Here is a 72,089-nt window from a genome sequence, read left to right as displayed (position 1 = left end):
ATTATTATTAATTGTTTATTACTGAATTATGTAATCATAATATCAATTTTTAATCAGTATATCACTGTTTTGAGCAATACGAAGGAAAGAAAAGTTGGATCAACGCATCACATGTGAAGCGCGCGTTTAAGTATTAAGATCTGTAAAAATGTTTACCGTAATATTTATTTTCAGTTATTTGATTGGCTTTATAAATGTTGTACCAGAACTGAATGAGAACACATTCATTTACACATCTAAGATATATGCTAAAAATTTCAACATTTCTAATTGTTGGGTATGCATTGCAACCCCTACTAACTCAGGAGAAGGTATTCCTTTCTTAACTATCTCCTTTAATGCTTCAGAAACAGCAGAATGGTACATCTATCAGAGTGTCCCTCGCTCTGTAATGATCTGTTCTGGGGCATATTCATGTGAAAAAAGGAGGTACAAGATTTATCTAAAGAAATTTATTAACTTATGGAAATCTGCAGGCTATCCACCTTTTCAGGATGGCACCAACTTAAATATAACCTTAACAAAAATCCTAAATATGTTAGCCTTCCAACTAATATTAAACATAAAGGATCCATATGCCTCACTAGTAATCACTCAAAAGGGATGAAAATGGGCAATAGTGTTTGTACTAATTATTTGGATGTTAACACAGCTTATAAATGTACGCAAAATTTATTACAAAGAACTGAACGGTCCAACGCAGTAACAGGCATACACAACATCACAAATAATAAAACATTCTCAGATCATTGGTACTTAAAAGATATTTACTTATACTCTGCTTATAATGGGACTTATTTTATTTGTAATGACAAAGCACATTCCTGGCTCCCAAAATACTGGTCAGGATCTTGCTATTTAGGATACATGATACCTACCATCCGTCATCTTCTTCATCTCCCTTATGTTTCAGAACCAGCCATTAGAAGAAATAAATGTGCCAATATCTTACGAGACGCAATTTATGCTAAAATTATTCCTTTCTATTGGGAAGTAAGGGTGGCCAATGAATTGACTAAAATAACAACCACCATACAAAACATAGCCGATTACACCGCCACTGCCCCAGATAAAATCTCTGATGAAATGAGAGCAATTCGAACTGTGGCATTACAAAATCGAATGGCACTTGACTATGTGCTAGCCGAAAAATGTGGCACCTGCGCCCTGATTGGTGCGGAGTGTTGCACTTTCATTCCAGATAACTCACAAGAAGTTAAAGACCTGGCATCACATATCCAATAGGAAATCAAGAAACTTGATCCGCCCCCCGATATCTCTATCTGGGAGAAACTTTGTGGGTGGTTGGGAAACACTGGAATGTCCACAGTAAAAATAATCTTTTTCTCCTGTGTAGCAGGATTCATCATTTACATAACATACCAGTGTATCGTGTGCATTAAACAACTATTCACTAAACGCAAGGAGCCAACAGTCAGAATGATTCACACTAACCCCACTGCACCACCATTAGATGAAATAGAATGCAATATTATTGTTGAAATGTTACTGATCAATCAATTATTTGACTGTGTTATTAACATATTGCTAATAGATTAATACTGAATTAGTAGAATCAAATTTGATTAATTAATTGTTATTTTATAATAATGATTCTTTAAGAATTATAATAATTTTTGCTGAAATGCTTGTAATGCAATGCTTGCCCACTCTATTGTTTAAAGCTGCAATGACAATATGAATGAGTTCTTCTTTGCCCTTCTACCTATCTAATCACATTCATTATATTGTTTATCTTATTGTGATATATCTCACTTGATCTTTATTATCAAAAGCACGGATTGATAGTAATCGACTATATCCTGATAGATCTGATCGGTAAAAGAAGGCTATTTAGTGTAAATATTAAGCCCCAGTTTTAATACCCATTTTAAATTGAGGATTTCAACACTCATAACCTCAGGTCATGATAAAACACATAGCTTCAACAGAGACACAAAAGGCCTGACACATGCATAAACTAATTGGAGATTAAAACAACATTTTTACTAAGCAAAGATGAAAAAGATATTGTTCTAACAAACATATTTTCAAAGACAATTTGACATTAAGAAATGAGCTGTACCAGTAATCTGATCAAGGATGAAGCAGGCACCATAGCAACATGAAGGCACCATTGTTCTTAATGTGGATAAAGCGAAGTCAGCAGAAAACCAATAGAAACTAGTCTTGATAATAGCACAGAGTCGCATTCCATAACATACACAAATATTCAAACATGAAACATTCAGAACTTATGTTGCACATTAAGGATTGACAGCTAACCATCGAATCAAATACATTTGATTCTAACCCAAACCAATTAGGGCGACATAGAGGTGTTGATAGATGGCTCAAGACTGATAAGATTTCCTTGAAACATATGATGGTCTTACGGCCATCTTTATTCCGGGATCATCCTATACTTTGACCTCACTATTTGCTATCTCTATTTTCATATTTTCACTTTTCCACTCTAACTCTTGAAGTAAATGCAAGCTGTTTTGCCCTAAGCAAGAAACCATTTCTGTACTATTTTGAAAGTTAAATTGTGTACAAGTTACTTCTCTTTAAGTCCTTTTGCTAGCCGGACTTTATTGAGAATAGATTTATGTTTCGCCTAATTGTAATCAAATAGAGGCAATAAAGATTCTTGTTTGCATCCGAGAAGTTTAACTCAAATGTTTACTAAGTTTTAGTGTTGCAAGACCTCACTAATTCCGCATGGTAGATCTCATCACATGCGTTTGAAGAGTTAATTCAAGTTTACTCATAGCTGAGGAGAACTCAGGCTTCAATGCTGAAATTAAGTGCAAGCAGGAGCGGTGGCCACTACCTGGACTGCAGCCAGTCCCCAAAGACAATGGTTGTTGGAGCTGGATCAGAAAGCGAGTGAGAGTATTTTGCTGGGGCCAGAGTGTTGTATGGGGAGCTGCGATTGGGATGGCGAGGCAGTAAGAAGCAGGAGTGGAGAGTATCATGGGCTGGGGGCTCTGTTAGGCACAGGGTGCCCAGGCAGGAGGGAACTGTGCCCACAACAAGCGACACATGCAATCAAAATACCAGCGGTCACAGAAGGAGGCCCTTAAGTGGCCATTAATTGACCACTTAAGAGTTTTTATTCCATGCCTTTCCTGTAGCTGCAGGTAGGTGACAGGCATGCGCAACCACATGGCACACAGGCTCCCCCACCTCCCAGGATCGGGGGTGGGGGGGTGGGGGCGGGGGGCGACATAATATTTTGGCCATTATTTCAACTCTATGGGACAAAGGATGCTTTACAAGCATAAATCAGTCATGCGATTTAATGAATAAATACTTATAAAATACTTATTCCCTTGCATTTTAAAACACACACTGGTCTCGATAATGTTACACATTCTATCACCCAATTGTGCACACTCATCCAGCAATGATCAGTCTACAGGCTGCCGTCCAGCAACTGATACCTATGGGGCTGAATTCTCCTTTCTGGAGACGAAGTGTTAACGCCGTTGTGAAAACGGTGGAGTTTCACGACGGCGAAATTGGGTCCACAGCTGCAGAGATTCAACCGCTCCCAAAAATACTCCCACTCGCTTTCTGATCCAGCTCCAACAACCATTGTCTTTGGGGACTGGCTGCAGTCCAGGTAGTGGCCACCGCTCCTGCTTGCACTTAATTTCAGCATTGAAGCCCGAGTTCTCCTCAGCGATGAGTAAACTTGAATTAACTCTTCAAACGCATGTGATGAGATCTACCATGCGGAATTAGTGAGGTCTTGCAGCACTAAAAATTAGTAAAAATTTGAGTTAAACTTCTCAGATGCAAACAAGAATCTTTATTGCCTCTATTTGATTACAATTAGGAGAAACATAAATCTATTCTCAATAAGGTCCGGCTAGCAAAAGGACTTAAAGAGAAGTAACTTGTACACAATTTAACTTTCAAAATAGTACAGAAATGGTTTCTTATGCACGGGCGTAACGAGGAACGCCACACTCTGGGAACGGAACGGCGGGTGTTTAATGCACCGCCACGGCTGGACTTAAGACATTCTCCCCCTCCCACACACAAGCATCGCAGCCAACATAGCCGCAAAGAGCGCAGTGCCGCACATCCGCGATGCCGAACTTGAGACCCTCCTGGACTCTGTGGAGGAGAGGAGGCTGGTGCTGTACCCCGGGCCGGGAGGGAAGTCATCAGGTGCCACCGTTTGCCGTGCCTGGGCGGAGGTGGGAGCCACTGTCAGTGCCGCTGGCGAGGTGGCCCGGACTGGCAACCAGTGCAGGACAAAACTGCATGACCTCCTCAGGGCGGCCAGGGTGAGTACCCAGCACTGTGCCCCTGGCGGCAAGCACCCTACCCCCACACACATGTGACCTGGATGCCCCCCCCCCCCCAAGGGACCCACATGCCAGCATCCATGCCAGCCGCAATGGCCATGAGCCCTGGCCACTGATGCCACCAGCTACCCAACCCCTGGGCTGCATTTGACGGACTGTCTATCACTGTCGTTGTTTGTGTTTGCACCACCCCCACCCGCAGGACAAGGCCGCGCACAACCGCCGGGAGCGGGAGAAGACTGGAGGGGGATCACCAGACCTGCGGGCCCTAACATGGCAGAGCTGAGGGCACTTGATGTGGTCGGCAGCCCGGAGGAGAGGGAGGTCGCCAACGCGGAGGTCGGCAGCGCGCGATGAAGTGAGGCCCCCTGCGTGGTTGCGGGTCCACACGACAAATGTGTGCCCACTCCAGCTCCCCTCACCCCAACTCCCCTCACCCCAACTCCCCTCACCCCACACCCCAACTCCCCTCACCCCACACCCCAACTCCCCTCACCCCACACCCCAACTCCCCTCACCCCACACTCCAACTCCTCTCACCCCACACCCTAAACCCCTCACCCCACACCCCAATCCCCCTCACCCCACACATCACATCACGACTCACCCCCATCTCGCTGTCTAACCATACATGCTGTTGTATGTCTTAACAGGACCAGCCGGTGATTGGCCCTGCCCATCCTGGGCCCGCCGCCCCCAGCCAGTGCCAGAGCCGGTGCCCTCCAGACAGCCGAGCACCGACGGGGAGAACAGCCGGAACACCAGCCCTCTGCCTGAGACCCAGTATACCCCGGAGTTCAGGTCGGATGCGGTCATGACTTTCCGTCACTGCTGTCTCCAACACCCTCCACCATCTCAGAGACTATCACCTCGGTTGGGCACATTAGTGAAGGGGCTCCTGGAACACTCACTGCTGCGCACCACGCTGTTGGTCCGGGTCAGCAGGTGGAGGTAGGATCAGCCGAGGGGCCAGACGGTCGGAGGGCAGTCCGGTCCCAGGAACTAGCTGTCGCCCAGATGGGTCCCGGGCTCCTGGAACATCCAGTCCCACCCACAGTGCATGTGCAATCAGAGACCCACGACTAGAGGAGGCGATGACGGCCGGCTTCCAGCACCTGCAGGGGCAGGTGGAGGAGTCCATCCGCCTGCAGGATCAGGGTGTGGTGCCGGTCATGCATGCCACCCAGGCCGAAACAGCACGGGTGGCATCCACGGTGGAGGAAATGGGGGTGACGGTGTCGGATATGGGTCAACGGTTGCAAGGCCTGGGGCATTCTGTGCAGGCGGGGGCTGAGGCCCAGGACAGGGCTGACCTCTCACAGACAACCATGTGCTGGAGCCAGCTGGAGATTGCAGCGGTGCTCCTCAGTGTAACCCAGTCACAACATGCCATCGCTGAGAGCATCGGCAGCATTGCCCAGGTGCAGGCCAGCGCCGCACAGGCACAGAGGGAGGTGGGCCACTCTCTGGCTGATGTGGCACAGATCCTCAGGGTGGTGGCACAGTTGCAGACGGAGATGGCCCACTCCTTGTGCTCCATGGCTGCGAGCCTGCAGACCCTTGTCGTGACCAGAGCGGGGCTCCAGGACTAGCAGCGACAGATAACAGGGGGGCCTCTGAGGATGGCTCCGCTCACACCCCTGTCCCATGGAGAAGCCCGGGGGCCATTGGGCACCCTGAGGGAGGAGGAGGTGATGGGGCCCGTGCCAGTGCCTCCCACAGGGGAGGTGCCAGAACACCGCAACATCTCGAACTCCCCTGCGCCCCCCCCCCCCACCCTGCCCCCCCCTGTCCCTGCAGAATCTGGTGGGAAGCGGGCGGAACAGAGCGGCATCACGCCACCCGGGACGCCCGAGGAGCAGCCGGGCCCATCCAGACCCGGCCCCCCCAGGAGACGTGAGCCAACGTGGACCCACGTCACAGGGCAGAAGTCACAGCAGGCCGCCTCCACTCCTGCTGTACGGTCTGGGGAACCACAAAGGTGTAGTCGTAGGGCCCGTAAGGCAAGAAAGTTAGACACTAGTTGAATTGGCACGGGTGCAGGGCACAGCTTAGATATAGGAGCTAGGGCACAAACTGTATTATTGTTCAGAATAAACACATGTTCACATTGTTAAAACCAGCCATGGTGTTCTGTCTGATGGGTGTGGCGGTCAGCGATAGCCACTGGGAGTGAGGGGTGGTGGACGAGTGCGGCGCAGTGGGTGCACTTTCGGCAGGACCAGAAGATCTGGTATAGCACAGTGGGCTGAACAGCTGGCTTGTAATGCAGAACAATGCCAGCAACGCGGATTCAATTCCCGTACCGGCTTCTCTGAACAGGCACCGGAATGTGGTGACTAGGGGCTTTTCACAGTAACTTCATTGAAGCCTACTTGTGACAATAAGCGATTGTTATTATTATTAGATCTGGCCAGAGTGAACAGCCAGAAGTTCTCGCCCATGAGGAGCTTGGAATTCAGTGTAACACATGACTAAGCCTGGCTTTAATGTCCTTGAAAACACAAGTAAGGGTGACCATCGGGAAGAAATTCAGAGATGGCAATGACCAGCAACCAATTTCAGGACTTGAATCCAGAAGAAACTTGCTCCTGCCCCAATAATCATTTCAGTATTGTGTAATGCAAGCAAGTGATAATGCACAAGCAACTTGAAGAGGGAAAATGTGAACATTCAAAATTTTAACATGAATCAATTGGTTGGCACAAGTCAAATGCAGGTGCAAATTTTACATCGATGATTTTGAGGAAATTATTCATCTAGGCACTACCATTAATCACGTTGAAGCCCAATTGACATTGATCCAAACTTCATTCAATTCCCTTCAAGCTTGTGTATCACGTGCAGCAGTTGGACTGCACAAATAATCTACTTGATTCAAAGTTAGTCAGCAGGAACGTTTGAGTCAATTGAATTTATGGCTGATTTGTGATGACTTGCTTTTGGATTTTCTTCTTTGAAACTTACAAAACTAGATCTATTTGAATGAAAGTCATCAGTGAAGATGCTGAAAAAGAATGAACAGACACATGTTGTACCTGTGGGAGTGAATGAGTTTTGAATCAGCTTGAGTGGGGGAGGGGCATTTAAAGTGCTGAAGTTGTCTGTGTATCAGAAACTGCTCTAACCCATCAAGTCCGATATTTAATTGCAGTATGTAAGCCTGCGTGGGTGAAACTCCTTAGGAGAGATGGTCTGCTAATTTCAACACAGTTAATAGCTTATTAAGAGTGATGTTAACATGGGTGTGGTAAACCACTGTAGTGTATAATATGTGTATTGTGGTAAACGGCTACTGTATTATATGTAATGTGGTAAACCACTGCCCGATGGCTCCGCCTCCCCTCGGGCCCGGTATAAAGGTGACTGGTCTCTGCCTCTGATCCAGTTCCGGATCAGAGTCCAGGGGCTTTCTGTTTAGTTTATTAAAGCCTCAGTTACGTTCACTATTCGTTGTGTGTTCATTGATGGCATATCAATGGGTTTTGTGATTCAACTGTGGGCTCAAGTGTTTCCTCTGCTTCCTGGAACTTGCCAGTGATAGTAATATGAGAACAGTGTGACTAGTGAGGCGGCTGAAGAAATGACAGGCAGAAACTCCCACCATGAAAACTGGAATCTCACTGTCATTTTCTTGCCTAACTACGCAAAAGGCTTTTGCTCACAGTACTTGTTCTGAGAGGTTACTTTCACAACTGTACAGCTGACTCGCACTATTTTGGAGGTGACTTTCACCACTTGAGATATTGGGCTGGGTTCTCTGCTTTGCGACGCTGGGGACGCGAATCGTGATCGGGCGGAGAATCGGACAAATGGCTAAATTCGAGGTCAGTGCCCTGCGCTGATTCGGGCGGCATGCTCCGGTCCCTCCCTGGCGGCGAAAACCACGTTAGCGCCCCGCAATGGTGGATGCATGGAAGATCGGATTTGCATGCATTTAAATGTGATTAGCATGTTGGACGCAGTATGCTCCGCCCTTCCGCGATGCTCCGGTCCTCTCGGATGAAAGACTCGCGTATGTAAATTAGTACAAGAATTTACAAATGTGGACTGCACGCCACAGCTGCAGAGGGGGAGTGGGAGGCAAAAGAAATACTGCTAAACCATTGAAGACAGTCAGGCTTGCTGGGGTTGGCTGCCATGGCCAGTGGACATAGCAGTGAGTGACTTGGTGCCACGTCCGTGGACTTGGGGTGTCCTCTCAGGATCGAGACGGCCTGGCTCAGATGACCATTGCTGCAGTCTTTCTTTTAAACACACCCCTTTGTTGCTACTTACAGGCTCCTGGCTGCTCACTCTGCTGAGTGCTGCCTGTTTTCCTTAAATGCTTAGATGGCCTCTGGTCGTCTGGGAGCCCACCCAGGCCGCCTCTCTGGACACCTCATACCCCAGCTGTTTCATCAAGGGGATGGATGTGGCCCACTAGGTGTTGGCACTCCTCAGAATCACTGCCTTATTGCAGAGGAAACAGGATCAGCAGAGCTCACTCCGACCAGAGGACACCTGCACCATAGCCTTTGAAACCCTCCCTGATTCTCTGCCCCTCTCAGGACAGAGGCCTTCCCAGTGATCTCTACTCCTCTGGATCACCAGCTGTCATCTCCTGCTGAGATTGGCAGCCCTGACTGCCTCTGCCACTACTTCCCAGGCAGTGTACAGGAGGACAGGCTTGAGTCTGTAGCCCACGCTGGGGAAGAGGGTGTCCCTCTGCTCCTCACTGGCAGTGAGCTGTGGGTCCAACTTGGACCCAAGCCACGGGGGCAGAGCTTCTCTGAACCATCTTCATGACTGCAGTGAGTGTGTGGTAAGTGGAGATCTTAAAAACAGCTCCAGTTGCCAGGCTCTTTGGCGCTAACTCTGGCTCCGGCGGTTAGAATACCCGCTCAGCCGGAATTGCGCTGAATTTGCGCCGGCAGAGTGCTGGTCCATTGCACCTCCTGACTCGCTTACTGAATACCGGCACAACGGGAAAGCAAATTGCATGCAATTCATTCCCTGCAGTAACACTTGCGGCGCAATTAAATGGCCTTTTCATGCCCGACTTGGAGACTTGACGAGGCTGCTGAATCTCGCGAGAGGCCTCCCATGTGATTCGCGACACTAGAAATGCCTTGCGAGATATAACGAGACTCGTGAGACGTCGCGATCTGGATCTCGCCCTCGCTGGGCGAGATCCGGGTAAGTGAGCTCCTAGGCTCATTTCACAGAATTTACAGTGCAGAAGAAGGCCACTCGGCCCATTGAGTCTGCACCGGCCCTTGGAATGAGCACCCTACCTAAGCCCATACCTCCACCCTATCCCGACACCTCCACCCTATCCTCGTAACCCCACCTAACCATTTTTTGGACAGAGGGCAATTTAGCATGGCCAATCCACCTAACCTGCACATCTTTGGACTATGGGAGGAAACCGGAGCACCCGGAGGAAACCCACCCAAACACGGGGGAACGTGCAGACTCCGCATAGACTGTGACCCAAGACGGGAATCGAACCTGGGACCCTGGATTGTGAAGCAACTGTGCTAACCACTGTACTACCATGCTGCCCCATGCTATATATGCCTTGTATTCACCCAGTGCCCAGGTTCTGATGGCCTTGGCTGGATGACCTTACCAGGGCGCCATTTAGCACTGGTTTCCACAAACCTGGACCAAGCTTAACGGCATCTGGAGGGTTCTCCTAGGCCATTAGAGACCCCCGGGTGGTCAGGCTCTGGGCAGTGGTACATTGGCACTCCTATTGGTGCCTTGGCACCTTGGCATTGACAGCCTGGCACCTTGGCACTGCCACAGGCACCCTGACAGTGTCATTCAGGCATGCCAGAGTTCCCGGGTGACACTGCAAGGCTGGCAGGGGCACTGCCAGGGTGTCAGGCTGAAAGTGCCAAGATGCTCATCTGCCAGGTTACTTGGGCCCAGGGTTGCCCTGTCCTTAGGGGGTGAGGTGAGGGGGTTCAAAAACCCCATAAGTTGGGTGCAATCAGGGTCCGGGGGTGGTTGATAGGGGTCAAAATATTGGGGCTACATATAGAAGTACCCGATCCGCAAATACTGCTGAACTGATCTCACCAGTGTAGGAAATGATGTAAGTGCAGGCTTGGTGGGGCGGGCATCACTGAGGCCCAAAGAAATGGTGAAATCCCGTTAAATAGCGGTGTCGTTCTTGGCACAGTTGGTGCTGCGAAACACCCACCAAGCATGCCCAAAACGGGACTCTGTATTTGTCCCGTTAAAGCACACCCTTAGTCTCCCTAGTCTCCCAAATGGGGAATATTGTCCATTTCTTACACTGCTTTCTAGCAGTGGATCTCTGAGAACAGTACGGGTGCCGGCTATGCTATATTTTTACTTGAACCTCAGATGAAGATCAAGATGGAGAGCAGCAATAAAAGCAACAACAACCTTTTCATTATTGGCCTGCTGCTCCACATGATAGAGAGGATAAGCAGAGAGGTTCTCAGGAGGCAATATCTGCAAAACAGGATGGAATGGCAGAGGATCAGTTTCCTGGTCATGTCTGAACATTGCTGTGTCAGGAGGCTCACCGTCTCCTGTCATCTGATGGCAAATAATTGCAGCCTTCTGGTTAAAGACAACATGTTGCAAGTGGACCTAGTGGCCACACTTTACTACTAGCCGTCAAAGTGACCTCCAGCCTCAACTTCATTGGCTCCTTCCAGGGACCAAACAGCAAAAATTGCTGAATTTCGCACGCCCCAAAATGCATCTCACAGGTGACTGATCCCACGTTTGCCAAAGCTGGCAACTATGTACACCTCATCTCCAATGATGTCGGTCAGAATGAGCGAGTGCTCAGTTCGCGGCTCTGATTGGCTTTCCACAGAGGTGCAGGTCGCCATTGACCATGTACACGTGACAACCCAGACCACCCAGGAGTGTTTGCGAACTGCAAGGGCTTCCATTTCAATAATGTATAACTAGTGTACAACCACAAAAAGATGATAATGCAAGTCATAGAGTCATAGAGGTCTGCAGCACATAAAAGGCACTTCAACCCATCACATCTATGCTGGTAACAACAAACAGTCACCAAATTATTCTAATCCCATCTTCCAACACTTGCCCACACCTTGTATATCTTGTGTGCATCATAAGAGCATATCTAAATACTTCTTAAATGATGTGGAGATGCCAGCGTTGGACTGGCCAGGGGTGGGCACAGAAATAAGTCTTACAACACCAGGTTAAAATCCAACAAGTTTGTCTGGAATCACTAGCTTTCGGAGCGCAGCTCCTTCATCAAGTGAGTCACCTGATGAAGGAGCTGCGCTCCGAAAGCTAGTGATTCCAAATAAACCTGTTGGACTTTGACCTGGTGTAGTAAGACTTCTTTCTTTTTAAATAAATTTAGAGTACCAATTAAGTTTTTCCAATTAAGGGGCAATTTAGCATGGCCAATCCACCTACCCTGCACATCTTTGGGTTGTGGGGGCGAAACCCATGCAAACACGGGGGAAATGTGCAAACTCCACATGGACAGTGACCCAGGGCCGGGATTGAAACTGGGACCTTGGCGCCGTGAGTGTTATAAGACTTCTTACTGTACTTCTGAAATGTTTATGAGGGTCTCCACCTCCACCATACTTTTAGACAGTGAGTTCCAGACTCCCACCACCCTCTGGGTTAAAAAATCTTTCCTCACATCCCCTCTAAACCTCCTGCCTGTCCTTCATCTTAAATCTATGTGCCCTGGTCATTGATCTCTCCACCAAGGGAAAAGTTTCTTCCAGCCTACCCTATACCTCTCCTAATTTCATGTTCCTCTCAGTCTCCTTGCTCTAAGGGAAACAATGCCAGGCTATCCAATTCCTCTCCAGTCCAGGCAACATCCATTGCACCCTTTCCAGTGCTATCATATCCCTCCTATAATGTGGATTCCAGAACTGCACACAGTAATCTAGCTGTAGCCTAACCAATGGTTTATAGAGTTCCAGCATAACCTCCCTGCCCTTGAACTCTGTGCCTCAGCTAATAAAGGCATGTATGCCATCTGATTTTTTAACTACTTTAGCCACCTGTCCTACTACCTTAAGGGACAGTGTATATACACACCAAGGTCCCTCTGATCCTCAGTGCTTCCCAGCATCCTGTCGTCCGTCTTGTATTCTCTTGCGTTCTTTATTCTGCCCAAGTGCATCACCTTAAACTTATCCGGATTAAATTACATTTGCCACAGATCAGCCCATCTAACCAGCCTGTCTATATCCTCCTGCGATCCTGCTCACGATTTACAACCCCACTAATTTTCATATCATCTGCGAACCTAGTGATCAAACCTCCTTCATTCGAGTCTAAATCATTTATATAAACCACAAACAGCATTGGCTCCAAAACTGAATTGCGTGGGGACCCCACTAGGCACAGGCTTCCAGTCAGAAAGTCACCCCTTGACCATCACCCTCTGTTTCCTGCCACTCAGCCAATTCTGGATTCATTTTTCAAAATTTCTCAAGGGCTCGTTACCTTGCTATCAGTCTCCCATGTCGGACCCAATCAAATGTCTTGCTGAAGTCCAGGCAGACAACGTCAAAAGCATTTCCCTCATCTACACACCTGGTCACCTCTTCAAAAAAATTTAATCAAGTTGGTCAGACATGACCTCCCCTTAACAAAACTATGTTGACGGTTCTTCATTAATCCCTGTCTCTTCAAATGCAAATTGATTCTGTTTCTCATAATTGCTTCCAATAGTTTCCTGTGGTTAGACTCACTGGCCTGTAGTTTCCTAATTTATTCCTTTCTCTCTTTTTGAATAATGATAATAGGTGTGCACAAAATTCCCAGGGAGATATCTGTGCCAATCCCTGAACTTATTGTACCTCGAAGCAGACTAATAATAATTAGAAATCGTTCTGAGAAGGTTCACTTGATGGATTGCTGGGATGAGGGAATTATCTTATGAGGAAAGGCTGCACCTGTAATGAGAGGTGATGCTATTGAAACACAAGGGGTTGAATTCTCCGTTGGTGTGATCCTCTGTTTCACTGGCAGCGTACTCATGCCCGCGAATTTCCCGACGGTGTGGGGGTGCCCACAATGGAAATCCCCATTGGCCGGCTGCTGGGATAGAGGATCCCATTGCCAATGGGGGCACGCGCAGCAGAAAACAGGTGCGGCGGGGCGGAGAATCCCGCCCACGATTTAAAAAAAAAAAATTATTTTATGAATTGTGGGCGTCGCTGTTTCGGCCAGCATTTATTGCCCACCCCTACTGCCCTTCAGAAGATGGTGATTAGATGCCTTTTAGAACCGCTGTAGTCCCAGAGGTGTAGGTATACCCACTGTGTTGTTAGAGAGGAGTCCTAGGATTTTTGCCTCGGCGACAGTGAAGGAACGGCGATACATTTCCAACTCGGGGTTGTGAGTGACTTGGACGTGAACCTCCAGGTGGCAAGGTTCCCAGGTATTTGCTGCTCTTGTCCTTCTAAATAGTAGTCGTCGTGGGTTTGGAAGGTGCTGCCTAAGGAACCTTGGCGAGTTACTGCAGTGCATCTTGTAGATGGTACACATGGCTGCCACTGTTTATCGGTGGTGGAGGGTTTGAATGTTTGTGGAAGGGGGGGGGGCAATCAAGCGGCTGCTTTGTCCTGGATCGTGTTGAGTTTTTTGTGTTGTTGGAGCTTCACTTATCCAAGCAAATGGAGAGTATTCCATTACACTCCTGACTTGTGCCTTGTAGATGGTGGACAGGCTTTTGGGGGGGAGGGGGGGGATGCTGGAGGTGAGTTACTCACCATAGGATTCCCAGCCTTTGACCTGCCCTGGTAGCCACAGCATTAATATGGCTCGTCCAGTTCAGTTTCTGATCAATGGTAATCCCCTGGATATTGATTGTGGGGGACTCAGCTATGGTAATGCCATTGAATGTGAAGAGGTGATGGTTAGATCCTCTCTTGCAGGAGATGGTCATTGCCTGGCACTTGTCTGGTGCAAATGTAACTTGCCACTTGTCAGCCCAAGCCTGGATATTGTCCAAGCCTTGCTGTATTTGGATATAGACTGTTTCATTGTCCGAGGAGTCGCGAATGGGGCTGAACATTGTGCTGTGGAGTCATCTTCAAATATCCCTATTTCTGGCTTTATGATGGAAGGGAGGTCATTGATGAAGCAGCTGAAGGTTGAGCCTGCCGTGATGTCCTGGAGCTGAGATGATTGACCTCCACCCACCACAACCATCTTCCTTGTGCCAGGTATGGCTCCAACCACTGGAGTGCTTTCCCCCTGATTCCCATTGACTCCAGTTTAGCTAGGGTTCCTTGATGTCATACTCAGTCAAATGCTGCCTTGATGTCAAGGGCAGTCACTCTCACCTCTGCCCTTCAGCTCTTTTGTCCATGTTTGAACCAAGGCTGTAATGAGGTCAGGAGCTGAGTGACCCCAGTGGAACCCAAACTGAGCATTAGTGAACAGGTTATTGTTGAATAGGTGCTGCTTGATAGCACTGTTGATGGCTCCTTCCATCACTTTGCTGATGATGGAGAGTAGGCTGATAGGGCAGATAAGTATCTGTCTTTGTTGTCCTTCTGTCGAACACTTACTTGCACTGCCAATGTGCCAAGCTGGCATTTCTAATAATAATAATAATAATGTGCGCTGCCGATCGGGGTGGGAGTGACCTGGGTGTGTGTTGGAAGGTTCAGGCGGGGGCCTCCTATAGTGCATTGGGGCTGGGGGGGGAGGGGGGGGAGGGGGTCATGTCGGGGGGCTTGGAGATTGGGACGCCATTTTTAAATGGCATCCCAATCACTCGCTGCACCAAGGAGTTCCAACAAGCGGAGTTCCTCAGTGCACAGAACCGGGCTAAAGTTTGGCCTCGGCCATGCATTCCCAGTTTAAGCCCCTTATCTAACGCGGGTGGCGTTTTATAGCTATGTGTTTCTCAGTGCTGCGCCCGCCAGGAAACACACGGTTAGACGCTCTCGGTATGGGATTTTTTCCCTTTTAGTTGAATCGTGCCCTATACTTCCTTATTCTTGGCTCCCCTGCCAGAGGAAACAATGTTTCTATATTCAGCCTTTTGAATCCTTTTATCACTTTAAACACTTTGATTAGATCATTCATAATCTTTTGTCCTTGAAGGAATGAAAACAGAGCCTTCCCACCCTCCGTCAAGGTATCAGTCTTTAATTCTTGTTAATTGCTGTACAATAATATGAAATCTCTCCTACCCATTGGCCTTTAAATCTGTCAGTCAACCTTATGTAGATGAAATGCACAGGAAGCCATCTGTGGAACCACCTGCGATTCCTGACATGCTTGAATAGGTAGACTCATAGCTCAAGGGTGACTTAATGAGACTAATAAACTTGAGTAATTAATGGGACTTGGAAGCTGAAGTTTCCTTGGTTAGCTTTAAATTAGAAGTACTTTTGAAATGAATCATATAAAAGTGAGGTCACATATCTTCAATTGGTGACAATGATAATTAGTTTAAGCATGAGCGCAATTTAAAAGCATCACAAATCAAACCCTCCAATGAAGATTTAATACTTGCAATTACAACGAGCCTTTCAATGATTACTGTAGCTCTCTTATCAGAAAGGGAAAGACAAGACGGACAAAAAAATGTGCAATAAAATTATCCCCTTAGAACACAACTTCAATAATTGGTTAGTATTGTAACATTATTGGAATATATGCAAATGAGTACCTTGTCACATTCTGTGATTTATAACTTGAGGCTTTCAGAGTACAGCATAATTTTCAGATAATCGGTATAACAGGCTGAAATTTTGTTCAATTTTATATGTATTATTTCTGACTGTTCTGAATAAATCTGTATAGGAATTGATTTCAATCCAATTACTTTGCGTGCAGGCAAAGAAAAAGGGATGAGGTCCTGCAAACAGAATTTAGTGAGCTATAGAAAGTGGATTAAAAAACAGGACCCAGAAGGTAGTAATCTAGTTAGTCTAGAAATAGGAGGTGAGCCCAAATTAATGCGTGGCTGGAGAGATGGTGCAGGAGAGGGGGCTTTAGATTTCTTGAACATTAGGACAATTTTTGGGGATGGTGGGACCTGTACAAGATGGATTGGCTCCCACAGGGATCAGTATTGCGGCCCTTGCTGTCTCTGGTTCATATAAATGATACAGACTTAAATGTAGGAGGGTTGATCAGTAAGTTCTCAGATGCAAAGAAAATTGGTGGGGTGGTAAATTAGTGAGGACGACAGCCTTAGATTAAAGGATATAGACGTGCTGGTCAGATGGGCTGATCAGTGGCAAATGGAATTCAATCTGGATAAGTGTGAGATAATGCACTAGGGCAGGACAAAAAAGGCAAGGGTATACTGTCGTGTCGATGGCGGTGGCTAGGGTGAGGCGCTTTATTCTGAGGAGCTGCTGGCGTAGGGTGTCCAAGGTGACCCCAAAAATTATCTGATCCCGAATCATGGAATTGGAGGTGGCCTCATAGCCGCAGGACTTCGCGAGGATACGGAGGTGTGTCAAAAAAGATTGAAAGGCTCATCCTTACCCTGCAGGCGCTGCTTGAAGAGGTACCTCTCAAAGCTCTCATTCACGTTGACGCTGAAGTGTTGCTCAAATTTTAGAAGGACCGTCTTGTACTTCGTCTTGTCCTCGCCTTCCGCGAATGCCAGGGAGTTGTAGATGTGGATGGCGTGTTGCCCCGCCGTGGAGAGGAGGAGGGCGATCTTCCTGGTTTCCGATGCATTCTCCCTGTCTGTGGCTTCTAAGAAGAGTTGGAAGCGCTGTTTAAACAGCTTCCAGTTGACGCCGAGATTTCCAGCGATTTGGAGCGGCTGTGGCGGGCTGATGGTGTCCATGGCGCAGGATGGCGGATCTCTGAAGAGGTGCAGATAGGTCTCACAGTCGCTGGCGAGTTTCCAGACCTGGTATCATGTCGTGTTGGGTGTTCCGATACACAAACGAACCAACACGGTTGTAGATGGTACAACTCTGTTTTATTATTCTGTACAATAACAACTGTTAACTTCTGGCTGTGGTTCGTACTTCACCAGTTAACCTGTGGACCCAGCCCTAGCACTATCTTAGAGAGGCACTCAGCACATGGTGTATGTCTGAGTGGCACGCTGTGAGCTCTGTGCTCTGAGCTATCTCCTGGTAGAATGCGCGGGAGCTGTGGTGTTCCCTGTTTTATAGTGCGTGTGCTCTCACTGGTGATTGACTGTGATGTGTGTGTGTTGATTAGCCTGTCTACCTGTCCATCAGTGTGTGTGTGTGATTGCACCATGATATGTTAATATGGATATCATGACAAATACATGCTGAACAGCAAGACTCTGGGAAGCACTGAGGATCAGAGTGACCTTGGTGTGCATGTACACCAGTTTCTTAAGGTAGCAGAGCAAGTGGATACAGAGGCATTTAGTATACTTGCTTTTATTAGCTGAGGCAAGGAGTTTAAGAGCAGGAAGGTCACGCTGAAACTGTACAAAACGTTGGTTAGGTGACAGCTAGAGTATTGAGTGTAGTTCTGGAATCCACATTTTTGAAGGGATGTGATAGCACTGGAAAGGTTACAGAGGAGATTTACCAGGATGTTGCCTGGGTTAGAGAGTTGTAATTATGAAGAGAAATTGGATAGACTTGGATTGTTTTCCTTGGAGCAGAGGAGACTGAGGTGGGGGGGACATGATTTAGATATATAAAATTATGAAGGGCATAGATAGACAGGAAGAAACCTTTCCCCTTGGTGGAGGGATCCATGACCAGGGGGCATAGATTTAACATAAAGGGCAGGAGGTTTGGAGGGACTGTGAAGAAAAATGTTTTCACTCATAGGAACAGGAGTAGGGCATTCAGTCCCACGAGCCTGTCTCACCATTTAATGAGATCATGGCTGATCTGTGACCTAACTCCATATACCTGCCTTCAGCCCATAACCCTTAATATCTTTGCTTAACAAAAATCTATCTATCTCAGATTTAAAATTGACAAATGTTCCAGCTTCAATTGCGGTTTGTGAAAGAGAGTTGCAAACCTCTGCCACCCTTTGACTGAAGAAGGTTTTCTCACCATCTCTCCTGAATGGACTAGCTCTAATTTTCAGACTATGCCCCCTAGTTTTAGAATCTCCAACCAGTGGAAATAGTTTGTCTTTAGCTACCCTGTCTTTAATATCTTGAAGACTTTGATCAGATCACCCCTTGACCTTCCAATTTCTAGCGATAAAAGGCCTAATTTGTGTAATCTCTCCTCGTAAATTAACCCCTGTAGTCCAGGTATCATTTTTGTAAACCTATGTTGAATGCCCTCCAAGACCAAATATCCTTCCTAAGGTGTGGTGCCCAGAACTGCTCACAGTGACTCTAAGTGGCATCAAACCAGGGTTTTATAAAGCTGCAGCATAACGTCTGAGACTTTGTACTCCAGTCCTCTAGATATAAAGGCTAGTATTCCATTATCATTTTTGATTATTTTCTGCACTCGTTCATGGCATTTTAAGAATCTATGCAACTGAACCCCAAATATCTTTGAATATCCACTGTACTTAACGTCTTTCCATTTAGAAAGTACTCTGCTCTATCCATTTTGGTCCAAAATGCGTAACCTCACACTTGCTTATATTGAATTCCATTTGCCACAATTTTGCTCATTCACCTAATCTGTCAATATCTCCTTGCAATTTTATGCTCTCATCTAGATTGTCTACAATGCCACCTAACTTTGTATCATCAGCAAATTTGGATATATGACTTCCTATGCCATCATCTAAGTCATTAATGAATAATGTGAAGAATTGAGGCCCCAACACTGATCCCTACGGTACATCCTGCCAATTACCGATTATCCCCACTCTCTTTTGCCTGCCAATTTCCTAGCCATGTCAATAATTTGCCCTCAATTCCATCTGGGCTTCCACCTTAGTTAGCAATCTCTTGTGTGGGACTTTATCAAATGCCTTCTGAAAGTCCATGCAAATGACATTCATTGACATTCCCCTGTCCACTACCTTAGTCACCTCTTCAAAAAATTCAATAAGATTAGTCAGGAATAACCTTTCCTTCATGAATCCATGCTGGCTCTCCCTGATTGACCAACATTTTTCAAAGTGTTCACTTACCCCATCCCTGATTATAGACTCCAGCAATTTCCCCACCACAGATGTTCGGCTAACTGGTCTATAATTCCTTGGTTTCCCCCTTTCACCCTTCTTAAAAAGTGGAATGACATGTGCAATTTTCCAATCCAGAGGGATGACACCTGAATCGAGTGAACTCTGAAAGATTATTGTTCGGGCATCTACAATGTGTTCCCCTACTTCCGTTAACACCTGTGAATGGAAACAGTCAAGTCCTGGGGAATTGCCATTGTTTAGTTCCATTAATTTCCAAGTTACAGATGCTATACTTGCGTTAATTGTATTAAGTCCCTGTCCTCTGTCGACTATTCATTTTTTCGGGATCTCCGGCAAGTTATCCTCCTATTCAACTGTAAATACTGAGGCAAAGTAATTGTTCAACATGTCTGCCATTTCTCCATTATTGATGACACCATTTTCAGCTTTTGACAACCCGCTTTCCCCTCATATAACTAAAAAATTTCTTCTTGTTGATTTTGATGTCCCTGTCTTAATCCCTTTTAGTAGCTCTTGTAAGCTCCTTTCTGACCATTTGTGGTCTTTGTATCTATCCCATTCGTCCGGATCTGTGAACAAGGAACAAATAAAAGTACAGCACAGGAACAGGCCCTCCAGCCCTCCAAGCCCGTGCCGACCATGCTGCCCGACTAAACTGCAATCTTCTACACTTCCTGGGTCCGTATCCCTCTATTCCCATCCTATTCATGTATTTGTTAAGATGCCCCTTAAATATCACTATCGTCCCTGCTTCCACCACCTCCTCCGGTAGCGAGTTCCAGGCACCCACTACCTGCTGTGTAAAAAACTTGCCTCGTACATCTCCTCTAAACCTTGCCCCTCGCACCTTAAACCTGTGCCCCCTAGTAATTGACCCCTCTACCCTGGGGAAAAGCCTCTGACTATCCACTCTGCCTATGCCCCTCATAATTTTGTAGACCTCTATCAGGTCGCCACTCAACCTCCGTCGTTCCAGTGAGAACAAACCGAGTTTATTCAACCGCTCCTCATAGCTAATGCCCTCCATACCAAGCAACATTCTGGTAAATCTCTTCTGCACCCTCTCTACAGCCTCCACATCCTTCTGGTAGTGTGGCAACCAGAATATACCTGGTTATAAAGTTAACAGGAAAGATGGCAAAGGAGGTGGAGTAGCCTTACTGATGAGAAATACTTTCACCTCAATGGTGAGGGAGGATATAATGAGGGGTAAGCATTCAGTGGAGACTATATGGATGGAACTGATGAACAAAACATGATCTAAAACTGTAATGGGTGTTGTTTATCAACCCTCTGGTAGCAATTCTGAGTTGTTAGATAGTAAAAATTCTGAAATTAGGCAAATGTGTAACAAAGGCGGAGTATTATTAATGGGGGACTTTAACTTGCACATAGATTGGGAGAGGCACCTGTCAAAGAGGTAGTGAATTTCTGGAATGTGTCTGGGATAGTTTCCTGAAGGAATATGTACTAGATGCAACAAGGAGACAGACGATATTAGATTTAGTTATGAGTAATCAGCCAAATTTAATTAGTAGCCTGACTGTGCGTGAACATTTATCAAATAGTCATCACATGATTGAATTCAATGGAGCATTTGATAGTGAAAAGCATGATTCAAGTAGTAGAATTTTAGGCTTGGGTAAAGCTGACTTTAATTGTCTGGAATGAGACAGAGACTGTCCATGGTAAACTGGGAAGATCTGTTAATGCATAAAATGACTGAAGATCAGTGGAGAATATTTAAAGAAACATTTAATGAGAGGAAAATGCTCCACTTCACACAACTAAAGAGGTAGGGACAGCATAAAACTAGAGGAAAGGGCTCACAAAAGTGCAAAACATAGCACTATCCAATTCCCAAGCGCGAAGAGCTCACATGTGAGATGGCTCGCGCCAAGCTCTTTACCAAACTCGACGCCTCAAAAGGATTCTGGCAAATCCAGCTCGATAAATCCAGCAGAAAACTCTGCACATTTAACACCCCCTTTGGAAAATATTGTTACAACAGGATGCGGTTTGGGATAATCTCTGCATCAGAAGTGTTCCATAGGATTACGGAACAAACGATGGAAGGCATTGAAGGTGTTCGCGACTATGTCGATGACATAATCATTTGGTCCACCACCCTGCAGGAGCATGTTAGTCGCCTCCAGCGCGTATTCAGACATATTACATGAGCATGGCCTCCGCCTCAACAGGGCCAAATGCTCTTTTGGTCAGACAGAACTTAAGTTCCTCGGGGACCACATCTCCCAATTGGGTGTGCAGCTGGATGCAGACAAGGTAGCTGCCATCACAGCTATGAAAACACCAGAGGACAAGAAGGCGGTCCTCCGATTTCTGGGCACGGTCAATCTTTTAGGGAAATTCATCCCTAACCTCACCTCTCATACCACGGCTCTCAGGAACCTGGCCAGGAAGACGACAGACTTCCAATGGCTCCCTGCCCACAAGCGCGAATGGAGGGAACTCAAGGCAAAACTGACCGCGGCCCCGGTCTTAGCCTTCTTTGATCCAGCAAAGGAGACCAAAATTTCGACCGATGCCAGTCAATCCGGCATTGGGGCAGTGCTCGTTCAACGTGATGAGGCCTCATCATGGGCCCCCGTTGCATATGTGTCACGTGCGATGACCCCCACGAAGCAGCACTACGCGCAGATAGGAAAGGAGTGCCTGGGCCTTCTGACCGGTGTCGTTAAGTTTCACGATGATGTCTACGGACTTCCTCAATTCACCGTCGAGACCGACCATCGCCCGCTGGTCAATATAATACAGAAAGACTTGAACGACATTATGCCTCGCCTCCAGCGTATTCTTCTCAAGCTCCGGCGATACGACTTCCAGCTGGTATACACCCCAGGCAAGGACCTAATCATTGCTGATGCTCTCTCCAGGGCAGTCAACACTCCATGTGACCCAGCGGGATTTGTCTGCCAGGTTGACGCCCATGTGGCATTCGCGGCCTCCAATCTACCTGCCTTGGATGAATGCCTCGTCCAAATTCGCCGCAAGACGACAGCTGACCCCTTGCTACAGCATGTCATGCGCCACCTAATGGACGAGTGGCTCAAGGGCCAATGCCCTCAATTCTATAATGTCAGAGATGATCTGGCGGTAGTAGGCGGGGTTCTTCTAAAGCTGGACCACATTGTCATCCCACATAGCATGCGCCAGCTTGTCCTGGAACAGCTACACGAGGGCCACCTTGGTGTGGAAAAGTGCCACCGACGAGCCCGAGAGGCAGTGTACTGGCCCGGCATTAGTGAGGGCATAGCCAACACAGTGCTCAACTGCCCCACTTGTCAGTGCTTCCAGCCGGCCCAACCACATGAGACACTGCAGCCCCATGAGTTGGTCACGTCACCATGGACCAAGGTGGGCATCGACCTGTTCCACGCGCTGGGTAGAGACTATGTCCTGATCGTGGACTACTTTTCGAATTACCCGGAGGTGATAGGGTTGCATGACCTCACCTCGTCTGCAGTCATTCGTGCATGTAAAGAAACCTTTGCTCGACACGGCATCCCGCTCACGGGTATGTCGGGCAATGGTCCCTGCTTCGCCAGCCAAGAATGGTCCAACTTTGCCAGGCGGTATAATTTTACCCATGTGACGTCCAGTCCCCTGTACCCCCAATCCAACGGCAAAGCAGAGAAAGGAGTACATATTGTCAAACGGCTCCTATGCAAGGCTGCCGGTGCTGGGTCTGATTTCTACCTTGCCTTGCTGGCCTATCGCTCCGCCCCACGGCCCACTGGCCTGTCGCCAGCCCAATTACTCATGGGTCGCACCCTGAGGACGACGGTGCCATCCATCCATGTCCCAGACCTCGACCATGTTCCGGTCCTTCGCCGGATGCAGCTGTCTCGTGCACAGCACAAGGCGGCTCATGACTCCCGTGCAGCTGATCTCCCTGCTCTGGCTCCAGATGACAACGTCCGCGTCAATCTTCCGGATGGTCGCTGGTCTGCAACCGCTGTTGTCCTTTGGCGCCCAATCGACATGCCCTTCGTCTCGTTCCACGCTCGCCACGTGACCCTCCACTGTCGCCTCGCCCTCCTGCTGACCCTGCCACAGACTATGCAGATCTCCCTGTCACTCTGCCTCGCCCTGACTCTGACGCAGTCCAGGTCGCTCCTGAACCGGCGGCTCTCGACCCACCCTTGAGGCGGTCAACCAGAACTTATCGCCCACCTCAGAGACTAAATTTATGAACTTTTAGAATTTATGGACTCTCTGAATTGTTTTGTTGCTTTGTTTGATCGTTTCCCTGGTTTGTATATAGTGTTGATCTCGTTACTCTTGTTACATACTGCTTCTCTGCATCAGGCACCTTCCGATGTAAATAGCTTAGTTCTCCTGTACGTAGTCCTGTAAATATGTCTTTGCACCCACATGTAGTTAGGAACATTCTCATCACACATTATTTATTGCCACACACATACATTTTTTATAAAAGGGGGGATGTCATAATATACACCAGTATATCATGGTGCAGACACACACACTGATGGACACACAGCAAGACCAATCAACACACGCAACACGGCAGCCAATCACCAGTTAGAGCACACTCACTGTAAAGACAGAGGGCATCACTTTTCCCGCTCATTCGGGATGCAGCCTCTCAGAAGGACAGAGCTTACAGCTTACAGCACAGATCTTCACCATGTGCTGAGTGCATAGACTGGTTCGGACAGGTATAGGTCTTTAGTTTAATCTAACATCTTGTTAACCCACAGTGAAAGTATGTTCAACAGTTTCTAGCTTAATAAAATAGTGTTGTACTATTTCTTTTTTTTAAATATATTTATTAAAGTTTTTTCACACAGTTTTTCTCCCTTACAAACAATAACCGCCCCCCCCCCCCCCCTCGTAACAAAAAAAAACGAGAAATCGCACAGAGCAAGATATATACATGGCAAAATGATATATTTACACAGCTTTGTACACTGGCCCTCACCCGTACGTGCCAGTTTCCCCAACCCTTCATGTTATCTCTTGCTCATCCACCCTCCCAGGCAGTCCCCCCTTCCCCCCCCTCCCAAGATGTCCCCTCCACACCCCCCCCCTCCCCCCCCGCAAGGTTGCTGCTGCTGCTTACCGACCTTCCTCTACCGCTCCGCGAGATAGTCTAGGAACGGTTGCCACCGCCTGTAGAACCCCTGCGCAGACCCTCTCAAGGCAAACTTAATCCTCTCCAACTTTATGAACCCAGCCATATCATTTATTCAGGCCTCCAGGCTGGGGGGCTTCGCCTCCTTCCACATTAGCAAGATCCTTCGCCGGGCTACTAGGGACGCAAAGGCCAGAATGCCGGCCTCTTTCGCCTCCTGCACTCCTGGTTCGTCCACTACTCCAAATATTGCTAGCCCCCAGCTTGGCTTGACCCGGACTTTCACCACCTGAGATACTGCTCCCGCCACTCCTCTCCAGAACCCCTCCAGTGCCGGGCATGACCAAAACATATGGACATGGTTCGCCGGGCTCCCTGAGCACCTTCCACATCTGTCCTCTACCCCAAAGAACCTACTCGACCTCGCCCCCATCAAGTACACTCTGTGGACCACCTTAAATTGTATCAGGCTGAGCCTGGCACACGAGGAGGAGGAATTAACCCTACCTAGGGTATCAGCCCACAGACCTGCCTCGATCTCCTCCCCCAGCTTCTCCTCCCATTTACCCATCAACTCTTCTACCAGCGCTTCCCCCTCTTCTTTCAACTCCTGGTGTATTTCCGACACCTTGCCCTCCCCGACCCATACACCCGAGATCACCCTATCTTGAACATTTTGTGCCGGGAGCAACGGGAATTCCCTCACCTGTTGCCTCACAAAAGCCCTCACCTGCATATATCTAAAGGCACTTCCCGGGGGTAGTGTTGTACTATTTTAAGTGTTGGTGGCCTGTATGTGTTCCACGGATCCAGAGCACCCAACACATCACCCGTGTCTGCGTGGGTTTCCTCCGGGTGCTCCGGTTTCCTTCCACAGTCCAAAGACATGCAGGTTAGGTGGATTGGCCATGATAAATTGCTCTAAGTGACCAAAAAGGTTAGGAGGGGTTATTGGGTTATGGGGATAGGGTGGAAGTGAGGGCTTAAGTGGGTTGGTGCAGACTTGATGGGCCGAATGGCCTCCTTCTGCACTGTATGTTCTATGGATTCTATGGATTTCTATGGAACCAGTCTATGCACTCAGCACATGGTGAGGATCTGTGCTGTAAGCTGTAAGCTCTGTCCTTGTAGGAGGCTGCATCCCGAATGAACGGGAACTCTGATGCCCCCTGTCTTTATAGTGAGTGTGCTCTAACTGGTGACTGGCTGCGGTGTTGTGTGTATTGCTTGGTCCCGCTGTGTCCATCAGTGTGTGTGTATCTGCACCATGATATACTGGTGTATATTATGACACACATGACTATCCGAACTGGGGTCTCTCACCCCCCCCACCCTTCTTATCCACCATCATCATACCACTGGGCCCTGCCCCATGAGCCTGACCCGCCCCTATCCATTATTAACATCGACCCCCCCCCTCCAACCACCCTCCCCCCCCCCCCCCCCCCCACACACACATTTCCTCTCGAAAAAACATCTCCCAGCATCAATCCCTTCCCACCCACCCCCACCCCCTCCCCCTCGCTCGTCTCGTAGGCCCATCAAAACCTACTAACCAGGCTCCAATGTCCGCAGCCTTCCTTTCACCTCACCTCCGTTCACTAGCCGACTTTAGTTAGCCAGCGCGGATGGCTCCCCCCATCAACATATACCGTCCCCTCCCACCCAGTCCCAGAGAAAGAAAAACCAAAAACAACAATCAAACCCATACAATTCACTAAAATAAGATATAACCGTCGCAACACAGAATGCCAATCAATCCAACCAATAACTTGAACTCTGTAAGAATGTGAAGAGAAGTAAATTATAATACACGTCAGTAAAAAGAAAGTTATGACATTTATACATTTTCCAGCTCCCCAATCACAGTCTACAGTCTCTCTTCCAGCTCCGCTCTTCACGCCTGTCCCTAGCCTTCCGTCCTCACGAACGCTTCAACCACCTCCACTGTCTCGAAATAAAAGTCTTTGACATCAATTAGCACAATTGCTTCACAGCTCCAGGGTCCCAGGTTCGAGTCTGGCTTGGGTTACTGTCTGTGCGGAATCTGCACATCCTCCCCGTGTGTGCGTGGGTTTCCTCCGGGTGCTCCGGTTTCCTCCCACAGTCCAAAGATGTGCAGGTTAGGTGGATTGGCCATGATAAATTGCCCTTAGTGTCCAAAATTGCCCTTAGTGTTGGGTGGGGTTGCTGGGTTATGGGGATAGTGTGGAGGTGTTGACCTTGGGTGGGGTGCTCTTTCCAAGAGCCGGTGCAGACTCGATGGGCCGAATGGCCTCCTTCTGCACTGTAAATTCGATGACATCATACGTCACCCTCAGCTTCGCCAGGTATACCTTACCAAATCGCACCTCCTTTTTGTACAGTGCCGCCTTCACTCGTCTGAACGCTGTTCGTCTTTTTGCCAACTCCACCGTCAATTCTGATAGATCCGAACTCCAGCATCGTCCCACTGCACCTCGGGCATCTGCTTCGTCCAGCTTAACACCTTCTCCTTCATGCAGTACTTATGGAAGCAGATAATTACTGCTCTTGGCGGCTCATTCACCTAGGGCTTCGGTCTTAATGACCGATGAGCTCGGTCCAGCTCGTACCGGGAGGAGTTCTCATCCTCCCCCATGAGCTCCGCCAACTTCTTAGCGAAGTACTCTGTTGGCCTTGGGCCCTCTGTCCCTTCGGACAAGCCCACAATTCTCAGATTGTGCCGTCTCAAGCGGTTCTCCAAGTCCTCGAGCTTTGCTTGGAGTCCTCTGTTGACCTGCACCACTCTCCGCAGCTCGTCCCCCATCGAAGTGAGCAGGTCGCTGTGCTGCGACACGGCCTCCTCCACCTCTTTCATCTTCTCACCTCGGCCGATGGCTTTGTCACAGCTACCCTCACCGGGGCGATTGCCTCCTCCACCAATGATTTCAATGCGACTGCCGTCTCCTTCCTCAAAGCCTCCATATGCCTTGCAAACTGCTTTTACAGCTCCTGCCATCACCTCGGTCATCTTTTCCACCGTAAGTAGTACGGTCTGGCATCCGCCATCTTGTCAGCGCTTTTGCTGACCTTCTCATTCAACGGCGAACCCGGGTTTTCTTCCTTCGTCCTAGCTGCTTTTCGCATCCTCTAACGACTTATTATATTTTCTTTCTTTCTTCAATCCGAAAATAAATAAATAATTATTTTCAAAAAGATTTTCTCAAAAATTCCAAAATCAAAAAATCTCTTCTCCCAGGGGCCGGACTTCAAACTCCTGAAAGATCCATTTTCAGTGGGAGCCACCTAATGTGTTCTAGTTCCCCTCTACATCGTGTTCTGGAGTCGGGCCTGCCACCTCGATTGCCTCGCCTTGTGTCAAGGTCCGCCCACGCATCTGACCTCTGGATCGATGCCTCCCGCTCCGGCTGCCGGACACTCCCGCGGGGCTCCTCACCAGCCCCAAACCGGACCGACCCGACCCCCGTCCCTCAGGCCCCAAGGCCGAAGAAACCCGGGAAGAAAGAACCACGGGGAAACCCCCGAAAAAGTCCGAACTATCGCGGACCGGCGGGAGCCACTTCTCGACCAGCCACTCCGCTCGCGAGCGCCACCTGAAGTCCTCTTTTGCACAGCTTTCTTAACTGCAAACCCTGCCAGGAGGAGTGGTTTAAAATTCCGCAGATGAGCTCTTTATATCAGCACAGGCCTCCACACTCAAAACGTTCTATAACACCGCAGTGATCCGAAAATACAATTGAACTGAAGGGCATATGTCTGCTACTTGGAGGTAGCCTTTGGGGAGGGTCAGGTTTTCTTGTCCAAATGTAATACAGAGCAAACGGCCACCTCGGTGAAGAAAATAACAGTTAACTGGACAGTTATTATGGGCATTGCCAAGTTCGATGCTAGGATTTCATATGTGCCATGTCATAAACCAGGGCAGCAACTCCGCTTCCAATATAAAAGCCTGCTCTGTTACATTACAGGTCAAGGTAAAGGGAATTGTTTCAGAAACAACAGATACTGCTGCATTCAAAACAACATCTCGACAGAGTGGACCAGTGACAATCTCAATTGAAACGATTTGTCGTTTGAATAACGAATGAACCCATTCAGTCGGATAACTTTAAAGAAAATGTAATTGCCAGCTGACGGGTTACAACACAATGGTACAAAGAACTTGAACAAGGTATCATTATTGGCGGAACCTCCAAAGTTGTTCCCCCGCGGCTCTCCACCCACCCCATCACAAGGTGAAGGAAATGAAGGTTGAATTTGAAGTAGCAGACCCAATTCAATCCATTACAAATCAACTTCCTGCAGCTGGAGAGAATTTCACAGCCACATGGGGCATCTGCACTTGAAAAGCTAATCCATTTATTTTTGGCCTTCTGCCTTAACTAAATGTCAGAAATAAGCCAGATTAAATGTGTAATCTTGATGGCCTTTAATGTAAAGATTAAAAGGGTTCCATCTGCAGCCAATATCCTGCTTGGGTTACATTAGCACAACAGATAAGCATTTGAAAGTAATAAATGTGCAAGTTTCGACACACAATACCGCTGTTAAGTGCCAGTATACAATTACAGGAAAAATGTCCCCATATAATACTGAGATTCAAACACTGCGCAACTGGAAAAGCAATGTTCATCTCCAACATTTTCTAGTTCTGATGAAAGGCCATTGGCCCAGAATATTAATGCTGTTTCTTCCTGCAGAAATTCTACCTGACTTGCAGAGTCTTTCCAGCATTTTCTGTCTTTGCTTCGATAAATGTTGCCTTTCAATATTCTGCTGTGCATTTGTTTTCCACTAAACTGGCTGATAATTTATTAGAAGGCCTGTCTGCAAGCACAGTTAGTTAAAGCCTTCGTAGGACCAACCATAAATCATGCTGCCAGAGTGAAATAGACAATGTAGAGAAATATTTCCAAAGAGCCTCGGGTCAGACTGCAGAACTAGTATTGCATGTAATACTTAAATACAATCCTTTACAATCTTAACCAGAGAAAGTACCATTTAAAGTAATAAACATCGCTATCTAATAGAAATCATTGCCACAAATGGAAATAGAATTTTAGCACAATAGAAATTGTGGAAATAACTTTGCCAGCTGGTTGATAATTACTCCCAGTGATTTTGAAATATCACATCCTGGATTTTCCTCTTAGGGATGGGAAGCAGGAAATCGGAACTGTTCGTGTGTCAAAAACCTACTTTTGGGAAGAGAGGGAAAACTGACCAAAGTTTAGATTGTCATGGAGTTGAGCCCATGGAGACTGGTTTAGCTGGTGGGGGCAGGAATAGACGTGGGTCAGATGAAGTGGGGAACTCATTCTGATACCCGCAACAGCCATAACTAAGGTTGTCCTGAAGAAGAAAGTTTGTGTCAAAGACTTTGACTGTACCAGAGGGAGGTAAGCTGTCACATGGGAGACACAATGACGGAGAAGGGGAAGAACCTCTTCCCAGAGGATGTCAACTGAGGAGGCCACCTCACATACAGCAGGCGCCACTCTTTTATTCTGTGTTTCCAATTCCTCCTCCTCTCTAAGCTGCTGCTCCTTCCCCGATGTGCTGGCTTCTTCCAAGGCTTCATGCCTCTTGTTCTTCTTTCCTGGCCTCCTGATGTTCAGTGCTCTGGGCCTATTTGTGCAGGCTGTCCAATGGCCTTGATTTATGAGAGTGCAGCACCCATTTCCAACTCCACCCTTCCTAACACTCAGGTGGAATGCTGCTGATGCTAGGAATGTGGCGAGTCCCTGAACTGGTGAATTTCTTCATGCTGTCCCTTCCCCTGACCGGTGATGGGCTGTAACGATTTTAACTTTAACATCTGATAAAGTTGACACTTACCTTTAGCAACTTTATGGCCTCCATCACCCACCCCTGACATGTTCTCGCCTGCCTTCAGCTGGTCTGAGTCCTCATTTGTCTTCAGCTGGTCTGAGGCTGGCAGCTCTAAAATACCAGCTGCCTCCAGAAAAATCCAATACCATCACATGGGTTTTTAACAAGCCCCTAGTGATGTTAAATGGACTGATTAGCAGCCTGGATGAGATTGTCGGCCCATGCTCAACATGCCCTCCCGCCCCCCCCCCCCCCCCTCCCCAACACACGCACAGACCAACCACCCTCTCGCCCTTGGGAAGAATGGTTACACTATAAATGGAGGTGGGGTGTCAGCACGCTCCACATCACCTCCATTTTTCTCAATTGTTCACTTCCATACTGAGCCAATTCCAGCCCTGGAAATCCGGCACTATATCTCAAAGTTTCCAAAGTACTGAGAAAGTGGTATACTGTTGAAGGTATCATCTTTCAGATGAGCTATTAAGCCATAACCCTGTTGTTCATGTAAGATGGATTTAAAAGATCCCATTACCCTAATTTGAAGAAGAGCATGGGAGTTCTCTCTGCAATCCAGCTAATATTTAACCCTTAAACAATATCATTAAAATGGATTATTTTGTGATGATCACAATACTATTTGTAGAAGCTTGCTGTGCACAATTTGGCTAGCACATTTCCTACAACAGTGACAACAGTTCAACAAGTACTGAATTGGATGTAAAAATGCTTAGAACATCTCATAGTTAAGAAAGGTTCTATGTAAATGCAAGTCCTCTATTTTTTAATATATTATTTTTTTGTTGTCTGTTGTTAATGTGAATACGTCAATAATCTGAGGAAATAAGATAATATTGCTTGGTACCATTAGGAGATAATGAAGATTGGCCAAGTGGTTGACAGTGAAGAAGAAGGTCTTGGGTTACAGGAGGATGTAGATGGATTGGTCAGATGGGCAAATTAGCGAGAGATGGAATTTAAGCTTGAAAAGTGTGAGGTGAAGCACTTTAGAAGGAGTAATACGACAAGGGAGTACTCAATGATTGGCAGGACACGAGGAAGCTCAGAGGAACAGAGAGATCTAGGGGTGCTTGTCGACAGATCCCTGAAGATGGCAGGACAGGTTAATAGGGTAGTTAAGAAGGCATATAGGAAGTTTGCCTTTATCAGTCATGGCATAGATTATAAGGGCCAGGGAGGTTATGTTGGAGCTCTACAGGGCTTTGTTTAGGGCACTGCTGAAGTACTGGATTCAGTTGTGGTCACCACACTGTAGGATGGATGTGATTGCACTGGAGAGGGTACAGAGGAGATTAACCGGGATGTTTCTTGGACAGAGTATTCTAGCTATGAAGAGGCTGGATAAGCTCAGGTTGTTTTCTTTGGAGCAGAGAAGGCTGAGAGAGGACCCGATTGAGATGTAAAGAGGGGCATGGACAGGGTGGATAGAAAACAGCTGTTCCCCTTCGTTGAAGGGTCAATAACAAGGGAGCATAATTTTAAGGTAAAATCTTAAGGAGGTTTAGAGGGGATTTGAGGAAATAAATTTTCACCCAGAGGGTGGTGGAAATCTGGAATTAATTCAATGCCTGGCAGGAAACCTCACAATCTTTAAAAATTACTTGGATGAGCACTTGAAATGTCATAATATTCAAGGCTATGGGCCAAGTTCTGGGAAGTGGGATTAGTGCAGATTAGAGTGTTTTTTTTGTTTGTGCAGGTTTAATGGGCTGTATGATTCTCTGGTTCTACAATAGCAATTCTTTGCTATTTAATTTTTGTAAAAAAAAGTGACTGAATTGCTCATTTCTGTTTTTCCCAAAAGGTTTGAATGCAACTGAAGTCTCAGTCGACAGGTCTTATAGCTCTCCAATAGCTCATCCAAGCAACTTGGGTGGGGTTCTCTGATCCCCCAGCCACATGTTTCTTGGCAGCGCACAGTTCACTGGCAACGGATTCTCTCTTTCCGCTGCTTGTCAATGGGATTTCCCATTGAAACACCTAAGGCCACCAGGAATTCTGTGGGCGGGGTGCGCTGTCAGCGGGAAAAGACAATCCTGACAGCCAGAGAATTCGAGCCTGAGACTTCATGTGCAATTAAATATCGCAAAATGATCTGTAGAAGAGTCATTTAGATCCGATCTCTGTTTCTCTCCACAGATGCTGCCAGACCTGCTGGCTTTATCCAACATTTTCTGTTTTTATTTCAGATTTCCAGCATTCGCAGTTCTTTGCTTCCATTCAAAACAGAGATTCAATCACAGGATGGAGGAGTACTATAGCTGGTTGTGATCCTATATTTGTCCGACACGTGTATTTTCCAGCCTGGGTCATTGTTTAGTGATTAAACATAGAAAGTGTGCCTGTGTTTTCCATTTCTGAACCCATGTTCACCAAGAGTCATTGGGTTGCCCTCAAAGAATTCACGCAAACCACATCTGGGACAAAGCCAACATAAGGACAGAAGTCAGTAGCACTGTTTTAAAACCTGACCAAATAATGCGAACACATTAGGTTGATCTACTGTTTGAATCTGGACTCGAGCAGATGACCCAATATAATTTGATTTATGCAATAGCAAAAATCATATAGTGCAAGTTAGAACAAGTTGTCTTAAATTAAAACAAATAATTAACAAAAGAAAAAAAAACTTTTAAGGGAGAAGCGCCTCTTTGCAATAGAGAATGACACTAGCTCCTGTGTCTGTTCAGTGTTATATAGTGAGCAGCCCAGTAAATAATGATTCTTTGTTCATCCTTGGCAACAGAATGTGTAAAAGCATAGAGGGAAAACTGCATTTGTGTACTGCATCTTTCTTCAATGAAATCAATGGAGGCTGTATGTGGGCTGTATAAGCAACAGCTCACAGTGTTTCCTGGCTCCAGGGAATCAATGTGAGTTTGCTTGAAGTGGTAGTTTACAAACAATTTGCCTCCTAGTGTTTTGTGAATTTTTATTTCAATCTAAAATACTTCAAAACAGCAGTTTCATTGTTTGATAAATATTTAGTGTCAAAACCAACATAACAATATGAAGTGCACCAATGGAGACTAATTGCTGGAGATTGATTGCTATGAATAATCAACAATTCCATTATCATTATATCTTGCAACTACCAGGATGGCAGAAGGCAAATGTTACAGTGCACAGTGAGGATATCACGCATTTTTTGAAAAGCTATTCTGAAGATCACATTTTTTTAAAAAAACCTTGGATTGAGTTTAAAGACTGTTCTCAAAATGGTCCCAGGCTAGCAGACAGAATTGTGGATTTCAATCATCTTTCTCTTCACTCCCAAGAAGACAAGGATGCATTCCTCAGACAATATATTTGAAATTCAAAGCATATTCTAAAAGATTAAACAGAAACTCATTGACTTGATGGCTATTCTACCAACCATAATTGATAAGCCACTGTAAAATGTGAACGACCTTGACACTTTTGATCGCTATAGGAGGTAATAATAATCACTTATTGTCACAAGTAGGCTTCAATGAAGTTACTGTGAAAAGCCCCTAGTCGCCACATTCCAGCGCCTGTTCGGGGAGGCTGGTATGGGAATTGGACCCGCGCTGCTGGTCTTGTTCTGCATTACAAGCCAGCTGTCTAGCCCAGTGTGCTCAACCAGCCCCATGGGACTTCAGATAATGGGACTTCAGATAGCTTTATTGGAATTACCACTTGCCTTATATGGAAAGTGACAGTCTTTACAGGTCACACGACAATGGTAGTCATTTTGCATTACCTGTGTAGCCACCTTGGTTGGCCAAATCCCGATTTAAAATGGAGAACAGCAAAGGCTGAAGGGAAATTCAGCCAACACAGGCAGAAACCAGCAGGTGCAAGTTACTGTGTATTAAACTCTGCAAAAGCCCAAACAGCATCGATACAAACAGCCATCTGCATAATAATGTAGCAGCCATCTACATACTAATGAGCGAACCCCGGGAACAATCGAAACATTTGGGATAAACAAAGCCAAGTCAGACTCCCTGGCGCCAGCAGGAGCCAACACAAAAGAGGTTAACGGACACCTCAAGACTGCCCATCGATCAGGGAACCGCTCCAGTATTGGAGAAATCGAACCAAGCGATTGGAACAAAGTCCAATCACTTGGAACCAGGTACAGGGTCCACCCCAAAAGGCGGGAAGCCCCTGGGGACTATAAAGTTAAGCCCCCAAGTTCAAATCGTTCTTCTTGACCGGTCACTCAGCAACGTGAACCAACCTTGACCGTGACCGGTGCAGCTGCCGCCGATATCCAGTAAGTCTTAAGTCAATGCTCGCTACGAGATAGGCGCTCCGAGCTACCAATCCATACCAACTTCGAATCCCGCAGACTCAGAACCCGAACGAAAGGCCATTTGTTCCCCTGACCTGGTGGGCCAGTCCGAAGCTAAGTATAGGCCTGTTAGTTGTAGAAGTAGCTTAGAAGTAAAATTTGTGCATGAGTAGCGATTATTGTGTATAATAAATGTGCTTTGATTTGAATCTTACTAATCGGTGTATTGAGTTATTGATCATTACTTGAACTTGAACCTCATGGCGGTATCATTAAGATACCTGGAGACTCGAGAGCAAAGGTTATAAAACTGCCAATTGAACCAACCAAAAGTTAGCAACACCTGCATAAAGCATTCAAAAGGTCGTGAAGCAGCAGGTCTATGGAGAACTATCTTTTTTTTTTAAATTTAGAGTACCCACTTCATTTTTCCAATTAAGGTGCAATTTAGCGTGTTCACTCCACCTATCTTGCACATCTTTGGGTTGTGGGGACGAAACCCACGCAAACACGGGGAGAATGTGCAAACTCCACACGGACAGTGGCCCAGAGCTGGGATCGAACCTGGGACCTTGGCGCCGTGAGACTGCAGTGCTATCACTGTACCACCGTGCTGCCCGACGGAGAACTATCTTGAAGAAAGGCTTCAGCCCAGGACAGACACAGAGAATAATCTAATGGCGCAGTGGGTTAGCCCTGCAGCCTCACGGCGCCGAGGTCCCAGGTTCGATCCCACTCTGGGTCACTGTGGAGTTTGCACATTCTCCCTGTGTTTGCGTGGGTTTTGCCCCTACAACCCAAAGATGTGCAGAGTAGGTGGATTGGCCACGCTAAATTTCCCCTTAATTGGAAAAAATGAATTGGGCACTCTAAATTTATTTTAAAAAACCTACTGGTCTGATGTAAAGTAGCGGGGCAGCTAAAAGTGCCATGCCTGCAGAACAGAAGTAAGGAACCATCTCTCCTCGTTGTAAACACTGATTGCACCAATTAAGTTTACCTGTTAAACCAACCTCTGGCAATTCGACTGTGGAAGCTACTCAAGCTGCGGAGACAACTCTAAACCCCCCAAGCTTTCCCTTCAGACATTGCAACACCTTGAAGGCATTTTGCACTCCCATTTGTGCCCCATGGCAGTGTCAGGCACTATCCCAGCACTGCCATGGGGCACTGCAGGGGATGTTGCGTGGGTGGGTGTTCTGTCGAGGGAGGAGGGTTCATGAGGCGGGTGTTCTGCGGGCTTTGGGGTGTGTGGTTCCATGTGGTCAGTCTTGTTGGGGTGCGCGGTTGTTCCTTGCGGGGTTCTGTCAGGTGGGGGGTGTCATGATATCCACATTAGCATATCATGGTGCATTCACACACACACTGATGGACAGATAGTTGGACCAACCAACACACACACAACATGGCAGCCAATCACCAGCGAGAGCACACGCACTATAAAACAGGGAACACCACAGTTCCCGCTCATTCTACCAGGAGATAGCTCAGAGCACAGAGCTCACAGCGTGCCACTCAGACATACACCATGTGCTGAGTGCCTCACCAAGATAGTGAAAGGGTTGTGTCCACAGGTTAGCTGGTGAAGCACGAACCTCAGCCAGCAGTTATTAGTTATTATTGTACAAGACAATAAAACAGAATTGTACCATCTACAACCGTGTTGGTTCATTTGTGTATCGGAACACCCAACACGAAAGGGGGAGATGTCCATTTTTAAATGCTTCTGTCAGGGTGCCCTTCTATCTTTTACAATCCAAGTTGCGGACGGACTCAGTCAGAGCCCACCCTGCCAGTGTGGCATTGTGAGACCATCCGTTCATTTATTTTCAGCCATGTGCCAAACAGTCCGGCGGGGAAAGCTGCCTTGTGGGCTGGCGGCTTCCTCGCCATTTTCCCCGCGTGTTGTGCCACTCTGCCTTTTTTTGAGAGAATTCCACTCTTTGACTTCAAAAGTAGACGGATCCTGACCTTTTGTCATTTCGTAACTCCTATGTTCCTCTGCAAAATCTGGATCCCAGAACATAACCGAGATCAGCAAAGTGTTGGAATGACGAATGAATTAATAATTCTATACACAAACTCATTATTACAATTTTACTTGCAGAGAATTCTATTAGGATCAAAAAAGTTGCCAAATTAATTAGCTTGTAATATACAGCAATCTCCATGTCATTGTGTATTACATGTAATAAAATGGGCTGTTGCAACAACTATCCAATTAATTAACCTAACCCATTGTTAAACAATGCTGTATTAAAGCAGCCAAATGTATGTTTAATATTTCAGAATTCATTACTTTCACCTCCAGTAGCTTAGTGGACTGTATGTATTCATTAAGGAAGGCTATAATGGGAAGTGGATTTCAATATTTCACATTGAAGAGGCTGCAGCATTGTCGCAGCAGATAATAAGCATCTTGAGTGATACTGGGAACCTGTCACTCCCTGTGTAACCATATTTGAATTCACAGATTTCAATTTGGTACAAATTCATCCCCTTTGGTAAAGAAAGGATACTGGGAAAAAACCCAGAGGGCAAACTGAAAGAATATAAATAATATGGTGCTGGACCCACATATAACACAAAACAGGTAAGCACAGAAATAAATGTGATGTGATGTGATGTAGAAATATAAATCACCATTAACTCTGTTACTTTCTTTACAAATGGTGCCTGACCTGCTGAATGTTTGCAACATTTTCTGCTTTCATTTCCAATCTCGAGCATCCGCAGTATATTTGTTTCTGGTCTTCTGAAGCTTGAACTAAAAAGGTGGGATATATTTAGACAAATCTGTTTTAATGTCAGTGGATTAATTTGGTTATATATAGACCAAGAGCCATTTATAATGAATGGTCAGAGGTGCCATATGTGGCAGGAACAGGAACCTAACTGGAAAACAAAATTAGTCACTATGTGCTTTTGTTTTTCTTAAGTTCATTTAGTACTGTTAAGTGATTATTCCTTTTGGAAGAATGTCAAGATTTAAAAAAAGCTTTGCAAGTGTAAAATATTCTGTACTTCCAACACTTTTTCTGATTGATGATAAGACCTTGTAATACTGAGGTTAACAATCAACTGCCTCCTCCAATGTTTTAACCTTAAAAACACATTTTGAATGCCACTTGACAAGTTTGATACACAAGCATACAGACGTGACCTGCTGCTTCACAACAAGATGCCGAGACTATCATAGCTGAACTCCTTCGTTCACCCTCCTAGCCCTCTTCTGGCCAGCCTCTACCTGCCTCCACAGCCATATAATCTTCTGGGAAAGGCGAAAAAAGAAACAGGCACACCCTGCCCGGTTTTATAAAAGGCTGTTAGGTCAGCTTGCCCTCACGTCGCACGCCCATGCCACATCCATCACACCTCATACTCTCCAGCTACCTTTAGGCCACCTCCATGGCCACTCAGTCAGTATCCACCATGGGCAGACCTCAGGAAGCATTTAAAAATGAGAAAAAAAACTTGTTACAATCTAAGAGAGCTTTCACTCATTCACACTTAAAACACTCTCATTTGTGAAATCCATTCAAAGAATTTTAACCAACTCATAGAATAGAATACTGACAGTGCAGGAGAGGCCATTCAGCCCATTGAGTCTGCACCGACCCTCTGAAAGAGCACCCTAACCAGGCACACTCCCCCACCCCATCCCCATAACCCCACCTAACCTTTGGACATTAAGGGACAATTTAGCGTGGCCAATCCACCAAACCTGCAGATCTTTTGGACTGTGGGACAAAACCGGAGCACCCGGAGGAAATCCACGCAGACATGGGGAGGATGTGCAAACTCCACACAGACAGTGACCCAAGGCCAGAATTGAACCCGGGTCCCTGATGCTGTGAGGCAGCAGTGGTCTTGCCAGCAATGCCCATATCCCATGAATGAATATCAGAAAACCTCTCATAACGTCAAACTAGGCACTGTGTAAACTTCACTTTCAATTTTAATAAATGATTGATCAGGTGAAGAAAGAACCGACATTATTGTAAACTTGACAAAATTTTGATCAGAAATTTGATATTTCACAAATATAAATTAGCCTTCAAGGCCAGTGAGGACATTTGGTAGTAATTGTCAACTTAGTATGGCAATTAGAGCATGAGTGTATTACATTCAACACAAGGCAAACAGCATAAAAGTGGATGCTGACAACAATTCACTGATTACTTTGGGATTGTATTCTGGGGAACCTCAACAGTGTATCCTCAGGAGGAGCATAGAACCAAATGAGAGCAATCTCTGGGTATCACTATTATTCAGTACTTGTTCAGACTCCCAAATTTGTGTCAGTTTCAGTGAAATTTGAATAATAATCTTTATTACTGTCACTAGTAGGCTTACATTAACACTGCAATGAAGTTACTGTGAAAACCTCCTAGTTGCCACACTCGGGCACCTGTTCGGGTACACAGAGGGAGGGTTCAGATTGTCCAATTCACCTAACAACACGTCTTTTGGAACTTGTGGGAGGAAACCGGAGCACCCGGATGAAACCTACGCCGACACGGGGAGAATGTGTACACTCCGCACAGACAGTAACCCAAGCCGGGAATCAAACCCGTGTCCCTGGCACTGTGAAGCAACAGTGTTAACCAACATGCGACCGTGCCACCCAACACATAACATATGTAAGAAATAGGAGGAGGAGGCTATTTGCCCAATCCAGCCATCTTCATTGTTCGAGAAACTGATGGTTAATCTGATTGTGGCCTTAAATTCACTATACTGCTGTGCTCCCCATAACCCTTGACTCCAATGTCGGTCAAAAAGCTGTCTGAGTCAGCCTTGAACCTACTCAAGGACTGAGCCTCCACTGGTCTCTGTGTAAAAGAATTCCAAAGATAAACAACCTACAACAAAAATATTATCCTTATTTTGATCTTAAATGAGAGGCCCCCTCATTTTGAAACTGTGCCCACCTAATTCTAAATTCCCGATCTAGGGGAAACATCCTCTCAACAGCTACCCTGTCAAGCCCCCTCAGAAACCTGTTATAATAAGATCACTTCTCTTTCTTCTGCACTCCAATAAGTACAGGCTCAACTTGCATAACCTTTCCTCTCAAGACAAACCCCTCATCCCAGAAATCAACCCGTGTGAACCTTCTATGAACCACCTCCAATGCAAGTATATCCTCCCTTGAAAAAAGGAGACCAAAACTGTACACAGTAGTCTTTTTATAAATTTAGAGTACCCAATTCATTTTTTCCAATTAAGGGACAATTTAGTGTGGCCAATCCACCTACCATGTACATCTTTGGGTTATGGGGGCGAAACACATGCAAACACGGGGAGAATGTGCAAACTCCACATGGACAGTGACCCAGAGCCAGGATCGAACCTGGGACCTCAGCGCCGTGAGGCAGCAGGGCTAACCCACTGCGCCACCGTGCTGCCCTTCCATTTAAATAATCATCTGCTTCCCTATTATTTCCAAAGAAGACAATGTCCTACATTATACTCCACCTGACAATTTTGCCTACTCATTTAATCTGTCTATATCCCTTTATAGACTCTGTGCTGTGTCCTCCTCACAACTTGCTATCCTACTACTGTGACTATCTAATTCATATGTTTTGGTATATAACCTTTAGTTTTAGGAGGTCCACATCTTGGCAAGATATTTTTTAAAATATTTTTATTGACGATTTTTTGTATATAATAAATTTAAAACAAAACTATCATGGGTAAAACACAAAACAATATAAAACTCACACAAAAGAAAAAAACGCTATCCCTACACATAAACTACAACCCCTCCCTCACAGCAACTAGCTCTGACTCACTCCTTAAAGAAGGTAGAACCCACCCCCTAACGATGTACTGGACCTTCTTCAGATGCAAAAAATTCCATTAGGTCACCCAACCAGACCAAGATGCTGGGCGGAGTAGGAGATCTCCACCCCAGGAGAACTCGCCTCCAGGCCACGAACAAGGCAATGGTGAGGACATCTGCCTTCACCCCAATTGCAGCCCCAGCAACTACGACATCCTGAAAATGACCACCAAAGGCCAAGGTTCTAAATCAATGTTAGGAATCGCTGACAAGGTGCTAAAGAAGGAGACTCAAAAGCTTACCAGTTTGGGACACGACCAGCAGATATGGATGTGGACGGCCAGATCCCGGGAATACTCCCAGAAAAAAACCACTCATTCTACCCTTGGTCAGGTGAGCCCTATGTACCACCTTAATCAAGCTGAGCCGTCCACAGGAAGACATGGGTTGTTGCCCATTTCTGCATGGGTTACATTGTTCGTGGGCAGGGATTGTGGGGGACCCTCAACGTCACTTTAAAATCGAGGCACCCATTCAAAATATCGCACCGATCACTGAGGAGCCAGTCTGACCAGCAAGTTTAGTGTGAGCTTGATCAAGGGCAGGATTTTCACTCCAATATGGGGGATGGAACAAGTGGGCTTGGTGTACTGGTACCATCTGGCCCTAGGGTCATTTTAGAGAAGGTCAGATAATGGCCAACATCGTTACTCACCCATGGCTATAAGGGCTGATGAGAGGTTGGGAATTCTGTGGAGAGTAACTCACCTCCTGATCTTCCAAAGCTTGTCTGTAATCTACAATGTACAAGTAAGGAATGTGATGGAATATATCCTACTTGCTTGGATTAGCACAGCTCCAAAACACTGAAGAAGCTTGACACCATCCAGGACAAAGCAACCCATTTGATTGGTGCTCCATCCACCGCTTTAAACATTCATCCCCTCCACCACAAGATACAGTGGTAGCAACGTGTACCATCTACATGATGTACGGCAGCAACTCTTCAACACTCCTTCAGCAGCATCTCCCAAATCCTTGAGCTCTACCATCTTGAAGGACAAGGGCAAAAGATGCATGAGAGCGCCATCAGCGGGAGATTCCCCTCCAACCACATAACATCCTGACTTGGAACTATATTGCGGTTCCTTCATTGCCGCTGGGTCATAATCCTGGAACTCCCTCCCTAAAAGCACAGTGGACTGCAGCAGTTCAAGAAGATGCCTCACCGCCACCTTCTCAAGGGCAATTAGGGAAAAGCAATAAGAATCCTGTCCTCACCAGCGATGTGCATGCCCCAGGAAAGAATAAAATTAAAAGTGCTGAGTGGCTAGTTAAGGTCACTAAATGGCCTATTCAGGCCACAAATTAGAGACCAATTGGAATTTTCCATTCAGTATATTCTCCCTCCGTGACAATGGCAGATGTCTCGTGGTGACCTTCTATTGACAGATCTGATAACCAGTACTCCAAGATGCCTTTGAGGAACCTCTCCTTAGCCACAGCTATGGCTAAATCCAATGGCAGATGTCTCGTGGTGACCTTCTATTGACAGATCTGATAACCAGTACTCCAGGATGCCTTTGAGGAACCTCTCCTTAGCCACAGCTATGGCTAAATCCAATGGCAGATGTCTCGTGGTGACCTTCTATTGACAGATCTGATAACCAGTACTCCAGGATGCCTTTGAGGCACCTCTCCTTAGCCTCAGCTATGGCTAAATCCACAGCTGCAGGCTGCCCTGATGGCCTGCTCGAGGTGGAAGCACTCTCTCTCCCTTACCTGCAATGGCAGCTGCCCCTTCTTCTATGCTGGAGGGCCACCTGTTTGATCTCTAGCTACTAACTAGACAATTCAAGCAAAATCGATGTTGGATGGCTAGTGCCGACAGTGAGGGGTTGTCCCACCATTAGACACCATTGCAAATGTCCCAAAATGGCCATTCTGTAAGCATCGGCACTTGCCTATCCCTGTGGCCACCTACGGTCTACTTCTGGGATCAATGGGCTCTATCCAAACTCTGTCCCGGCCCCACCCTCCAGTGCAAAAATCACACATTTGAAGGTAGATTTTACTGAATCAGGTCCGCCCAGTGTTCTATCTTGTGCTGCCAACTCATTATCTTAAATCAGGCTCTGAGATACCAGAGCTGCTGGAACAAAGTCAGGTGGACAGCTTACACTGGGAAACACCATCCATTACATTTCAAAAGCACCATAACTACATAAATGAACTCTTCAACCAATATCAATGTTCAGAGTAAGTTTGGATTGATAGAGAGGTTTTGGTCAGTATTTGGTGTAAGTGTGGTGAACTGAGGTTAGAGGTGCATTTGGTAAGATCTAGCATTGGAAGATGCATTCATTTACCTTATATGTGTGATGTCTTTAAACTTCCAGAAACCAAGATTCTCGGGGCTATATTCCTGGCATTGATTCTCACAGATACCTGCTCCCTCTGCATTCTCAAGATGTGTCTGGAGGGCCTCCTGGCCTTCTGCAGATTGAGGAAGTGTCTCCTTTTCAGGTCCTGCAGTAAGACCATCAATGTTGGAAAACTTTGTTTCATGTTATCTCCCACGGTCAGCCATTGTCCTTTATTGTTCAGCACTATTTAGATGAGGTCTGTAGCTCCAGCAGCCACAATGCACCTTTCCTTTAAGAGCCTAGTATTAAGTAGTGTAAACATCGAGTGATAGCCAGCCCAGTGCTGATACGTGCAGCCAACGAACACCATTGTTATCGCTGGCTGTGCACCCAGAAATCATGATGATAATAATATCTACAGGTGTGGGTTAACCATAAACCAAGATCCCAGCATCAATTTTTGGGCAGTGTCCAATTTAGGGCTGTACATGTTTAAATGATTTCTATCGCAACAGTTCTTTCTTTTAAATGAGTGGCAGAAACAATGGTTGTTAACATCTTGTGAAATTCCACCAAAATAGGGCGGCACGGTAGCACAGTTGCTTCACGGCGCCAGGGTCCTGGGTTTGATTCCCAGCTGTGTCACTGTCTGTGCCGAGTCTGCACGTTCTCCCCAAGTCTGCGTGGGTTTCCTCCGGGTGCTCTGGTTTCCTCCCACAAGTCCCGCAAGATGTGCTTCTTAGGTGAATTGGACATTCTACATTCTCCCTCAGTGTACCCGAACAGGCGCCGGGGTGTGAAGACTGGGGGATTTCCACAATAACTTTATTGCAGTGTTAATGTAAGCCTACTGTGACACTAAAAAGATTATTATTATTATTTTAAAAGAGTTTTTTTGATTTCTACATTAATTCCAATGAAATATACTGGAATCTGTATAGTTGCAGAGAAGCTCTCGATATTGGATGAGATTCTCTGGCCTCCCCGTGGCATGATTCTCGGTGACGGGAGGCAGCCCACTGTTGTCATTGGCGGGATCTTCTAGTCCCGCCACTGTCAATGAAATTTCCCATTGAATCCACCCCACGTCGCAAGAAACCCGCAGTGGGGGTGCACAATTGGCGAGACCCATCTGCGTGAACAACCAGAAGATGTCGCCCATTGTCCCTGAGCACTAACAGGGAAAGAGATAGCACAATAATCAGCCGGAAAATAAATACAAGTACGAAACCATATTTTCATGCTGGGGGCACAGGATTGTGAATATTTATAAAAACCATTTCTGCAGAAAACATAGCTTACAGATCTTTGGCTTTGTATTCCAATTCTCTTTCTGCACTTAGTGATGCACCGAGCAAACTTTCATCTGTTTCCATAGCTAGTAATTCCTGATACAGGTACTAGTTTGTCACCAGGCTTATAGCTTGAGAGGCGCCAATCCACATCAAGCGTGGCTGGCCAGGTGTCTCTCCTACTCTTACCACCTGCCAATTGGAGTGTTAGAAGGATTTTGCAGGTTGACATTCAACCATTTTCTTTTGCAACATTATGAATGCACCTACTTTGACCATCAAATTCCAGGGTGGGACTCGAATCCTGAACTTCGTGCTCAGAGATAATAATAATCTTTATTAGTGTCACAAGTAGGCTTACATTAACACTGCAAAGATGTAACTATGAAAATCCCCTAGTCGCTACTCTACGGCACCTGTTCGGGTATACTGAGGGAGAATTCAGAATGTCCAATTCACTTAACAAGCATGTCTTTCGGGACTTGTGGGAGGATACTGGGGCACCCGGTGGAAACCCCCGCAGACACTGGGAGAAAGTGCAGATTCCGCACAGTCAGGAACCCAAGCGGGAATTGAACCCTGGTTCCTGGTGCTGTGAAGCAGCAATGCTACCCACTGTGCTTACCCATTGCGCCACAAGGCATTACTGCCTATTTCTGTGAGGACTTCTTTCTGTTCAATATCTCAATAAAGGATAGTGAGAACCAGGGGCGAAATTTTCCGTAATCGGCGCGATGTCCGCCAACCGGCGCCCAAAACGGCGCAAATCAGTCCGGCATCGCGCCGCCCCAAAGGTGCGGAATCCTCCACATCTTGACTGGTCGAGCCCTAACCTTGAGGGGCTGGGCACGTGCCAGACTGATTTCCGCCCCGCCAGCTGGCGGGAAAGGCCTTTGGTGCCCCGCCAGCAGGCGTGGAAATGACATTGCCGGGTGGCGCATGCGCGGGAGCGTCAGCGGCCACTCACGGCATCCCCTTGCATGCGCAGTGAAGGGAGTCTCTTCCGCCTCCGCCATGGTGGAGACTGTGGCAATGGCGGAAGGAAAAGAGTGCCCCCACGGCACAGGCCCGCCCATGGATCGGTGGGCCCCGATCGCGGGCCAGACCACCGTGGGGGCGCCCCCGCGCCAGATCGCCCCGCGCCCCCCCCCAGGACCCCGGAGCCTGCCCGTGCCGCCTTGTCCCGCCAGTAAGTTAGGTGGTTTAATCCACACCGGCGGGACAGGCATTCTAGCAGCGGGACTTTGGCCCATCCGGGCCGGAGAATCGCCGGGGGGTGGGCCCGCCAACCGGCGCGGCGCGATTCCCGCCCCCGCCGAATCTCCGGTGCCGGATAATTTGGCAACCTGCGGGGGCGGGATTCACGCCAGCCCCCGGCGATTCTCCAACCCGGCGGGGGGTCGGAGAATCTCGCCCCAGGTATATAACAGAACCTTTGGGCGAAATTCTCCTGAAACGGCGCGATGTCCGCCGACTGGCGCCCAAAACGGCGCCAATCAGACGGGCTTCGCGCCGCCCCAAATGTGCGGAATGCTCCCCAACATTGAGGGGCTAGGCCGACGCCGGAGGAATTTCCGCCCCGCCAGCTGGCGGAAACGGCCTTTGTTGCCCCGCCAGCTGGCGCGGAAATGACATCTCCGGGCGGCGCATGCGCGCGTGCGTCAGCGGCCGCTGACAGCTTCCCACGCATGCGCAGTGGAGGGAGTCTCTTTCGCCTCCGCCATGGTGGAGACCGTGGCGGGTGCGGAAGGGAAAGAGTGCCCCCACGGCACAGGCCCGCCCGCGGATCAGGCTACCGTGGGGCACCCCCCGGGGCCAGATCGCCCCGTGCCCCCCAGGACCCCGGAGCCCGCCCACGTCGCCTTTTCCCGCCGTTCAAAAGGTGGTTTCATCCACGCCGGCGGGACAGGCAATTTATCGGCGGGACCTCGGCCCATCCGGGCCGGAGAATCGAGCGGGGGGGCCCGCCAACCGGCGCAGCCCGATTCCCGCCCCCGCCGAATATCCGGTGCCGGAGACTTCGGCAACCGGCGGGGGCGGGATTCACGCCAGCCCCCGGCAATTCTCCAACCCGGCGGGGGGTCGGAGAATGACGCCCCTTATTCTTTGCTCTGGCTACTGGAATAAGTTGCATGCTACCATGTGATTATTTTTCAAAAGCAAAATCTGTTTCCCAGCCATCCTCCTTACTGAGTCTAAGCCTGGACGAGGCAATTCACAATTGTGGGAAATAAAACCTTTTGGCATAATTTTGAGCTTAAATTTCAGCCTTGTGAACTTGGAAAGTGCTCAAGAAGGGCTGCTTGTTTGTCAGTCTTTTAAAATTAAACATACTGAACTTATGAAGTAAGTTGAGAAACACAAAATAAATGCAATCAAGGGAAACAACAGAGATAATGCAGAAAACCAGAGGCTCCAGAGTGTTGTTATTTTTTAAGATTTAGAGTACCCATTTATTACTTTCTAATTAAGGGATTAAGGGGCAATTTAACGTGGCCAATCCACCTACCTTGCACATCTTTGGGCTGTGAGGGTGAGACCCACTCAGACATTGCGAGAATGTGAAAATTTTGCACGGCCAATGACCCGGGGCCGGGATTAAACCCGGATCCTCGGCACCGTGAGGCAGCAGTGGTAACCACTGTGCAACCTGCCGCCCATCAGTGCGTTATGTTATGAAGACGATACCTTGAATCAATGTGAGGTAAACAACTATGTTTTCCAACAAAATGCAAACATCTTTTTCTGGAAAATGTACCAACAGGGGTTTTGCATATTGAAACATTATTGGAGAAAGCAAAAGAATGTTGGATAACCTTCTTGTCAGATTTAACTAATAGTTTGAACAAAGGCCGCACAATATAATAGAGTATAGTGCTTTTAAAAGAAGCTTTGTAAGGCTTGTACATATAAAAAAACTAACTCCATTTTCTGAAAAACGGATACAAGAGGGAAATAAATTCCTGCACATTGTCAGAAGAAAGTCTTAAAGAGAAAGAGAGAGCTCAACTGATCATCGGGAAAAGAGTCTGCAACCATAGGAGCCACTTTGTGTGATTGCCTGACCAGAGTTAATAGCATAATTGAGGTAGCTATTAGCAAAGTACTTACTTGCTGGAATTAAAATAATTATTTGAGCATTCTGGTGCTAGATATCAGTGAAACATTGACTGACTTGAAGAAAAGTAACAAAGCAGCTCACTTGTTCTTATCTGTTCTTTTCTCAATCTGTTGCATCTTTAATCGTTTTCTGTAATCATTTGAATTTTCCTATCATCATTTCAAATCTGTTCCTACATAAATCTGTAATTGTGGATACAAATAAGACAACAAAATTAAGCATAACAAACTTTTCGATGAGTCATCAATTAGTTATCTTGTAATTTATGGCTCAAAAGAATGATAAGTTAACTAAGGGTGTATTTGAAATGAAATGAAAATTGCTATTGTCACAAGTAGGCTTCAAATGAAGTTACTGTGAAAAGCCCCTAGTCGCCACATTCCGGCACCTGTTCGGGGAGGCTGGTACGGGAATTGAACCGTGCTGCTGGCCATCTTTGGTCTGCTTTCAAAGCCAGCGATTTAGCCTTCCACCATTGCCATGTCCTATTTGATCTTACACTTCTGACCGCATATCCTTCTCATCACCAAGACTTCCAGTTGTGTAATATTGCCCATCTCCTTCCCTGCCTCAGACTATCTATTGCTGAAACCTTCATTATGTGTTTTGTCTTCCCTACATGACTATTCCAATGATCTCCTGCCACCTTCTTGAAACACATCGAACATTGTTGCTCATATTTTAAATCACACCAACTTCTGTTCACTCATCACTCCTGTACTCACTGACCTACACTGTTTCCTGGTTCAGAACCGGAATGAAACATTCTCACCCTTGGTTTCAACTAGCTCCATGGTCTCACCCCACCCTCATCTCTGTAACCTCCTCCAACTCTACAATCTTCTGAAAACTCAGCCTCATTTTTTAATTGTTCATGGGATGTGAGTCTTGCTGTCAAGACTGGCATTTATTGCCCATTCCTAATTGCCCTCGAGAAGGTGGTGGTGAGCCACCTTCCTGAGTCAGTGCAGTCATGTGGTGCAAGTACAGGAACTGTGTCGTTTGGGTAGTGAGTTCCAAGATATTGACCCAGCGATAATGAAGGAACGGCGCTATAGCTTCAAATCAGCTGTTGTGCGACTTGGAAGGGAACTTGCAGGTGGTAGTGTTCCCATACCACTGCTGCCCTTGTCCGAAAAAGTGGTAGATGTCATCGATTTGGAAGGTGCTGTCAAAGGAGGCTTGACGAATTGCTGCAGTTCATCTTGTATTTGGTACACATTTCCGTCACGGTGTGTAGTAGGTAGAGGTGATAGACGGAGTACCAGTTAAGCTTTGTTCTGGATGGTGTTTAGCGCTTTGAGTTCTGTTGGAGTTGCCATCATCCAAGCAAAGAGGGAGAATTCCAGGACTTATGCCCTTAGGATAGTTTTAGCTCAGAAATGCAAGCCTCTGACCTGTCCTTATAGTCACAATATTTATGTGGCTCATCCAGTAAACTTTCTGGTCAATGGGGACCCCCAGCATGTTGATGGTAAGAAATTCAATGATGGTAATGCCATTGAATGTCCAGGTACGTGATTGGATTTTCTTTTGCTGGAGGTTGTCATTCCCTGGTACATGTGTGGTACAAATGTTATTCACCAATTATTAGCCCAAACCTGAATGCTGGCCAGCATGCAGGCATGGATTGCTTCATTTTCTGCACTATTTAAATGCAAGTTGTTGTTCAGCCAACATTGTTACTTCTGACCTTATGGTGGTTACCTGATTCTTGTTGACTTCAAATCTTCTCAGGTTGCTTAATGTTACACTCAGTAAAATGCTATCTTGATACCAGAAGCAGTCACTCTAATTTCACCTCTGGAATTCAGCGCTTTGCCCATTTTTGGACCAAGGCTGTAATCAGTTCTAGAGCCAAGTGACTCTGGGGAACACGAACTGAGCATTGGTGAGCAGTTTATTGGTGAATAATTGCCTTAGTAGTGCCACCAATGATTGCTCCTATTGCTTTGTTGAAAATTGAGAGTTGTGTTAGGAAAATAAAGGTAGTTTTATATTTGTATTGGTAAACATTAGAAATAAGGTATAGTTTTAAACAGGATTAATTACTTTTGCTGTACTTGGAAGGGAAAAACCTATAATTAGATTCATGCTAGACAAATGTGTTTGTATGTGTGTGCGTTGGTTCAGTTCCAACTGTGCCACTATTGTACTTAGAGAGGGCTAAGGTATGAAGAATAAATTATCAAAGTAAATTGTTTCTTAGCAACAGGAGGACACTTACCAGAAGGAAGGGCTTGCCTTTGTTCTTTATCTTAACTGGGAGCCAGGGCAGTTGGAGACAGGACCTTGGGGAGTGAACATCTCTTAATCCTGTCAGAAGAAAGACTGGATAGGATGGGAGGTGCAAAGGGGCAGGCTTCCTAAAGAATTGGGACAGAAAGAACATTTAAGACACCTGACTCGAGGAGAACAGAGACAAAGGTATTGTTCAGAAGAATTCAAGGAAGAGTAAACAAAATGTTCTGAGTTAAAGAGACAATTACAGAAACTAAATTTAAAAGGGGACAGCAGACTGCAGAGATAGATGAAATGATTCATTTTATTTTACAGTCTGGGAATCGAGAATTTTAAAAAATGTGAGCAATTTGCGCAGCAGTTAAGACAAAGAAATCCTAAAGGGATTGATGTTAAATCCAGGACTTGATTGCTATTGAAGGTGGAGTAGGAGCTTTGTTTAAGAGTGTCATCCAGTCTGTATTTTGTAATGCAAAACACGAGGGAAAAGTATTATTATGACTGAAGATTTTAAAGCGTGATTTTGGGAGTGGAGTTTGGAAACTTTCATGTGATCACCATCTGGGGGATTCTGAGGAGAAGTCCACAGACACTAACATGGATTCAGCGGAGAGTATGTATTTGACCACAGTCATCTTGTGTGTTTAAAGCGGACTTTGTGTTAAGAAAATCATTGTAGATTAAGATGTACTTTGTAATTGTTTATATCCTAAAACCTGTGAGTAATTGTTAAACTAAAGGAGGAGTACAGGAGTTTTGTGTCATAATCTAATCTTTTCATGTTTAATACATGTTCTTGTTGTTAAAACTAATTCGCAGTCCTAATTACAGCACGGTAGCTCAAGTGGATAGCACTGTGGCTTCACAGCGCCAGAGTCCCAGGTTCGATTACCCGCAGGGTCACTGTCTTTGCGGAGTTTGCACATTCTCCCCATGTGTGCGTGGGTTTCCTCCGGGTGCTCCGGTTTCCTCCCACAATCCAAAGACGTGCAGGTTAGGTGGATTGGCCAAAATAAATTGCCCTTCGTGACCAAAAAGGTTAGGAGGGGTTATTGGGTTACGGGGATAGGGTGGAAGTGAGGGCTTAAATGGGTCGGTGCAGACTCAATGGGCCGAATGGCTTCCTTCTGCACTGTATGTTCTATGTTCTACGTCCTGTGACTCTGTTCCTCCACGTTTTATAAAAACAAAATAAAAGTTTTGGTCCTTTGAGCCAGGGTTCCATTCTGGGATCTTCTTTCCAGTTATAACATCAACTTGGATTGTAACAATAGACTATGACATAGTAATTGGCCAGATTGGATTTGACTTGCTTTTTATGAACAGGACCAACAGGACAATTGTCCACTATGTTCAGTAGATATCAGAATTGCATCTGTACCAAAACAGCTTGGCTAGTGCTGGAGTACAAGCATTTAACGCTAGATTGGTGTATTATTTGGGCGCACTGCCTTTGCTGTATCCAGCGCATCAACCATTTCTCAACATCAAATGGTCTGAATAATCACATCTACAGTGGCAGAGGTCTCGGGAGGAGGCTGAGCTGGATCATACACTCAGCACTTCTGACAGAAGATGGTTGGAAATAGTTCAATCTCATCTTTGGCACTCAGGTGCTGGGTTTTACTATTCGTCGGTCTGATCTAATATCCCCTTAGGTGGTAGAGTGTCACATTTTATATGAAATAGTGCTCCATGGAAGCATCTTGGGACATCTTCCTACTTCAAACGCACATTAAAAATGCAAGTTGTTATTGCAAAATCAGCAAAGCTGAGACATCAGCCTGGATTTGTACTCACAAGGTGGGTACGGAGAATTGGAAAATTTCTCGAATTCCCAAACCCGCCTCAGGGCAAACATCCCGAACAGCCAAATTTTCACTCTGCGACGGTGGGGAGGGAGGAGCGGGGGCAGGGTGAGTGAGGGATGCAATTAGGCCTCCTGACCTCTTAAGCAGCACAGATGTGGAGTTGGGCCTGTCATGGATAATACACATTGGGCTGGGTATAAAAGGAGAAACTGGAAAGAGTTCCTGCATTGAGGTAGGGAGTGGATGCAACATCAACCAAGGAGATGACAGCATCGTGACACCATCAGATGTTTATGATATTCCGTACTGACACAGGTTACTATAATGCCTCAGGTGTTCCTCAGGGTAGTGTCCTAGGCCCAAGCTCAGAAGTGGGGATGTTCGCTGATGACTGCACACTGTTCAGCGCTATATGTGACTCCTCAGGTATTGAAATCGTCTGTGTCCAAATGCAGAAAGACCTGGACAATATCCAGGCTTGGGCTGACAATTACCATCTCCAACAAGAGAGAATCTACCCATCGCCCCTTGACATTCAATGGTATTACCATTGCTGAATCCCCCACAATCAACATCTTGGGGGTTACCATTGATCAGAAACTGAACTGGACTCGGCATATAAATACTGTGACTGCAAGAACAGGTCAAAGACTAGGAATCCTGCGCGAGTAACTCACCTCCTACTCCCCAAAGCCTGTCCAGCATCTACAAAGCATAAGTCAGGAGTGTGCTATGAAACCTTCCCTTTGTTTGGATGCATGCTGTTCCAGCAACAGTCAAGTAGCTCGACACCACCCAGGCCAAAGCAGTCCATTTGATTGCTACCCCTTCCTCAAACATTCAATCCCCCCACCACAGACGAATGGTGGAAGCAGTGTGACCATCCAAAAGATGCACTACAGGAACTCACCAAAGATCCTTTGGCAGCATCTGCCAAACCCACGACCGCTACCATCTAGAAGGACAAGGGCAGCAGATACCTGGGAACACCACCAGTTCCCCTCCAAGTTACTCAACATCCTGAATTAGAAATATATCTCTGTTCCTTCACTGTCACTGGATCAAAATCCTGGAATTCGCTCCCGAACACACAGCACCTACACCTCATGGACTGCAGCAGTTCAAGAAAGCAACTCACCACCACCTTCTCAAGGGTAACCAGTGATGGGCAATAAATGTTGGCTGGCCAGCGGTGTCCACATGAAAATTTAAAAAGGAGATAATTTATATATACCACATTTTCCAGGACCCTTTGCCCTTCCACTTACCCTCTTTCCATCCATCACTCAGAATGCAGCCATGCAATTGAGCTATGATCAGGACATTCTCTGCTGCACACTGTCACGTCAGAACTGTGTGACTCAGTGGAATCAGGCCAGCAGGGTAATTGTAAGTCAAAGCATATATCCTCTGGGAAGTGATCAAAAACCAGGCTAATCGGCATATGTCCAGCCCGATTATGCTCATCCTCCCAGCCCCCCACCTCCACCCCCACACACACACACACTGCAACCCCACTCAACCCCACCTCTCCTACTTGAGGAATTGATGAGATAGACAACATGATTTATGTATGTAAGCAGGCATATGTGGCTGAGACAATTGGAAGTTAGAAGCTTTACATGCCCATGTTATTTTTAATTTGTCATGCCAGGATGAGACATAGCCAAGTGGGGGAAGTAGCAGAAGGGCGTGCACCCTTCTTCAGTGACCAGGATCGGCAAATGCTGGTGAAGGAGATCCAAGATACTGAATATTATATTGCAGTGGCTGGTGGAACCTGCCCACTGCAACCAAGAGGGTATGGCAAGAGACCGCTTTTAGAGCGAGCGCAGCGGGTGACCATGCCCAATCTTGGATTCAATGCAGGAAGAGGTTCCAGGATCTGCTGCATGCTGGTACGGTGAGTTGTTTGGCAGAAGCACAGAGTTCGAAATTATGGTTTACATCTGAATGCTGCATCTATGGAGAGAGACCCGGCACATACCTCTCCTATAAATTGGAGGCCTGTATATTCAAGGTTCTTTTCTATGTTGAGGCTAAGTGTTATGCTGGTCATGGTTTCAGTCATGTTGATGGCACTGACTTTCTCTACATACAGTTGATTTATTATGTGGAGGCTGCTGCCTAGAGATTGGTTGATATAATTAATGACATTTGAGCCGAGGAGAATCTGCTCTGAATTGAGCTTCTGGCGATGAGCTTGTCCTGTGAAGATTATCAGCCATGGCTACATGGGCCTATCTCTCAGATGGTCTTCCATTGCTGCCCTCTTCCTCCTCAGTATCAGATCATTTCCTCCTCAGTTATCATAATTACAGGCCCCCTTTGGCTGTAGGTTTCTCTACTGTGTCATATTGTGTAGAATACAGCAAATGGCGACTATTCTGGGGACCCTGGCAGGGCAATACTATTGAGCTCCTCCAGAATGGTAAAGGCACCTGAAGTATATTTTCAAGGTGCTAAAAGCTTGCTTTATTATCTTTGTGGCACCTGCGAGCTGTTGTTGTAGTGCCTTTTGGTCTCTGTGTGCGGTCGCCTAAAGGGAGTCATCAGCCATCTGTTGTCACTTCGAAGCTAACCAAGGACCTATGTGGGTGTCCCAGAAAGCTGAGGCAGTTGGGAATTTCTCTGTATAATATTAGGAAATTGAGATAGTTTTAAGTAAGTTATACTTGTATTGTGGATGTTAGGAATAGGGGGCAGGATTCTCCGCTTTCGGGATTGTCCATTGCGCCGGCAGCCCGGGGATTTCTCGATGGTGTGGGCTGCCCACAATGGGAAACCCATCGCTGGCTGGCGAGACGGAGGATCTCGGGTGCGTGCCGCACTAGGACTGAGAATCCCGCCCCCTATATAGCTTTCAGTTTTAAGTTTAGGTTTAACCTATATTTCTGTGTTTTTGGTGTTAAAAAAGGAGGAACACGAGTTTTGTTTTCATTTTAAAGAGTTGTTTGTGGCACTGGGTGTAATGATGCACTTTCACAGACTTCATTCGTGAACACAAAATGCATTTATTAATAAGAACTGTACAGCAGCCTCATGGCTGTAGCTTTCTCCCAAAATGTCTCTGACTAGGACCCTTTCTCACCATGTGGTAATTCCACACCCTGAGTCCCCATTGGTCACCCAGGCCAGGTGACCCTTACTCTGCTGTGTTGCCCTTAAATGGACAATCACCACACTGGGAATTTGTTTGTATATCTGCATTTTAATGGGATTTTATGGCCCTTGAAGTGAAGAGATGTGTTATAAAGTAGTGGTTTGGGGAAGTTAAAACAAAGTAGAAAAAACTGGGCTGTTGCCTGGCAATAAGAGACTCACAGGGCCAGGAAAAGAGAAATCAATTTTAGTTCAGTAGGAAGGGGGTGCCGGAAGAAGCTGGACACACGAGGAGGAACCGAAGAAAGCAGATTTCCCCCCAAAAGCAGAGAAGTTCCCCCCAAAAGTTCCAGAAGCCAGGGAATGGGGCAAAAAGAAAGGCCCAGGAAGACACTTATATTAAGAAACAAGAACAGGAATCTGAACAACTCCCTGGTCAGTGAAGTTAAAGTAAGGAGCAGGGGAAAGTTAAAGGAGAAAACTGTAGGGTGCTGAAGTAAGAAAACAGGGCTTGCTGGAGCCAGAGACGTTGAGGTCATAGAAGAACATAGGTGACTACTTACGAAAGGTCTGTGAAGCAGTAATATTCTGTTGGTATGGCTGAGTATCTGAGGGTGTGTGTGGAAGGCGAAGCTTGAATGCATGTGCTGATCCAGGGGAGAGGAACATCAGGAGAGAGGTTGAAATTCTGGAGGTGGATCCTAGATAAAGATGTCCAAGCGAAAGTATAATTTGGAAAAAAAATTCCAAGGTGAGTTTTTCAAGAGATTGGAAACCCAAGTTAAAAGACAGCGCTTCACAGTGTGACAAACATCTGGGGCAGTTGCTGACAAATTGATATAAGTTGTTTTGGGTTGCACCTGCCACTTGGTTACAGAGTGTGGGGTATCCCAAAAGCCACCTATTGGCTTATATGGACTATACTTAATGTGAATATTAGAGTATAAGATGGACTTTGTAACTCGTGTTATCCTTATGAATCTGTATATGTCTGTAAATGTATAGTTGGGGTGAAGGAGTGGTGTAATATAATTAATCTTTCCTTGTTTAATAAATGTGTTATTATTTTGCTGGACGTCAATGAGCAGACTCATGTTCAGTACCTGCCCTCCATGTTTCTGAACAAAAAGTAAAAGGCCTAGCAAGTTACCTTCCCTCCTGGGATGTCTAGTCCAGTAGTAATATCAGCTGGGATTATCACCAAAAAATAATTGTGGCAACTTTCAGGATATCGTGCACATACCTTGGTGTGCTCACACATCACCTGCACAATTAAGGACTGGAAGGATTTCCAGTTGATGACTTGGTTTATTGTGTGACATGGGTATAGTCAATAGCCCCTATACTTAAAGGACGCATGTTAATTCCGCAAAACCACTGGCCCGTGATGCCACATCCATTGGAGCTTTTTGTGTGTTTCCCCACACGAGACTAGAGGGCATCTGTAACTGCCTTGATGCTTGATGCACCTGTGTGCAACCGATTGTAAGAAGCTGCAGAGGCCCTATGGCTAACACCTGGAAAGACCCAGAAGCATAAAAATCTATAGTCACTGTGATCCAAAGTAACAGGGCATGCGGATCGGTGCCAAGTCTTATTGTACCATGGCATATAGCTAGGCAACCAATTCCCAGGTTAACCAAGGTCTGTCACATCCAGATAAGACATCTACAGTCGGCATATACTTACTTCAGGGTAAATTCTTGTTGTCCCCCTACTGCCTCCAATTCCTGGCCTGGTTCACTCCACCTGGCTGCAAATTACTCCTGCTCACGTGCCTCTGTGGCACGAATAAACAGAGGTGCCTTCCCCATTTAGCTGCTGATTTGCACCATGCGCACTCTTCCCTTAATCGGGAACACGCTCCTCCTTGCTATCTGGATGCTTGAGTCAGAAGGGCCAAAAATATTTGCCCCTCAAGGCCAAAGGCCCCACCCTCCAACTCCCTTGGGTATCAGCAACCCACATGTGTCTGAAATGGTTGAATCTCTGTGGCACTTGCTGAAACCTTTTAAACTCTCCAAAGGGTATTTAACTTCTCCAAAGGCCTTCAACTGGCTTTTGACTTTTGCTCAAAGGAAGTCCCATGAGTTGGTTTCTGGAAACGGCAGTGAGGAAAATTGCTTCTGATTGTTGGCATTTGCCCTTTTAAATGTGTACCCGCTGCTTCCATGAATTGCTCATATGTGAAATTCATCCTGCCCTCTTTGCCCCCCCACATTCTGGCAAAAATGTGGATGCCGGTTATGACGGTGGGATATCCAGATTGAGGGCCAGGACAACATTTTGGATAAGGTGCAGAGTTGTTCCGACTCTGCAAAAATGACGGCCATAGCGTCTGAAACAATAAAAAGTTTTTTTTGCTCAAGACAGATAAATGAACCATAGATAACGTTACAAAGTGGCCAATAATCGACTCCAAGGTGTCCGCCAAAGAAGACCACAACTGATCAATGACCTATCTCTTCAGCAAGAGTTACAAACACGGCTGTCAGACTAATCCACTACCACAGACTGAAATTTGTGTTTTTGATCTGTGTAATTTGCTGGCACCATGAGTCATGCCTTTTTAAGTTATTCAGAGATGAGGGCTACATTTCACTCATCAGTGTTAACAATTAAATGGTTCTTGACAAAAGCACAGGATATGCATCGTTGAATGTGATAGTCTCAGTCAACACATTCCTTTGACTTCTACTATCCTTAAGTATAGCAACTTGTAGCTGTGAAAACCATGGCAGCCAGCTGATCTGGAACTTTACTAATGGGCAGGATTTTCTATTCTGGAGACTAAGTGTGGAGGCAGGAGGGAAGGTCACTGGTCGGTAGGATGGATTTTTCCACCTGATTTTCCATTTTTCAGCATCAAAAAAATTGAATTGATTCTTGTGTAGGGCAAGCAGGGATTCGTCCATCCTGCCTTTACCTCACAGGGTCGAAGGTTCCGACATAATATTTACAGATATTCCCTCACTGCAGGCAGTGTGTTGTGAACTTCTGCATCATCATGGTTCCCAAATGTACCGAATGCTTGGTCCCACAGTTCAGCGAGGCCTTCTGGGGATTCTCCTATAGGCCATCCAGGAAAAGTATGAGGTCCTCTTTCCTATAAAGGAAACAGGAGGTCCTTCCACCTAACCATGGCAGCCTGGGAGGAGGTTGCCAGGGAGGTTAGCACGCATGGCCAGCAGAAAAAGACCACCCTGCAGTGCAGGAAAAGGATGAATGACCTGTTCTGCTCCGCCAGGGTAAGTGAAACTTCTACTCACTCAAAACTCACACTTCACATAAAGTCATCAGGCAGTTTCAGGATTAGAGTCCACAGGGATGTCACACACTACCAGTAGTTACATCAGCACTGCGTGCCTGCCAGGAACTTTAAGGTCATCATCTCATGTAAGATCCGGCTCAAGCGGCATCTTAATCCTTACTGGAGTGGCATCTGAATCCATAGTGCGAGCAGTCAATCCATCTGTCTTTATGTCGGACAAGATCTCCCGCAACTGACAGGCGAGCATGAAGATCAGAGGGGGTTTCCTTGAGCTTAGGACACTCTGCTCACATGAGGAGCAAGTGGCAGAGCTCACTGACAAGGAAGGTGAGACTGCCCACCCCCCTCGAACAAGCAAGTGAGTGTCAATCCAGTATGTATTGCAACATGGGGAGAATATTGAACTGGAACCTTCCTAATCAACCACTAATTGTCTATTCTCTACACATCCATTGTCAAGAAAAGACATAGGTAGATGACAAGCAAGCACCAGGCTTTAACCAGACTGGAGTAAAGGATAGAGGAATTGTCTACGTTCTTTCTGAGCACATCAAAGTCTCCGTGGAAAGTGTGACAGCTGCCTTGGAGGCCCAGGTCCAACAGTTTCTGCCAGATGTTTGTTCAGATCTGCAAACTATCGCTCTAGCCATGCGTGCATTCCAGCAGTAGCAAGGCGAGAGGGCGACCAAATCCCTTGACATCCCTCCAGTTACCCTTCTCAAGGAGACAGGGAGGAACCCTCTGGCACCCAAAGGAAGAAGGAGCATCAGCCAAATACCCCAGAAATATCCACCCAGGATACACCAAGGGTGTCCAGCTGTTGGGAGCAGCTGTTTAAGGGTAAATCCACATTTGAAATGTGGGAGTCTTTTAAGGAAAGGTTGATTAGAGTGCAGGACAGACATGTCCCTGTGAAAATGAGGGATAGAAATGGCATGATTAGGGAACCATGGATGACATGGAATTGTGAGACTAGCTAGGATGAAAAAGGAAGCATACATAAGATCTAGGCGACTTAAATCTGATGAAGCTTTGGAGGAATATCGGGAAAGTAGGACAAATCGCAAACGCGCAATAAAGAGGGCTAAAAGGGGTCAAGAAATATCTTTGGCTAACAGGGTTGAGGAAAATCCCAAAGCCTTTTATTCGTATATAAGGAGCAAGAGGGTAACTAGAGAAAGGATTGGCCCACTCAAAGTCAAAAGAGGGAATTTATGCGTGGAGTCAGAGGAAATGGGTGAGATTCTTAATGAGTACTTTGCATTGGTATTCACCAAGGAGAGGGACATGACGGATGTTGAGGCTAGGGATGGATATTTAAATACTCTAGATCAAGTCTGCATAAGGAAGGGGGAAGTTTGGGGTATTTTAAAAGGCATTAAGGTGGACAAGTCCCCAGATCCGGATGGGATCTATCCCAGGTTTCTGAGGGAAGCGAGGGACGAAATAGCTGGGGCCTTAACAGATATCTTTGCAGCATCCTTGAACTCGGGTGAGGTCCCGGAGGACTGGAGAATTGCTAATGTTGTCCCTTTGTTTAAGAAGGGTGGCAGGGATAATCCAAGGAATTATAGACCAGTGAGCTTGACGTCAGTGGTAGGCAAACTGTTGGAGAAGATACTGAGGGATAGGATCTATTCACATTTGGAAGAAAATAGACTTATCAGTGAGAGGCAGCATCGTTTTGTGCAGGGAAGGTCATGTGTTACAAACCTAATAGAATTCTTTGAAGAAGTGACAAAGTTAATTGACGAGGGAAGGGCTGTAGATGTCATATACATGGACTTCAGTAAGGCGTTTGATAAAGTTTCCCATGGCAGGTTGATGGAAAAAGTGAAGTCGTATGGGGTTCAGGGTGTACTAGCTAGATGGATAAAGAACTGGCTGGACAACAGGAGACATAGAGTAGTGGTGGAAGGGAGTGTCTCAAAATGGAGAAAGGTGATCAGAGGTGATCCACTGGGATCCGTGCTCTGACCACTGTTGTTTGCAATATACATAAATGATCTGGATGAAGGTATAGGTGGTCTGATTAGCAAGTTTGCAGATGATACTAAGATTGGTAGAGTTACAGATAGCGAGGAGGACTGTCAGAGAACACAGCAAAATATATATAGATTGGAGAGTTGGGCAGAGAAATGGCAGATGGAGTTCAATCCAGGCAAATGTGAGGTGATGCATTTTGGAAGATCTAATTCAAGAGCAGACTATACGGTCAATGGAAGAGTCCTGGGGAAAATTGATGTACAGAGAGATCTGGGAGTTCAGGTCCATTGTACCCTGAAGGTGGCAACGCAGGTCGATAGAGTGGTCAAGAACATATACAGCATGCTTGCCTTCATCGGCCGGGGTATTGAATACAAGAGTCGGCAGGTCATGTTACAGTTGTATCAGACTTTGGTTAGGCCACATTTGGAATACTGCGTGCAGTTCTGGTCGCCACATTACCAGAAGGATGTGGATGCTTTAGAGAGGGTGCAGAGGAGGTTCACCAGGATGTTGCCTGGTATGGAGGGTGCTAGCTATGAAGAAATGTTGAGTAGATTAGGATTGTTTTCATTGGAAAGATGGAGGTTGAGGGGGGACCTAATTGAGGTCTACAAAATTATGAGAGGTATGGACAGGGTGGATAGCAACAAGCTTTTTCCAAGAGTGGGGGTGTCAATTGCAAGGGGTCACGATTTCAAGGTGAGAGGGGGAAAGTTTAAGGGAGATGTGCGTGGAACGTTTTTTACGCAGAGGGTGGTGGGTGCCTGGAACGCTTTGCCAGCGGAGGTGGCAGGGGCAGGCACGATAGCATCATTCAAGATGCATCTAGACAGATATATGAACGGGCGAGGAACAGAGGGAAGTAGATCCTTGGAAAATAGGCGACAGGTTTAGATAAAGGATCTGGATCGGCGCAGGCTGGGAGGGCCGAAGGGCCTGTTCCTGTGCTGTAATTTTCTTTGTTCTTTGTTCCAAATCTTCCCTGCCTGTGACCCCATCAGCTCCAGCAGACTTAGCAAAAGAGGATGCTTCTGTCCCAAAGCAGGAGACCCTTAGCAACCTGGAGTCATCCAGGCCTCGGACCACCAGAGGACACTTGCCAAAGTTATCTCAGACAATATGGCAGAGCAGACAGTGTGTTGCCTCCACCTCTGCCGTGGTAGTCAGTGTGCACCAAGTTGTAACGGTAGAGTTAGGAAAATGAAAATGTTTTGACAGTTCAGCACAGTGGGTAGCACTGCTGCCTCACAGTTCAGGGACTCGGGTTCAATTCCGGCCTTGGGTGACTATCTGTGTGGAGTTTGCACCTTCTCCCCGTGTCTGCATGGGTTTTTTCCGGGTGCTCCGGTTTCCACCCACACAGTCCAAAGATGTGCAGGTTAGGTGGATTGGCCATGCTAAACTACCCCTTAGTGTCCAAAGATGTGCAGGTTAGGTGGATTGGCCATGCTAAACTACCCCTTAGTGTCCAAAGATGTGCAGGTTAGGTGGATTGGCCATGCTAAACTACCCCTTAGTGTCCAAAGATGTGCAGGTTAGATGGGGTTACAAAGATAAGGTGGGGGAGTGGGCTTAGACGAGGTGAATTTCAGAGGGTAGGTGCAGAACCTATGGGCCGAATGGCCTCCTTCTGTGCTGTGGATATCCTCTGGTTCTATGGAATGCACAATGGCGGCCTGGGTGTTCATTTACTGTACATAACTTGCACTATTGTATATATATATTACAATTATCCCTCTCTAAGTCATAGAGTCATAGAACTGTACAGCACAGAAAGATGCCCGTCGGCCCTTCATGTCTGTGCCAGCCATCAAGCAATTATGCATTTTGATCCCATTTTCCAGTACTTGGTCCATAGCCTCCTAATGTTTGTGTTTCCAGTGCTCATCTGAATGTTTCTTAAATGTTATGAGGATTCCAGCCTCTACCACCTTTTCAGGCAGTGAGTTGCAGATTCCCACCACCCTCACGTATCCCGAGGAGACAACTTTCTAAGTGCTAAGCTTCCTCAAACCTATCTGGCACCTGGGAGTGAGTGACTCAAAGTGTATGAGTTGTGTGAGCTCCCTGGATACTTAACACAGACATGCTGGATCTATTTTGTGTGATCACAAACTAGTCGGATGTTCAGGGAGTGAAATCTTATTTTGTTAATGAATCTCACAGGTTGCTGCCAGGGAGCTCTCAAAGCCATATGTCTGTAGTCAATGGCACCCTGCATTTGTTGGAAGCCTGGTAATGCAATGAATCCCACAGATTTAGCGATCTGTCTTGTTTCATTCATGTGCAACTACAGAAAATGATGGGCTACATTGAAAAGGGAATCTGTCACCTCCCTTATTCATTTGTGAGTCACCAACTCTGAGGTTCTGAAAAGGGCTGCAGCTGACCCCTGGAATGGTCCACTGGCAAAACAGCAAATGCAGCATTAACCTTCAAAGCTGCGACAACAGATGAACGGACATCGCATGACAATCGCCAGGCAGGAATGTTCCCTTCCAGTCGGGGAACACTTCAGCAGTCAAGGGCATTCAGCCTCTGATCTTCGGGTAAGCTTTCGACAAGGCGGGCCTTCAGGACACGCAACAACGCAGAATCGCCGAGCAGAAACTACTTGCCAAGTTCTGCACACATGAGTACGACCTCAACCGGGACCTTGGATTCATGTTGCATTACATTCACCTCCCACCATCTGGCCTGGGCTTGCAAAATCCTACCAACTGTCCGGGCTTGAGACAATTCACACCTCTTTAACCTGTGATTATCCCTCTCTCCAGATGCACCGCCTGGACCTGTAAAGACTTAATTTCCTGCAAAGACTCGCATTCAAAGTATCAACTTGCATCATTGAATTTGTCTATTTATATGTTTGTGGAACTCACCTCTTCATTCACCTGAGGAAGGAGCTGTGCTCCGAAAGCTAGTGATTTGAAACAAACCTGTTGGATTTTAACCTGGTGTATAAGCCCGTTCTCCCCATTTTAATCATCGCTGTCAAGAAGGCAGCTTTGCCTAAGCCTGCATTCTCCACTCATCCTTGTTTCTGTGAACAGATGCAATTGAGCAATCAATGAAAGTGCAGGGATCCCTCGTGGCCGTTCCCCTTCAAAACAAGTATACCGTTTTGGATGCTGTTGGGGGGGATGACCTACCGGGGGAAGGCCAGGTCTCTGGCACTGAGTCTGGCTCTGGGGCTCAGAAGGGGAGGGGGGAGAATAGAAAAGCAATAGTTGTAGGAGATTCAATGGTTAGGGGAATAGATAGGAGATTCTGTGGTCGCGAGCGAGACTCCCGGAAGGTATGTTGCCTCCCGGGTGCCAGGGCCAGCGATGTCTCGGATCGTGTCTTCAGGATCCTTAAGGGGGAGGGGGAGCAGCCAGAAGTCGTGGTGCACATTGGTACCAACGACATAGGTAGGAAAAGGGGTGTGGAGGTAATAAACAAGTTTAGGGAGTTAGGCTGGAAGTTAAAAGCCAGGACAGACAGAGTTGTCATCTCTGGTTTGTTGCCGGTGCCACGTGATAGCGAGGCTAGGAATAGGGAGAGAGTGCAGTTGAACACGTGGCTGCAGGAATGGTGTAGGAGGGAGGGCTTCAGGTATTTGGATAATTGTAGCGCATTCTGGGGAAGGTGGGACCTGTACAAGCAGGACGGGTTGCATCTGAACCAGAGGGGCACCAATATCCTGGGAGGGAGCATTTCTAGTACTCTTCGGGAGGGTTTAAACTAATTTGGCAGGGGAATGGGAACCGGATTTGTAGTCCAGCAACTAAGGTAGCCGATATTCAGGACGCCAAAGCGTGTAATGAGGGAAGGGAACACTGACAAAAGAGAGTACTTGCAGGCACGGAGAGGGGTTGAAGTGTGTATACTTCAACGCAAGAAGCATCAGGAATAAGGTGGGTGAACTTAAGGCATGGATCGGTACTTGGGACTACGATGTGGTGGCCATCACGGAAACTTGGATAGAAGAGGGGCAGAAATGGTTGTTGGAGGTCCCTGGTTATAGATGTTTCAATAAGATTAGGGAGGGTGGTAAAAGAGGTGGGGGGGTGGCATTATTAATTAGAGATAGTATAACAGCTGCAGAAAGGCAGTTCGAGGAGTATCAGCCTACTGAGGTAGTATGGGTTGAAGTCAGAAATAGGAAAGGAGCAGTCACCTTGTTAGGAGTTTTCTATAGGCCCCCCAATAGTAGCAGAGATGTGGAGGAACAGATTGGGAAACAGATTTTGGAAAGGTGCAGAAGTCATAGGGTAGTAGTCATGGGCGACTTTAACTTCCCAAATATTGAGTGGAAACTCTTTAGATCAAATAGTTTGGATGGGGTGGTGTTTGCGCAGTGTGTCCAGGAAGCTTTTCTAACGCAGTATGTAGATTGTCCGACCAGAGGAGGGGCAATATTGGATTTAGTACTGGGTAATGAGCCAGGGCAAGTGATAGATTTGTTAGTGGGGGAGCATTTTGGAGATAGTGACCACAATTCTGTGACTTTCACTTTAGTAATGGAGAGGGATAGGTACGTGCAACAGGGCAAGGTTTACAATTGGGGGAAGGGTAAATACGATGTTGTCAGACAAGAATTGAAGTGCATAAGTTGGGAACATAGGCTGGCAGGGAAGGACACAAGTGAAATGTGGAACTTGTTCAAGGAACAGAGCTACGTGTCCTTGATATGTATGTCCCTGTCAGGCAGGGAAGAGATGGTCGAGTGAGGGAACCATGGTTGACAAGAGAGGTTGAATGTCTTGTTAAGAGGAAAAAGGTGACTGATGTAAGGCTGAGGAAACAAGGTTCAGACAGGGCATTGGAGGGATACAAGATAGCCAGGAGGGAACTGAAGAAAGGGATTAGGAGAGCTAAGAGAGGGCATGAACAATCTTTGGCGGGTAGGATCAAGGAAAACCCCAAGGCCTTTTACACATATGTGAGAAATATGAGAATGACTAGAGCGAGGGTAGGTCCGATCAAGGACAGTAGCGGAGATTGTGTATTGAGTCTGAAGAGATAGGAGAGGTCTTGAACGAGTACTTTTCTTCTGTATTTACAAATGAGAGGGGCGATATTGTTGGAGAGGACAGTGTGAAACAGATTGGTAAGCTCGAGGAAATACTTGTTAGGAAGGAAGATGTGTTGGGCATTTTGAAAAAATTGAGGATAGACAAGTCCCCCGGGCCTGACGGGATATATCCAAGGATTCTATGGGAAGCAAGAGATGAAATTGCAGAGCTGTTGGCAATGATCTTTTCGTCCTCACTGTCAACAGGGGTGGTACCAGGGGATTGGAGAGTGGCGAATGTCATGCCCCTGTTCAAAAAAGGGACTAGGGATAACCCTGGGAATTACAGGCCAGTTAGTCTTACTTCGGTGGTAGGCAAAGTAATGGAAAGGGTACTGAAGGATAGGATTTCTGAGCATCTGGAAAGACACTGCTTGATTAGGGATAGTCAGCACGGATTTGTGAGGGGTAGGTCTTGCCTTACAAATCTTATTGAATTCTTTGAGGAGGTGACCAAGCATGTGGATGAAGGTAAAGCAGTGGATGTAGTGTACCTGGATTTTAGTAAGGCATTTGATAAAATTCCCCATGGTAGGCTTATGCAGAAAGTAAGGAGGCATGGGATAGTGGGAAATTTGGCCAGTTGCATAACGAACTGGCTAACCGATAGAAGTCAGAGAGTGGTGGTGGATGGCAAATATTCAGCCTGGATCCCAGTTACCAGTGGCGTACCGCAGGGATCAGTTCTGGGTCCTCTGCTGTTTGTGATTTTCATTAATGACTTGGATGAGGGAGTTGAAGGGTGGGTCAGTAAATTTGCAGACGATACGAAGATTGGTGGAGTTGTGGATAGTAAGGAGGGCTGTTGTCGGCTGCAAAGAGACATAGATAGGATGCAGAGCTGGGCTGAGAAGTGGCAGATGGAGTTTAACCCTGAAAAGTGTGAGGTTGTCCATTTTGGAAGGACAAATATGAAAGCGGAATACAGGGTTAACGGTAGAGTTCTTGACAATGTGGAGGAGCAGAGAGATCTTGGGGTCTATGTTCATACATCTTTGAAAGTTGCCACTCAAGTGGATAGAGCTGTGAAGAAGGCCAATGGTGTGCTCGCGTTCATTAACAGAGGGATTGAATTTAAGAGCCGTGAGGTGATGATGCAGCTGTACAAAACATTGGTAAGGCCACATTTGGAGTACTGTGTACAGTTCTGGTCGCCTCATTTTAGGAGGGATGTGGAAGCTTTGGAAAAGGTGCAAAGAAGATTTACCAGGATGTTGCCTGGAATGGAGAGTAGGTCTTACGAGGAAAGGTTGAGGGTGCTAGGCCTTTTCTCATTAGAACGGAGAAGGATGAGGGGCGACTTGATAGAGGTTTATAAGATGATCTGGGGAATAGATAGAGTAGACAGTCAGAGACTTTTTCCCCGGGTGGAACAAACCATTACAAGGGGACATAAATTTAAGGTGAAAGGTGGAAGATATAGGAGGGATGTCAGAGGTAGGTTCTTTACCCAGAGAGTAGTGGGGGCATGGAATGCACTGCCTGTGGAAGTAGTTGAGTCGGAAACATTAGGGACCTTCAAGCAGCTATTGGATAGGTACATGGATTACGGTTAAATGATATAGTGTAGATTTATTTGTTCTCAAGGGCAGCACGGTAGCATTGTGGATAGCACAATTGCTTCACAGCTCCAGGGTCCCAGGTTCGATTCCGGCTTGGGTCACTGACTGTGCGGAGTCTGCACGTCCTCCCCGTGTCTGCGTGGGTTTCCTCCGGGTGCTCCGGTTTCCTCCCACAATCCAAAGATGTGCGGGTTAGGTGAATTGGCCAATGATAAATTGCCCTTAATGTCCAAATTGCCCTTGGTGTTGGGTGGGGGTGTTGAGTTTGGGTGGGGTGCTCTTTCCAAGAGCCGGTGCGGGCTCGGGGGGCCGGGTGGCCTCCTTCTGCACTGTAAATTCAATGATAATCTATGATTAATCTAGGACAAAGGTTCGGCACAACATCGTGGGCCGAAGGGCCTGTTCTGTGCTGTATTTTCTATGTTCTATGTTCTATGATAGGTCCCCTGGAATGGTCTCCCTCCATATACAAGGCAGAAATGCAGTCTGCAGCCTTTGACTTTCCCTCAGTTGGTGCACTGCATACCTTGCAGGCTGAAATCATCCTGGAGGATGAGACATGGCTGAGCTTTCCCCCAACATGACTGCACATTCTCTATGTGGGTCTTAATTAGGGATAAAAGACTCAGACCCTAGGAGCCATAGTCAACCTTGTATTAGCTGCCTACAGTGGCCTTGACAATAACTATGAATAACCAATCCTTGCACTTATATCTTGACTGAAACCATGGTGCCTTGAATGCCTTCACCAGTACACTGGGAACATGGTGGCTTCGCACAACAGATATGGCCATTGTTTTTTTTTGACCCTACATCCAATTTACATGCTTCTGTATGGATCAGATGCTAAATAAGACCATATGTACTGCAACTCCAAAGCATAATGGCTTCTCGCCTGAACTAGGAAAGGAGCCAAGCTCATTTTTTGTGCATTAGACCCTCAAGTCCAGCACACAGCTGATCCATGCTCTCCATGGTTTAAACAAGGCAGTTATTGGGTGGCTCTTCAATCAGCCAAGAATTGTTGTGCTGAACTCTTCCCACATAAATTTCATAGATTTCATAGAATTTACAGTGGCGAAGGAGTCAATTTGGCACATCAGGCGTGAAATTCTCCCCCAATGGCGCGATGTCCGCCAACTGGCGCCAAAAACGGCGCCAATCAGACGGGCATCGCGCCGGCCCAAAGGTGCGGAATGCTCCGCATCTTTGGGGGCCGAGCCCCAACATTGAGGGGCTAGGCCGACGCCGGAGGGATTTCCGCCCCGCCAGCTGGCGGAAATGGCGTTTGTTGTCCCGCCAGCTGGCGGAAATGCCGTTTGGTGCCCCGCCAGCTGGCGCGGAAATGCGGCGCATGCGCGGGAGCGTCAGCGGCCGCCGACAGTTTCCCACGCATGCGCAGTGGGGAGAGTCACTTCCGCCTCCGCCATGGTGGAGACCGTGGCGGGAGCGGAAGGGAAAGAGTGCCCCCACGGCACAGGCCCGCCCGCGGATCGGTGGGCCCCGATCGCGGGCCAGGCCACCTTGGGGGCACCCCCCGGGGTCGGATCGCCCCGCGCCCCCCCAGGACCCCGGAGCCCGCCCACGCCGCCTGGTCCCGCCGGTAAATACCAGCTTTGATTTACGCCGGCGGGACAGGCAATTTCTGGGCGGGACTTCGGCCCATCCGGGCCAGAGAATTGAGCGGGGGGTCCCGCCAACCGGCGCAGCCCGATTCCCGCCCCCGCCCAATCTCCGGTACCGGAGACTTCGGCGGGGGCGGGGGCGGGATTCACGGCGGCCAACGGCCATTCTCCGACCCGGCGGGGGGTCGGAGACTGACGCCCCAGGTCTGCACCGTCCCTTAGGAAAGAGCACTCCACTTAATCCCACACCTCCACCCTATCCCCATAACCCAGCAACCCCACCTAACATTTTTTTTTGGACACTGTGGGCAATTTACCATCGCCAATCCACCTAACCTGCACATCTTTGGACTGTGGGAGGAAACCAGAGCACCCGGAGGAAACCCACACACACACACGAGGAGAATGTGCAGACTCCACACAGACAGTGACCCAAGCTGGGAATCGAACCTGGGACCCCAGAGCTGTGAATCAACTGTGCTAACCACTATGCTACCATGCTGCCCCATCCTGAACCCCCCTCACGGTGAATTTTTTCCTAGCTTGTTTTTCGAAGTGCATCATCAGAAAGTGAGCTCCAAAATAATGCAGCTGATCTTTGTCTGGGAGACCAGCTTCCAATCTCTTCCTATCAACCACCAAGTTATTCCCATCTTCCTGCATACTCCCTGCCTCTTAATTCACCTTCCTCCTATCACTATCCAGATCCCCTTTTACCTTGAACCCATGATTATCCATATAGATATTCCCGTCTTTCCCCTGAAATCTTTAACGCTGATATCTCCCAGCCATTTGTTGACCAGATCCCTCTTCCTCTCAGTCCTACCCCTCCCTGAAAAAAGGTGGTAGAGTTTGGAGACTGGGGCGAGGCGTAACTTTGGAGACTGGAGGGAAAGAGGGGGATAATTTAGAGATCAGAGGGAGGAGGGGTGAAATTGGTGACTGAAAGGAGAGGGGGAGAATTTGGAGACTGGAGGAAGAGAGATGGCAGAGTTCAGGCCCTGAGACTGGAGGGAGGGGTTGATGAGGAATGAGTCTCGACCCTAAGACTTGGGTAGGAAGGAGAGAGTTTAGACCCTGAGATCTGAGAAGTGGATCCTGAAAGTAAAATGAATTGAGAACTGATGGTGATTGGGTGGTGTTCTCGAGCATGTACTGTCCAGCAGAATAATTTTTTGGGATGAAATGAAAATCTGAATAAATTCAGATATTATTTAAGTAATTAACTTCTTTGCATTTTTCAGTGCTGGTTGCTGAGCGTTAAGTGCGCTGAATAGCTTTGAACAAGCATGGATATAGCACTAAGCGCACAATTAAATTTATTCGCAAATTTGTTCCAAATTAGAACCATTGACGTCAAATTGAAATTGAGAGCATTGGTATGCTTGAAAGCAAAATTATGTTAAACTCTTTGGGTAAGGACATACACCCTGACTTTCCGGGACCCTCCCATGTGGGAGCACGGTAGCATTGTGGTTAGCACAATTGCTTCACAGCTCCAGGGTCCCAGGTTCGATTCCCGGCTTGGGTCACTGTCTGTGCGGAGTCTGCACATTCTCCCCGTGTGTGCGTGGGTTTCCTCCGGGTGCTCCGGTTTCCTCCCACAGTCCAAAGATGTGCAGGTTAAGTGAATTGGCCATGATAAATTGCCCTTAGTGTCCAAAATTTCCCTTAGTGTTGGGTGAGGTTACTGGGTTGTGGGGATAGGGTGGAGGTGTGGTCCTTGGGTAGGGTGCTCTTTCCAAGAGCCGGTGCAGACTCGATGGGCCGAATGGCCTCCTTCTGCACTGTAAATTCTATATCTATAACTATGTGACGAACCATAGCGCCTTCCCAACACCTGCTCCATCCCCCACACCCCAATTTTCTGCTACTGTGTAACCGGATACAAATGCCTCCGCTCAACGTGACTACACTCTGCATCATAGTTCGATGACACAAACCCCAATGACCAAATTCTTTAGGTGACTGACCACGCCCTGCACACCATACTGTGCATGACTGTCACTGTCCAGAGAGATCGTCACCACCCTGGACCAGGACCAAGACCGTGCGTGCCAGGCAGAGCCCTCTAACATGGTCTTCACAGCCCTAGGACAGTCACTTCCATATGCCCCTGACAGCGTGGCTTTAGCACCATGGCAGTCTCTTCATTAAAGCCCAGAGAGCATGACTTCAGCCCCAGGACAATCTCTTCATTATGCCCCGGACAGTGTGACCTTAGCCCCTGGACAGTCTCTTTATTATGTCCCAGACAGCATGGCGTCAGCCCCAAGATAATCTCTTCAATATGCCCAGGACAGTGTGATCTCAGCCCCAGGACAGTCTCTGACTTTTCCTTGGACATCCTTATATTTCTTGCCTCAGGACAGTCTTTCGTAACTCCACTCTGTTCCTTACTGAACCCATCTCCTGCTTACGACCCCCCCTTCTTGCTGGTATCACCTCCTGTGCCCAGCCTCGGCACAGCTTGCGATACAAGCACTCAAATTCTCTCAGCAATGTTCTTAAATGTAGGTGAAATCAGCATCTACTTCAAAGTAATTGAACAATGGAAGCTCGCCAGGTACACGCCATGTATATACAGTCAGAAAACAGAACACCCTAATTATCTGCTGGCAGGACACTTAATTTGGCGAGGGAATGTAATTCCAGAGAGTTCGCCTTTTAACGTGTTTTTCTCCATTAAACACAATGCATGATCATGTTAACTGCTCACACGTCATTTCCAGCAATAAAGCTCTGGATTTCTCGACTAAGTTTTTTCGGGACATTGGGAATATTTTTGGTCCATGATCCAGATTACTGGAGTAGCCGTTGCTCTTTGCTGGCGTAATCCAATTGGAGCCTACCTCCCGGCTTCCTAACCAATTAGAGCCCACCTCCCGGCTTCCTAGGGGCAGCACGGTAGCATTGTGGATAGCACAATTGCTTCACAGCGCCAGGGTCCCAGGTTCGATTCCGGCTTGGGTCACTGTCTGTGCGGAGTCTGCACATCCTCCCCGTGTGTGCGTGGGTTTCCTCCGGGTGCTCTGGTTTCCTCCCACAGTCCAAAGATGTGCAGGTTAGGTGGATTGGCCATGATAAATTGCCCTTAGTGTCCAAAATTGCCCTTAGTGTTGGGTGGGGTTACTGGGTTATGGGGATCGGGGGGAGGTGTTGACCTTGGGTAGGGTGCTCTTTCCAAGAGCCGGTGCAGACTCGATGGGCCGAATGGCCTCCTTCTGCACTGTACATTCTATGATAATCTATAATAACCAATTACGGAGGGTGGGTCTTTTGAATGGCATGGCAATTCTGTCAGTGGAAAGATATAATTATTGGGACAACATTGAGAAACCACCTGAATGTTGAGGAGACTGGGGATGATTGCACCAGCAGCCCTCCACCCCCCTCCCACCCCAACGACACCCCTGCCTCCCACTAAGTTTCCCACTCTCACCTGGCTACAGTGTGATAAGCTCTCTCAATGACAGGATGCAGAGGTTGCTTTTTTTTTTAACCCAGCAGGCGTGCTTGGAAGTGATGTTTGAGGCAGTCAACAGCAGCAGTGTGGCCCCACTAACCTAGTGACCATCTTCCAGGAAGATCCAGGACCTCAGGAGGAAATGACAAGTGATTGGGAGAACACTGTTAGCTGCCCAGCCCCATACTCTGACATGTACAATATTCCCCTACAAACAACTCTCAGGTCAAGACACTTGCAGCTCAACTCATTCCTCTCTCTGTAGGTACATGCAGGTCACATGCCTACCTGAGCAGTTAACACTCGCAATGAAATTCAGTCTACTGCAATCTTACACCCTGGCCCACAGTGATCATACACAAATGTTGCCCTTCACTCTTCGCTAAACATTCTTACCACTCTCAGCTCCATTCTTTCTCAGATAACACAAGCTTGCAAGAGGGGGACGGGTTTGTACAATACAGGGGGCGCTGGGCCTCCAGCGACAGGCACATTATTGGCCAGTGAAGGAGATCTTGTATCATATGGATGAAGGTGCTAACAGTGATCTGTTGTGCCAGGCTGAACCTCATGGGACATTGATGCTCACACATTTCAGGAGACATTTCAGGAGACCCTATTTTGAGAGTCTTGCCTCGTTCCACTTGCATCTCAGTGGTCATTCCCTCTGCCCTGTGGAGGAGCATGAGGCTGTGAAGAAAGCAACTTGTGCTGTTGCTCGTGTTGTTGGAGCTGCATAAGTTGCTCCCATGGCACTTAGAAGGCTGGC

The sequence above is a fragment of the Scyliorhinus torazame genome, chromosome 15 (genome assembly GCF_047496885.1).
Source record: "Scyliorhinus torazame isolate Kashiwa2021f chromosome 15, sScyTor2.1, whole genome shotgun sequence".
Classification (NCBI taxonomy): domain Eukaryota; kingdom Metazoa; phylum Chordata; class Chondrichthyes; order Carcharhiniformes; family Scyliorhinidae; genus Scyliorhinus; species Scyliorhinus torazame.
The sequence above is the reverse complement of the archived record's forward strand: the minus strand, read 5'-3'. Positions refer to the sequence as shown.